Source organism: Mustela lutreola, chromosome 13 (assembly GCF_030435805.1).
Source record: "Mustela lutreola isolate mMusLut2 chromosome 13, mMusLut2.pri, whole genome shotgun sequence".
Classification (NCBI taxonomy): Eukaryota; Metazoa; Chordata; class Mammalia; order Carnivora; family Mustelidae; genus Mustela; species Mustela lutreola.
In genome coordinates, this window is record NC_081302.1 from 50,179,708 (window position 1) to 50,251,796 (window position 72,089).

Here is a 72,089-nt window from a genome sequence, read left to right on the forward strand (position 1 = left end):
ACATATATATAAAGGCAATTTTTAAATATGGTTAAAATCTTATGAAAGACAATATAAAGACATAAACAGTCTTCATTTTAGCATGGTAAAGATGCCAGGTCTTTTCAAAACAATCTAGAAATACAGTTCAATTTTAATTAAATGTCCAGTGGATTTTATTAAAAAAAATTACAATGGATTCTTAGAGGTAAATTCACAAATATCTATGGAGATATTGAAATTAAAAAGTGAAGTAGAGGAGTGCCTGAGTGGATCAGTCACTTAAGTGTCCGACTCTTGATTTTGGTTCAGGTCATGACGTTAGGGTCATGAGATTGAGCCCTGCGTTGAGCCCCCACTCTGGGCATGAAAACTGCTTAGGATTGTCTCTCTCTCTCCCTCTTCCTTTGTCCCTCTCCCCCTGTTCACATGTCCATCTCTTTCTCTATTAAAAAAAAAAAGACTTTATTTTATAGATTTTAAAACATGTTGCCAATTCACATTAATAAAAATAAATAAGTGAATGAATGAATGAATAAACAAATACAGGTAGACAGGTGTTACTAGAAAGAAAAGAGACATCAGAAAACAACTGAGTGTCCAACAAGAGACAACTCTATGTATGAGAATACAGTATGTGGTTAAGGAAGCATTACATATCAGTGTGGACGTTATTGTTTTAAAACTGGACCTTTGGGGCACCTAGGTGGCTCGGTGGGTTAAGCCTCTGCCTTCTGCTCAGGTCATGATCTGAGTGAGAGTCCTGGGATCAAGCCCTGAGTCGGGCTCTCTGCTCAGCAGGGAGCCTGCTTCCCTTCCCCTCTCTCTGCCTGCCTCTCTGCCTACTTGTGATCTCTCTCTGTCAAATAAATAAATAAAATCCTTAAAAAACAAACAAACAAACAAACAAACAAAACCCCAAAACTGGACCTTTACATGGATTAAACTAAAGGAGTTTTTATAACTTATAGAAATATGTCTTCCAGGTGGAAAGAAGACTAAAAGGGGAAAGACAAATTTAAAATGTAATACAAAAAATCAGAAAAATATCTTTGTCACATTATGGTGAATAGTTCTAAAAGAAACCCAAAAGTACAAGTCATAAAATTTTATGGATTTGAATTCATTAAAATTAATTATGTCTGTTTAACATGGAGTATTATAAATGGAGTTAATAGGTCACATTCTGGAGAAGATATAAATAAAATCTTAAACCTACGAGGCAATATAAGTACTTCTACATAATAACAGGTACAGATATCTGATACAAAAATAATTTTTTTTAATCTTTGACTTTGATTTGGTTTTTAGATTTTTTTCATCAATGCAATTATTTATGTAAATCTACATCTACACACACACACATATATCATGCACACACAAATACACACATAACTAATTTAGCAGCTTAACTTCACTAACATTCAGGAATAATGTGATTTTAAGATCTAATTAATATACCATAAGATCCAGCTAATATAGAATAGATTACCTAAATGTAAAAATAAGTTTATACCAAGGTTGGTGGGAAAATGGAGAAATTCATGTCTTCCTTGAACTCATACAGCCAATCTGGTAACCAACCTGGCATTTATTGAAGTTAAAAATGCTCATGCCCTAGGAGATAGAAATTCTCCTACTTGTTATATACTGCAGGAAAGCGCTCACTCAAGTCCCCAGACAGAGCAGAATCTGACTTATTTCTTGCGTGTCCTTAGAAATGTCACCTAAATTTTCTGAGTTTCAGATTCTTCATCTAAAAACTGAATATGTTTGTTTGTTATCTCTTTAAATAAAGAAATAAATACATACAATTCCATTTAGTCCACAATGCTTTAGTGTGTGTGCAGATGCACATATATAAAATGTGCTTTCTTTCATTCATTTATTCATTTACTGATGATACAAGCATGTATATATCATTATTTTTTTTAAAGATTTTATTTATTTATTTGACAGAGATTGATCACAAGTAGATGGAGAGGCAGGCAGAGAGAGAGAGAGGAGGAAGCAGGCTCCCTGCTGAGCAGAGAGCCCGATGCGGGACTCGATCCCAGGACCCTGAGATCATGACCCTAGCCGAAGGCAGCGGCTTAACCCACTGAGCCACCCAGGCGCCCCTGTATATATCATTATTGACGTAAATTTTATCTCTTCTGATTTCAGTACTATCTCTTTAAAATTCTTCATTCATATTAGAGCAAAGTAGTTCATTTTATTCCTCTCTACACGTTTATTGCCCTTTATCCAACAGAGTAAATTTTAATGTATCACATGTCCAAAAAGGCCCCCAACAGGACTCAAAATTGCTTATATCTTTAGCTGCATCTCTCAATATTCTTCACCTTGAGTCTCACATGTTTATGTCTGGTTACCTACACCATATATTATAACACACTGGTGGTTTTTCCAATGGTCTTCTTACAGACTTGTGCTCCCCAAGTTTTACTTCTAACTTTGTAGTTACCTAATAATTGAATAAAATGTACATTGTCAATTTAAATCTCAACCTCCCCCATTGGGTGGTAATTCTCCAAGGAACAAGGCCATTTATCATCAGTCTGTGTATTACTTATTATAATATATTGCCTAGAAATGGGTATGAGCATAATAATTATTTTTCCTATAGTAAGTTAATTAACAGGTTAGAAATTCACATGGCAAATAAATTCAATAAAAACAAATAAACCTGTGTTCTTAGAGTCCAAACTAATTTAATTAGAACTCCAGCTTTCAGGTTGATTTTCAAAGATGGTATGCAATACTACAAAGGAACGTTTTCCAGTAAGTTGTCTATAACCACAAATGAGCAAGTACTCTTAATTATGTCATCCTTTAGAAATGATTTATGTATTCTTTATGCTTTTTAAAGTACTTAGAAAAGCATCTTTGAAGAAATATGAAATGATGTTAGAGTACTTTAATCACTACAATGTATATGTATAAGCTTTGTAAAAAATACTGATTTGTCTTGGCCATTTTCAACAAAACTGTACTTTCTTCTCTGTCTTATAAAAATTCATGGTAAAACATAAGTTTTCTGGCAATGCTGCACCATCTGTTTTGTTCAGATCTTATCGTTGTTTTGCTCTATGCAACAATAATTAAGTATGTTGGCGGTAAAAGAAATAACAGTTGGATTTCTTTAGAAGATTAACAGTATGAACAGTACAGCTAAGAAGGAATTTTCTCACAGATTCCAAAAATATATCACCTTTACAACTCTGTAGCAGAGAAACCTGGAGAACCACCCACTCTCTCCTACCTACCACCAAATGGCTACAAAATCTTCAATATATGAAGCACTTTCCTGAGTGTCCTTTTTTTTTTTAATTCTGAAACAGGAATGCTTATTACTATTATATTACCTCTATCTTGAAACTATGATTTATTTTTTCTTTTTTCCTTTTATTTCTATCTTTGTATTTTATACCAAAGTCTCCTTTTCTTTCCTTTCCTTTCTCATTTCCTTTAATGTTGCCACTTTCCTTTCTCATTTCCTTTAATGTTGCCACTTCTTTTTAGGTATATCTCCTTAAAATAATTAAAAATTTGACATGTGACACCAAAAGTACAGGTAACAAAAGAAAAAATAGACAAGTGGGATATCACCAAGCTAAATGCTTCTGAACAGGAAAGGAAACAAGCAACACAATGAAAAGTCAAATTACAAATTTGTAAACCATATATCTGCTACAGGGTTAATATCCATAATATACAAGAAACTCATACAATTCAACAGCAAAATAACAAATAACCTGATTTTTAAAAGAACAAAGAGACTGAATAGTCGTTCTGTAAAGAAGACATCCAAATGGCCAATAGATATATAAAAGGAGCTGAATATCACTAATTATTAGGGAAATGCAAATCAAAATCACAATGAGATATCACCTCACACATCTTAAGATGGCTGTGAAAGAAAGAAAGGGCAGGAAGGAAAAGAAAGAGAGGAAGAGAAGGAAGGCAGAAGGAAGGGGAGAGTAAGGAGGAAAGAAAGAAAAGAACAGTGACTGAAAGGATGTGGAGAGGAATAGGGAACCTTTGTACACTGCTGGTGGGAATGTAAATTGGTACAGCTATTATGGATAATGGATGTTCCTCAAAAATTAAAACTGGAACTATCATGTGATCCAGCAATCCTATTTATATGAGTTTACATTCAAAGGAATTGAAAGCAGGAGTTCAAAGAGGGATTTGCACTCCCATGTGCATTGCAGTATTATTCGCAATAGCCAAGATATGGAAACAACCTAAACAGCTATTGATGGTTAAGTGAATAAAGAAAATGCCATCTGCAGAGAGAGAGAGTTTGGCTTCTTCATTGCCAATTTCGATACCTTTTATTTCTCTTTGTTGTCTGATTGCTGTTGCTAGGACTTCTAATACTATGTTGAACAAGAGTGGTGAAAGTGGGCATCCTTGTCTTGTTCCTGATCTCAACGGGAAGGCAGCAAGCTTTTTCCCATTGAGGATGATATTTGCTGTGGGTCTTTCATAGACAGATTTTATGAAGTTTAGAAATGTTCCTTCTATCCCTACACTTTGAAGCGTTTTAATCAGGAAATTTAATTTTGTTAAATGCTTTTTCTGCATCAATTGAGAGGACCATGTAGTTCTTCCCTTTTCTCTTATTAATTTGTTCTATCAAATTGACTGATTTGCGAATGTTGAACCATCCTTGTAGCCCAGGGATGAATCCCCACTGGTCATGGTGGATAATCTTTTTAATGTGCTGTTGGATCCTGTTTGCTAGGATCCTGTTGAGAATCTTAGCATCCATATTCATCAGTGATATTGGTCTGAAATTCTCCTTTTTGTTACGGTCTTTGCCTGGTTTGGGGATCAGGGTAATGCTGGCTTCATAGAAAGATTCTGGAAGATTTCCTTGTGCTTCAATTTTTTGAAACAGCTTCAGGAGAATAGGTGTTATTTCTTCTTTGAAAGTTTGGTAGAATTCCCCAGGGAATCCGTCAGGTCCTGGGCTCTTGTTTTTTGGGAGGTTTTTGATCACTGCTTCAATCTCGTTACTACATATCGGTGTGGAGATTCCTCAAGAAATTAAAAATAGAGCATCCCTATGGCCCTGCAATTGCACTACTGGGTATTTACCCCAAAGATAGAGATGTAGTGAAAAGAAGGGCCATCTGTACCCCAATGTTTATAGCAGCAATGGCCATGGTTGCCAAACTGTGGAAAGAACCAAGATGCCCTTCAACGGATGAATGGATAAGGAAAATGTGGTCCATATACACTATGGAGTGTTATGTCTCCATCAGAAAGGATGAATACCCAACTTTTGTAGCAACATGGACAGGACTGGAAGAGATTATACTGAGTGAAATAAGTCAAGCAGAGAGAGTCAATTATCATATGGTTTCACTTATTTGTGGAGCATAACAAATTGCATGGAGGACATGGGGAGTTAGAGAGGAGAAGGGAGTTGGGGGAAATTGGAAGGGGAGGTGAATCATGAGAGACTATGGACTCTGAAAAACAATCTGAGGAGTTTGAAGTGGTGGGGGGGTTGGAGGTTGGGGTACCAGGTGGTGGGTATTATAGAGGGCACGGATTGCATGGAGCACTGGGTGTGGTGAAAAAATAATGAATACTATTATGCTGAAAATTTAAAAAAATATTTTATTTATTTATAAAAAGGGATTTTCTATATATATATATATATATATATATATATATATATATATATAATGAAATATTACTGAACTATAAAAAAGAAGTGAATGCTTCCATTTTTGACAACATTTTGATGCGCCTGGAAGACACTATGCTGTCAGAAACAGTAGGACAAATGTTATAAATTACTGCTCATTTGAGTAATCTAAAATACTCAAACTCATAGAAGCAGACAGTAGGTTGCCAAGGCATAGAGGTAGGGTGAAGTGGAGTATTAGTCAAAGGGCACAAAGTATCATTTGTACAAGATAAGTAAATCCTAGAGGCCTAGTGCCTGTAGTTAACAAAACTATACTGTATACTTAAAACTCAAAACTATACTGTATACTTAAAACTTTGCTAAAAGGTAAACCTTGTGCTGAGTGTTCTTATCACAAAAATTAAAATAACATTAGTGTGGGAGGAAAGTTTTGCAGGTAATGGATACATTAATGGCATAGATTGTGGTGATGGCTTCACAGGTATTTACATATCTACAGATTCTTCAAGTTGTATACCTGTCAATCATACTTCAATAAAGTAGTTTAAAAATTTTTGACATGCAGGACCCCTGGGTGGCTCAGATGGTTAAGTGTCTGACCCTTGATTTTCAGCTCAGGTCATGATCTCAGGGTCCCAAGACTGGGCCCCATGTTGGGCTTCTGTGGAGTCTGTTTGGGATTCTCTCCTTCTGCTCCTCACCCCACTGCACATGGACCTCTTTTTCTTCTCTCTTTTCTCTATCTCTTTCAAAAAAAAAAATATATTTTTTTGACATGCATCTCCCAATTGAATCTCAAATATATACTTCTGTTCTTAGAAATATATTTCTTACATTGTTTACTAAGATTATTTATTTGCTCTCAATATTTATAAAAATTCTATTTGTTTATTTGAGAGAGAGACAGAGAACTCGCAAGAGGTTTCGAGCACAAGTGGAAGAAGGAGAGAGAGAAGCAGACGCTCTCCTGAGCAGGGAGCCAGACAGGGGCTTGATTCTGGAATCCTGAATCATGACCTGAGCCCAAGGCTGACACTTAACAGACTGAGCCACCCAGCTGCCCTATTTGCTCTCAGTCTTAATCATTTAGATTTTCATCTTGGTTTTGATTAGAGAAACAGTAATATTTATATAGAAATTTTGTCTATATCCTCTAGGGAGTCCTCTAATTATACAATAATGCATAAAAACGAAATGTAAATATTTTAATTTTAGTATAAATTTTTTGAGAATATATATTTTTTATTTGTTTTTTAAAAGAAAGAATAATTCCAGAATAGTTAACATGAAGTCTTATATTAGTTTCGTGTGTATAAGATAGTGATTCAAAAATTCTATATATTATTCAGTGCTTATCATGATAAGTGAACTCTTTAATCCTCATCACCTATTTCACCCATTGCCCCCACCCATCTCCTGGTAACCATTAGTTTGGTCTCTATAATTAAGGGTCTGTTTTTTGGCTTATCACTTTTTTTCTTTGTTCATTGTTTCTTGAATTTCACATATGAGTGAAATAATATGGTATTTATATTATTCTGGCTGACTTATTTCACTGAGCATTATACACTTTAGATCCATCCATGCTGTTGCAAAAGGCAAGACTTCATTCCTTTTTATGGCTGAGTAATATTCCATTGTATGTATTTGCCACATTTTCCTTAATCTATTCATCTGTGAATGGACACTTGGGCTGCTTCCATAATTTAGCTATTATAAATAATGCTATAATAAATATAAAAATGCATATATCTTTTTTTATCTCATGTTTTTGTATTCTTTGTGTAATACCCAGTAGTGAAATTACTGGATCAAATGATAATTCTACTTCTAATTTTTTTAGGAAACTTCACACTGTTTGCAGAGCAGTTGCACCAGTTTGCATTCCCACAATAGTGTTCAATGGTTCCTTTTGCTACACATTCTCGCCAACACATGTTGTTTCTTGTGTTTTTGTTATTTTTTTTAAAGATTTTATTCACTTATTTGAGAGACAGAGTGAGTGAAAGAGAGAGAGAGAACACGCAGAGGAGGGAAGCAGAGAGAAGCAGACACCCTGCCAAGCAGGGAACCGAATGCAGGGCTTGATCCCAGGATTCCAGGATCATGACCTGAGCTGAAGGCAGATGCTTAATGGACTTAGCCACCCCACTTGTGTTTTTTATTGTAACCAGAGAATACAGAGAATGCACATCTCTCTCATTACATCAATAACATGTTGAGTTTTCTTTAACTTCTTTAAATCCAAAATTTGAGGTGTATATATATTTGCAAATTTATTGTTTCTTTTTTTTTTTTAATATTCGGTTAGCCACCATCTAGTACAACATTAGTTTTTGGTGTACTGTTCAATGATTCTTTAGTTGCATTTAACACCCAGTGTTCATCAAAACACATGGCCTCCTTAATACCCACTACTTGGCTGCAAATTTATTAATTTTTAATCCAAAGTTATATTATACCTAAGTTATTTCAATTATCTAGATGAAAATTTAATTCAAAATCCTAATTTGGCATCTTTAATATAAATATCAAGATTTTCAGTTGAATTTTTCAGCAGTCATATGTGTAGGGTTTTATGAAATGTATATGTCACTTTCTTGCATCTTTTATACTTAATTATGTATATGTGTATATTTCCTTCTTAAAGCCTGCCACACACTAAGTACTACACAATTGCAAATGCATTTCATCAGAGTTCTGTAAAGGACAAACCATTTTCAGGTCATGTTGTCTTTCTTACTTGCTATGACCTTCAACATTATACTGTATTTATAAGATATATTGTAATAAAAAATGCAAGTGAAAAAAGTTTTTCCCTAGATATCTCTCAGAGTACTTTGTGTGTTATTGCCAGTGTTTCTTTCTCAAAAAATAATTTTGGGTTTTCTATCTTAAAATTGAACTTGTGGTTTTTAATTCTTTTAATGAATTCAAATTTGAGACTAAATAGAAAACCTTATTTTCCACACTTTTATTAAAAGATATCAAGAAGAAAGATCCTCCAAGGATGGAGGGAAAATTGCCATATGCCTTTACAAGGACAAATTAAACATATACATATGTATACATATTTATACATATTATTCAAAATGTCTGGTCATAAGCTGATTGTATTGGAAATTTTTCCAACTAAATATCAGCAACTAAATATTGAATGATTAGGACATTCTTTAAATAATCCACTTACTGTTCTTAAGCTAAGTCAACATTTATGAAATTTAATATTTTATAGATTTTTTAAAAATCTGTTTTTATTGTCTGTAATATGTTATGCTGTTAAACTTATCCAGCAAATTATTGTTTTAAAAAATTCAGGTATATTCTATTTAGTCTTAGAATTCTTAGAATATTGTTTCTTTTTTTATGGTATTTATTTCTCTAAGTTTTTCTGTCTTCATTCACCATAGGCATATTTCACACTTACCTTTATATTAAATAAAATATCCTATGTCTTGGGTGCCTGGGTTGCTCAGTCAGTTAAACATCTGCCTTCCATTCAGGTCATGAGCCCAGGGTCCTGGGATCAAGCCCTGCATCTGGATCCCTGCTCAGCAGGGAGTCTGCTTCTCCCTTTCTCTCCCCATTGCTCTGGCTGGTGCTCTGTCACTCTCTCTCACTCTCACATAAATAAGTAAAATCTTCAAAAAAAGAAAAAAAATGTTATCCTGTATCCTTGTAATGAATCATCCTTGTATTCTTATACTTGTTGAAATGGTTTCTGTTACTAATTTTTATTTGACAGTAAAATAATAGCTTATTTTTATTGAATACCTAAAATATACCAAAGACTATTATATTACACTATATGGTATATATACATGTATTATATACGATAATATATTCTACACTGTAAAATATGAAATGTGTATTATGTATTTTTGTATATGGCAGAATAGTGTAACATGATCTTTAGAGCCAAATTTATGCATTCATATTCTGGTTCATCCATTGTTTTATAGATGACTTGGTGGCTACTAGATATTCATTTCCCTTCCATAGTAAGAAATTTTGACTAGAAACTGATTGCCATACTGTGTACTATATTTTATTATATCTTCTAATTTCTCATATCTCATCCATGAAGCCATGGACTTAGATCTGTATGATATAATGTGTGTCAAATCCAGGTCTCAGTGTTAAATTGTATTATATGCTCTCCCCATGCTCTCTCTTCCCTGACTCAGTGATGTCAGGGTCACCTAAAAACAACAAAATGGCAGAGTTAAAACACATGATGACATCCACTAGAGACCTTCACTCCCACTTCAAAAAGGGCTTCTTAGGGAAGCCACCTGACAGAAGCATTATCACTGAATTTGATCCAAATAAATACAGACTTTAATTTTTTTTCACTGAGATTTGAGATATTTTTTATAGCAGTTAACCAATAAAATATGACCTTTTTACAAGATATTTATCCTTGTGTTGACACAGATTCATTATTTATTAAATAAGCATATTGAGTAATTAAATGAATTCATACATGTGGACCACATAGATCAGACTGTGGTACATACTAAGCACTACATAATTACTTGTTATAATAAAAATTGTTATTAGGTAAATCTAAATGGCATGTACAATTGTAATATCATTATGCATGTAGGGAAACTGAAACATTATTTGCTGGTCAACCAACCAGCAACTCCTTTTGGTTCCCTTGAGCTTGTAAATAATTATAAAACATTTTAAGTAGCGATTAAAATAATATGCTAGAAGGAATCTAATTATTCTTTCACAAATTATAATGTGTATAATATACTTCTAATATATTCATATCTCATAAATGAAAACCATCTTAAAATCTTAAGAAGATTAATTCTTAATCTAAAGCACTATAAAGACTACCCAGAGTATCATCTCATTATCTTTGGTTTCAAAGAAGTTTTGTGTTAAGATAAAGAAATATTAGTTTATATTGACTGATACAATTACTGAAAAACCAGAACATGTCTTGACTGAATACTTATTATTTTAATTGATTTTGTATTGTCCTTCACTATAACCGAATCTAAAAATCATATTCAACTAAAGCAAATTACATTTGTTGAGGTAAATATCAAACAAAATATCAAAAATTGACCATGGAGTATCTGACATGAAGGCTACGGGAGGAAGAGATAGAACTATAGAATCCAAAGATCAAAAGAAATGACGATAGAGGGTCTTATCCCAGACCCAAATGTAAAGAACGTGATCCTTACTTCCAAGGCTTTGAGTTAGTCTATCTTTAAGGGTAGGTCTGATACAGGCACATTAGAAGCTTATCTTCAGGGATGCCTGGGGGGGTTCAGTCGGTTAAGCAGCTGCCTTCAACTCAGGTCTTGATCCCAGGATCCTGGGATCCAATCCTGCATCAGACTCCTTGCTCAGCGGAAAGCCTGCTGACCCCTCTGCTTGCCTCTTGGTGTGTTTGTGTTCTCTCTCTGTATCTCCTTGACAAGTAAATAAATAGAATCTTTAAAAATAAAAAGTTATCTTCATTTAAGAATGATTTTGCTATAATTCCTGAAGAATAGTTTCAAAGATATAGTATTCATAGTTGACAGTAATTTTCATTTAACATTTGAAAAAGGTTGTGCTACTTCCTTCTGCCTCTATTATTTCAAACAAGAAATGGACCATTATTAAAATTGATATTTCCCTATAAATAATGTATCATTTTTTTGTCTGGCTGCTTTCCAGATTTTTTTTTGTCCTTAGTTTTCAAAATTCAAAATACATGATTTTTCTGGGCAATAACTCTTGTAAGTTATCTTTTTAGGGTTTGCTGAGCTTTTTGAATTTGTGGCTTATTTATTTCTCTAGATGTGGGATGTTTTTAGCTATTATGTCTTCAAGTCCCCTTTCAGATCTTTTCTCCCTTTCTTTTCAGTAACTTTAATAGCATAAATGGTGGAGCTTGTGTTACAACCCCATTGTCCCTAAGAATTTGTATTTTTTGTTTGGTTCATAGTTGTTTGTATTATGTGAATTATATTTATTTTTCCACAGATTTATGGATCCTATCCTTTGTCATCTCTAGTCTATTATGGAAACATTTTAAAGATGGCTTTTTAAATAAAGATTTATTTATTTATTGGAGAGAGAGCAAGAGAGAGAGAGAACACAAGCAGGGGAGAGGGGCAGAGGGACAGGGAGAAGCAGACTGTCCACTGAGCAGGGACCCCCAACACAGGCTTGATCCCAGAACCCAGAGATCATGACATGAGCCGAAGGCAGATGTTTAACTGACTGAGCCACCCAGGTGCCTGAGATGGTTGTTTTAAAATACTTGCCAGATACTTCCAACATCTGATTCATCTTGGTGTTTGCATCTGTTGTAATTTATTTTTCAGCTTTTTAGTAAGGTAAGTGGCTTTTTTTATGGTAGCCTGGACATTTTGCCTATTGGATCATTTGACTTGGGTTTTATTTAAAGACTTTCTGTTAACAGGCAGTCACTCTGTCCGGATTTAACATACATATCTTGCATGCTTTGGTTCCAAAGACATTTTAATTTTCAGAGTCTTTGACAAGCTATTTTGGTCTTCTTTAGTTTTCTGATATTTCTCCAGAAATTGTTTCTGTTGAGGGTACAGGTGATTTTCCCCAGGTTCAGCTGCCCAAGATCCCTAGTTGGGTATGGTAGACAAAGTAATGGTGCCTCAAAGACGTTTCCCTGGAATCTGTGAATATGGTACATTATATAGCAAAGAGACTTTGAAGATGTGGCTAAGTTATGAGGTAGAGATAAACACATGCTGGATAATCTTGGTGGGACAAAAAGGGTCCTTGTAAGATTGAAGAGGAAGACAGAAGAGTCTGGAGAGATATCAGAACAGAAACAGAATTTGGAGTTGTAAACTTTGAAATGAAGGAAGAAGCACAAGCCAGGAAATTCAGAAATTCTCTAGAACCTGAAAAAGTCAAGGGAATAATTTCTCCCTAGAGCTTCCACAAGAAATTTAGCCCTACCCACACCTTGATTTTATTATTTCTGACACTCAAACAGTAAGATAATAAATTTGGTTTGTTCTAATGCATTGTATTTGGGAAATTTTTTACAGCAGCACTGAATAATGGATATGTTTTATTACATGGACGTGGGATGCTTCTATTAAATACCTAAAAATGTGGAAGTGGTTTTGAATTGGGTAATGGGTAGAAGTTGAAAGAATTTTGAGGAGCATGGTTAAAAAAAGCCTAAATTTCTTTGAAGAGATTGTTAGTAAAAATGTGAATAGTAACCACTAAGCTAATGAGATCTTGGTAGGAAGTGTAGATAGATAGATAAAAAACATATTGTCCTAGAGAATATTTAGATAATCAAATACAGCCTATTGGAAAAAATATGTATATTAAAGATCTTGCTGGTGAGGACTCAGAAGTAGGAACATGGAGGAGAAAACACAGATCTCATGATTAAGGAATAAAAACTAGGAATAAAATATTTCTTGGAAGATAAATTGTCATACAGAGCTGTTGCTAGTCACTAAAGATGGGGGCTACAGGTGCCCCTGGTGAGGTTTCAGAAGGAGGGGAGGAAGATGTTATTGGAATGGAGAAAGTAGATCTTTGCCATATGTAATGGTACAAAGCTTAGCTGAATTGTGTCTTAGAGTTATATTGAAAGCAGAACTTTTAAGTGATAAACAAGGAAGGATATTTAGCTTGAAGATATTTCTAAGCAAAGTGTTGAAGATGCAGCCTGGTTTCAGCTGGCTGTTTTTAGTAAAATGTGAGAGAAATGAAATAAATTGAGGAAGAACTGTTAAGCAAAAAGGAACCGGGATTTGATGTCTTGGAAACTTCTCAGCTTATCCAGATTTCAAAAGATACTAAAATTAGAAGATTAATTATGTGGAAAGCAGGCTCTGGAGAGACTCCCCTGCTGGTCATGTGCTGCCTGGGTGGTAGAGAACAAGTGCCCATTCCCAGGTGGTGCTACGCCTCATCAGTTATATACTACTCATTAGTTGTAGGTTATTTATTATTCATATAATATTCAGTAAGCACTATCTGGTGCCAGACAGAGGTGCTTGGATTGTACAACCTTTTTGTTAGAGCGTGATTTTGAGCTCCAGTACTAAATTTGGGATACTTTGTTTTAGCAGCAGAAGGAAACCACCACACTGGGAGAGAGACTCATTTCAGGACTTCAGGGAAGAAGAGGCTTCTCTGGTTAGACGTTTGCTGTGGCAGGATTGTTTTTCTTCCACCAGTCCCATGACATGGGGCATGAAAAGCAATTCTCTGGTTGGTTCTCATGGTGTGATCCTCCCGAACCGCCACTCTGGTCTCTCTGGGTAGAGAATGGATATCTTTGGCACATGGGAATTAAGGGACATTTGTTAATATCAGAGTCCTTGCTAGTGTGACCCAGTTACCCCATTATCTCTTAGTCAAGTAGGGAAGTCTGAGATCCAGCAGACAAGGAGAACGTTTTGCCCGGTTACCTATTTTCTTTTTTTTAAAGATTTTATTTATTTATTTGACAGACAGAGATCACAAGTAGGCAGAGAGGCAGGCGGGGGTGGTGGGGGGAAGCAGGCTCCCTACTGAATGGGGAGCCTGACAGGAGAGTCGATCCTAGGACCCTGGGATCACCTAAGCCCAAGGCAGAGGCTTAACCTACTGAGCCACTCAGGTGCTCCCTGGTGAACTACTTTTAACCTGCCAGTTGTGTCAGGCTTGCCTGTTGTCAGAGGGACTACCAATTAATCCAGAGGTTAAATGAATTTATTTGGGCTCTGTTTTGTGGCTAGATTAGTTGGTGAGGTGTTTGTAAAACCTGTGACCCTGCATCTTGCCTCTGTTGCATGGAAGGACATGATACTCTGTTGTATTGTTCCTTTAATTATGGGGTGCCAAACCAGTTCATCTTCACACTACCCTCAGAGCTGTCCTTTTCTTACCTATTGTTATTTCCAGGGTTTTAGTTGTATTTAGCAGAAAGGAGCAGGGAGAAACTAGTCTATTAATTTTGGCTATACCAGAAGTCCCTATATATGTTTATTCTTCAAAAAACTACCAGATTTAAACATTCCAGACATTTAATTTATTATGCATGTATTTAGCATATGTACATATATATGTATATACATATATATGTGTGTTCTTTTTAACCATATAAATAGTGGAAAAGACAAAGAAAATAGTGGAAAAGACAAAGAAAAAATATGATGCTGTAGTATGTCAGGTCAGAAAGATTCTGCTCTAAAACTCACAAAGATATGGGTAAATGTTCAGAAAAGCCTCTTCTCCCATACATTTGAAAATACTCATGCACCAGCAAATCATACTGCACGCCTTCTGATGTATTACATTAGAAGTTCCACAATGTGAGTAATGACAACCTCAAATGGTTTCTTTTCTCATCCTACTTACCCCAACAACTGGAGCATGACCTTTTTTAATAACAAGAATATATTTCAATTCACTTTAAATATCAGCACTGCATCTTTATTCAGGGAGCCTTCTGCCTGCATGAGCACATTGAAAATATAATACATATTACCTATTAAATATATTTATATTATGCATTTTTTCCTTAACAAGAGTGGTGAAACATCACATACGATGACTGTGAATTATTGCTAGCATTTGGAATGCATTTTCAACCAATATGACTGTAGAAAAATTGTTTTTATTTGCATGGATTTAAGTTATAGTACTTCCAGTGTAAGGTGGAACAGTGAAACACAGATTTAGTTCCTACATTCTTGAAGACCCTCTTAGTCAGGAATTCATAATGACAGCACCTGAACTTGAAAGTGTATATTTATTTTTAGTAACCTCTGACTGAAAATGATCTTTCCTTCAAGTACATGTACAGGCAACAAACCCCAGTAGTATTAGCAATATTTATGGCTTTATTATTATTAAAAATCACAGGTAGTTTCATATCATATTTATATATTGCAGAGCTAGAATTTAGATTATACTGATAACTACCAAATTATGATAAATATTAGAACTGCAACTCAATATTTTTATTTAATGCACGAGTGGAAACACATATTTATTCTTATATAAAAATGTTTAGAATATTTTTATAATCACTTTTCAGTGCTGTTGCTTTCTGTTGTATTCTTATACATTGTATCTCATGAATTTAAATCATTATTTCGAGAAATCCACAGACTTTACTAGTCTGCCAAAGAAATGTATGAAGTAAATGTATGAGGACCGCTTGCTACAAAAGGATAATAAAAATATTTTTAAACACAAATTGAAAATCAACAGAAATGGGAGGAAAAAAAAGATCAGGAACACAATATTGGAAACTATAAAACCGATGGGCAAGTAGTAACATAGACGAGGCAATTGGGCTGAATGCTAAACAAGCAAATTGTAAATCAAGGAAAGAAGCTAACTGATAAAAGGAGTTTCTCCCAAATGCAGGGAGGGTAGCCACACCTGACAGTGAAGTGAATGTGAAGTAAACCAGAATTGGTTAAGAAATCTGTTTAAGTAGAGGTCAAACCTCCTTGTCTCTTCTGTCTCTATCTCTATTGAACTGGTGACTCTTCCTAGCAAACCTGATGTTTTATTTTAAAAGGGGGGGGGGCACTGGAACAGTGCTTACACTTTTAGCCCTTTCTTAAAAGGGCTAAATTTAAGGCAGGAGTGGACATATTACAGTGTACCTGGAAGGAATAGATAAAAGTCTACATCCAGTAATGTTCACACTGCTCTAACAGCTGGGTTCCTGGGTTTGAGCTGACAATCAAACTCATAAGACAACGTAGGCATTGCTGAAACCCTTGAGGTAAAATCCTTGAGCCTCTCAGACATGTTATCTGAAGGTCTCAGTCATACTGCACTGGGTCCCCTATGAGAGTCAAGGCAGTGATGCCTTTGGGGTGAAGGCATCAGCAATAGAGTTCCTTCAGTTTTTATACTCTGCTAGTCATATACTCCCTCACAAACACATGACAAGTTCCCAATCCCAGGTGGAGCTATATCTCATCAATTATATATGACTCATCAATTATGGGCTATTTATCAGTAACATGTTCCTCCATAAACATTATCTATAATGAGGCACAGGTGCTTGGATTGGGGCATTAAAAACTGAGAAGAACCCTGATTTAGTGTGCATGTACTGTACTTATACTGTCCCTGAGTTATGTTGCAGGAGAGTTCAACTAACAGCCTAATTCTCAGGCATCCCTGCAGCTACAGGGAACCCAGGCCAGCTGTTAAATCTTTAATTCAGTACCGAGTATTGAAAACATTAGCCTTCCTCTGGCACCCTTCTAAGGAGTTTCTGGAAGACAGAACTGTTAGTTTCCATGCTAAGGACTGGAAGAGTCTTCTGGAGCTATCTGAAGCACAAAATGGAAAAGACTTAAAGTACCAATATTCTTGATTTCAAAGAAAGCTTCATAACCAGATCACCCTCCAGAGAAGACAAACTCAGACAATATGCAGAAGGCTCCTCTCAGCTTTTTAGTGATCAGTAATTAAATAGAAAGTACGGCAAAAATGAACAGGCATTTTGGATAAAGCTCCTATTGGAAACCAGAAATCAAATTCCACAGATGCAAACAAACAAACAAACAACAACAACAAAATATATATATATATATATATATATATATATATATATATATATAAATTTGGAAGAAAAATCACTAAAAATGGATTCATATTTACAGAGCTAATGAAAATCATTAATAAAACAATAAAGTATAATGATAAAATAATAATATTCAAAAAGTAGAAAGTGTTCTTAAAATCTAAAAATATGACAGAAGTACATTAGAGTCCATAATCCCATTTCACTTGAAATAGAGTTCACTTGAGGGCGCCTGGGTGGCTCAGTGGGTTACGGCGCTGCCGTCGGCTCGGGTCATGATCTCAGGGTCCTGGGATTGAGCCCCGCATCGGGCTCTCTGCTCAGCGGGGACCCTGCTCTCCCCTCTCTCTCTGCCTGCCTCTCTGCCTACTTGTGATCTCTCTCTGTCATATAAATAAATGAAATCTTAAAAAAAAAAAAAGAAAGAGTTCACTTGAAATACACTATCCCACTATTTTACTCTATTTAGCGGTTTTACTAATAGAAAACTCTGACTTACAAATGCTACCCAGTGATTTTAGAAAGTTATTTCTCATATTTAAGCACAGTCTGAATATTTGTGGCTTCCACACCTTTGCCTCTACCCCTCTAGTCTTCGTACACAATAAAGTGATAGGATTCTTGTCTGCAAGAGGGATTTTCGAATGCAGGAAGTCCTAAACTACATTTCCCTAAATGGTCCTTTGTCCAAAATAAAGGTGTTTAGTTCCATTAAAGATTTTCATTTTTAAGAGAACTTTTAATCTATCTTTTGTACTGTTTACGTGTTTGTTTTTTCATAATCTGATTTGTCTAAAACAGAACACAAACACATTTCTAAAGATAGTCTTATCCTGAGGATATGATAAATATTTTAGGTTTTTCTGGCCACACACCATCTATGTAATATATTCTTTTTGTTTTGTTGTATTTTAAAAGAATGCATTAAAAATATTTTATATGGGCTAAAGACCTTAGAAAAATGAGTAGCAAGCTGGATTTGGCTCTCAGGCAATGGTTTGTCAACCCTTGGTCTAATCTTCAAAGGAGGCTTTCTTGATTAAGAAAGTTCACTAAAGTAACACAATTAAGAAATTATATTTGTAGGTTGAGTAAGAATACCACAAACCTTGAGTCAACTGAAAACCTTAAGTTTATAGACAATTAAAATCTCAGTATCTTTTTCACATTAACTACTGTGTATGTTTTCATGCCAATATATATAACTAAAAGATGAAGATAGCTAAAAGTCTGTATTTATCTCACACTTTCTCTTTTTTAGGTAAGAAAAGGTGTTGAAAAGACTTTTTGTTTGTTTGTTTCTTTGTTTTTCTGTAGAGAGGTGGTAGATATTTTCTGTAAATAAATATCAGATGGTAGATATTTTCTGCTTTGTGGGTTTAAAGGTTTCTGTTGCATACACTCAATTCTATAGTTGTAGTGGGAAAGCAACCATAGGTAGTACATAATGAATGAATAAGAGCGTGTCACAACAAAACATTATTTATTTATTTATTTATTATTTTTTTAAAAGATTTATTTATTTATTTGGCAGAGAGAGATTACAAGTAGGCAGAGAGGCAGGCAGAGAGAGAGAGGAGGAAGCAGGCTCCCCGCTGAGCAGAGAGCCTGATGCGGGACTCGATCCCAGGACCCTGAGATCATGACCTGAGCGGAAGGCAGCAGCTTAACCCACTGAGCCACCCAGGCGCCCCACATTATTTATTTATTAAAAACTTTGCTTCCAACTTCTGTCACAGGGTAGAAAGATAATTTCATTTGGTGATTCTGTTGCTAACGGGTTAAGAATTTCTCAGTTTCACGTCACCAATAAAGCATATGTATTGTCTATCAAGGTAAAACCAATATGACAAACAAGAGAAGTGGAAGGTTCTCCCTTAAATTTGATGATAATTAAAAAAAAATATATCATTCCTTTAGACCATAATTCAATATATAAATGGTAAACTAATGTCATAGGAGTTTCCAATCATATCTAGATTTGAGAGCCTCCTGGGAGAGCTAGGACTAAGGAACACTAAATGGATAGGGCATTCTCTACTTTCACTCACATAGCTCTGATTTTACGTCTTGATGTATTTTTTTGTTTTGTTTTGTTTTTGTTTCTGAATTTTTTTTTTAACTTAGTTATTCCCTTTGGGAAAATAAAATCTTTCTTGTTAATGAAAAGCATTCAAATCATTTCTCTAGCCTATATTACTCTAAAATGCTTTTAGATGTTGCATAGTGTGAAATATCTTTTTAAGTCAATGTCCGATATACCACTACAGTTCCTTATATATTTTAGAAATAAATTTATGTGTGTATATATATATATATATATATATATATATATACACACACATACATACATATAATCCGACAACCACCAATTAAGTTGGCAGTAGTAACAATATTTTAGCTATCATTTTTAAATAATATATAACATTTATAACATAATCTCTTGAAAGTCACTCTCTCTCATTCATTTTTCCTCACATACTGAAGAAGAGATGCTCTAACATCCATCTGTCATCTCTGTAAATAACTCTCCTAACTCAATCCATGTGTCCATCCACACCACTTTGCATTTTTCCTTCCAATTCTGACACACAAAAAAAGCTCAAATCATTGGTCTAAGTAAACAAAAATATGTACAAAAAGCAGGAAAGGTGGGGGGAACTATACAAATAATCTTTATAGTTTGGTCAGGAGTTGTATTGGCTAAAATAGTAAACTCATAATGTTTGTCTTTCCAAGTTTTATTAGCAAATTAAGTTGTCTGGTAGAAATTAATAGTAATATCTGATTATTTTAACTTTCTAATGGCTAACTCTAAGCATCAGAGTAAATTCGGGTTTGTTTCCTTTATCTTCTAAAGGAAGATACTTCATATCCTTTACTAGATAGACATAGAAATATAACAACTTACTTAACTATAAGAATTCACTTTACTCCCATTTTATTTTATTTGAATGACTACTTTAGCTAACTGTAGGAATAAAGGAAGGCCATTTTGTAAAATACCATAGAATTCAGACATCTTCTCCCTCTTGATTTCTCTGTTTTCCTCTATCTTCTAGTTGGAAATAATATGAAGTTGAATTAGCTGATGAAATTAATTTAAACTAGCATGAGTCCCTATTAATCTGTATTTTGTGATAATTTTCTTCATCTGTAAAACATCACCTAGCAAGAATGCAGAATTTTGGAAATCAAGAATGCTTTTTTAAAAATTTGACAATTATTAAAATTGAATGTACTAAAGTATTAGATTGACTTTAGTAAATTATATTATCAAAAAGAATCTAAAATTATACTGTTTAATATGTAACTAATAGTTCAATGTGATTATTTAAAATTTAATTAATTAAAAGTTGAATTTTTTGATCCACTGGCTTAAAATATTAATTATGCTCACTTAGACTTTTATAAAAAATAAGACAAATTTGTCCATTTTAAAAAAAGACTAAAACTGACATTATATATATAATGTTTTGTATTTATATATATATACATATAAATACACATATAAAACACATCATATAGGTATAAGACCAGTGTTATATCTATAAATTATCGGGGAAGTAAAAAATATACAATAGGGATTCAGACAAGGAAAGATCATTTTTGAATAAAAAATATACAATAGGGATTCAGACAAGGAAAGATCATTTTTGAATAAAGAATAAAGAATAAAGTAGGATATCCCCATGATTCTTCTGTATATCAAAGGTGTAGGCTATTAATTTTCTTATTAGAGACTTTTTTTTTTTCCTATTGGAAGAACACAGCATCCATAGAGTTCCTTCTCTGGGTTCTCTTTTTCAAAGATACATGGAAATTATAAATCATATACTACTGGATTTTAACCACTGGGTTAACTGATAAGTATTGTGGATCAAAGATGTCTTAGACTACAGGCTTCAGCACAAAGACAGAAAAATAACTGAGAAAGACATCTCTTTATACATGCTCCAGATGATTCCTCCTGCCTATCAGGATCCTTTCTTGTTTGGACTGCAACTTGGTCAGTATGTTTTAATCTGTGTCCCTAACAGCAAGACACAACCAAAAAGCTGGCAAAACACCATCTGGGTCACATCAAAGACAATGTTGAGCTGAGTGTCATCAGCATATTGATGGACTCACACTGCCAAGTGTCCCTCCGCTTATTGCAAGACAAAATGTCACACTGACTGATCTTTCTTCTTTAGCCTTTAAAACCGTATAAAGCCTTTCAGTAAGTAACAGTTCATAACAGATGTTTAACACAACAGGTAAGTTTTTTAAATACGAGATACAGACTTTTATGGGAAAAATTCCTTTCTATTTTCTGTTTTTTCTTTGGTTTAATAGAAAGGATTTTTTTTTCTTTTTTTGAAACCTGTAAAAACATATCTATGTGTCTGTATATTAATATATCTGTATCTGTAGCTATTATCTATCTACCTATCTAAATGATTAGTAGCTAAATATGATTCAAAGAATCCAGTTATATTAACTGAGATATTTAGCTTTTAGCACAAATTATTATCCTCCAGTTTATCCATTATATAATATAATGGCTGAAAAATAAATCAACAGTGAGACAAAAACATAGGTGTGAAAGTTAGGAAATTTAGGGACGCCTGGGAGGCTCAGTTGTTTAAGCAGCTGCCTTGGGCTCAGGTCATGATCCCAGAGTCCTGGGGTCAAGTCCCACATCGGGGTCCTTGCTCCGCAGGGAGCCTGCTTCTCCCTCTGACTCTGCCTGCCACTCTGTCTGCCTGTGCTCGCTCTCTCTCTCTCTCTGACAAATAAATAAATAAATAAAAATCTTTAAAAAAAAAAAAAGTTAGGAAATTTAGGAAAATCTTGTTGAACAAAGATGAAGAGTTATTTATAAACTCAGCACATCACAGTTTTCTTTTTTCTTTTTTTTTTTTTTTAAGATTTTACTTATTTATTTGACAGACAGAGATTACAAGTAGGCAGAAAGGCAGGCAGAGAGAGAGGCAGAAGCAGGTTTTCTGCCTGAGCAGAGAGCCTGATGTGGGGCTTGAGTTCATGATCCTGGGATCATGACCTGAGCTGAAGGCAGAGGCTTTAACCCACGGAGACACCCAGGCACTCCGCATCACAGTTTTCTTAATCCCAACTAATACTTATTAATAATATTCTGGAATATTTGCCAATGGAAAACTTTAATTTTGGGGAATGCTTGAAATATTCCATATATTTCTTCCAGGCAATTAGTTTTTATGAATCAGCTTCTCCAGTTTCTCAACATTACTGTCTCTTTTTAAAGTGATACATTATATCTACTTACCTGCGTATTTTGTCTATTAGTGATATATATATATATATATATATATATATATATATATATATATATATTAGAAAGAGAGAGAGCACTTCAGAGTATGTATGTAAGAGAATCATCTGAACTAATATTAAACTTCCCTGGTCTCAATTCAAGAATAACACACAAAGATGTCAATAGATTTGCATCCTTACGGGTGACCATATACACAGTTAACTGAACATAAATGAACTATTTTCTATCAATCCTTAGTTTAATTGAAGAGTTTCATATATAGTTTCTTTACTCATACCCATCTCTACTTAAAAAGCTCCCATAGAAATCAAAAGCAGATTATAAACTGGCTAAATTTCTCCTGTTTTGAGCTCATTATAAACATTGTCATCAGGATGAAGATAGGTTGTTTCCTTTTCTCTCTCTCTCTCTTTTTTTTTTTTAACATTTCTCAGACTTCAAAAAATGTCATTTCTATACAAATTACTCTTCTGCAACATTCATTAAACCTTTTTCTTGAGAATCTAGCTGGCTCTCAATCCTCTCAGTTATCTATGAGAAATCTTGGAAGGGTCAAAACAGCAGAATGATGCTACCCTGTTTTAATATAAAATATGAAAAAGCAAGAATATTGTTCAAATTTGTATTTTTGTAATGTGAGAATGTTACAGAGGCAGAATACTGGAACAGAATATATTCTTATGCATTAAATCCAGTAATGAAAGTTAGAACTGGTATAAACTATTCACTTTTTATTATAGCCTCCATATAACCCTCTCATCATCCTCTTCCAAATCTGTACTTCCAAGAAAAAGCCTATTGACATGTCATCAAGTGAAAGCTTTGGCAAGTGACAGGTTTTCCATTTGTTGTCATTTCTGCCTTCCTAAGGATAGGAAACATATTGTATGAATTAACAGTAATCCTCAACAACAGAAATGAAAGCATAGTACTTTATATGGATAATACCTAGGTAATATTTTGTTACCATAATATAATTGTCATATCTAGATCTTTTCCCATCGTTTTTGTCTTATAAACATTTTTCACAGAAGTGTATAATTCTATGAATCATTTGGGGATATTTAATTATTTTAGTATGTAGTATTACCAAAAAAAAAAAAAAAAGCCATTGTAAATAATAAAATGACTTTCGCTGCATATTAGTAACTGTTATTGCAAAGTTTATTTAAACATTATACTTATTTTCATCACATGTGTAGTACCATTTTTGCTTTAACCCATTTAACAATGACTAATTTTATTTTTTTTTAAAGATTTATTTATTTACTTGACAGAGAGCACAAGAAGGCAGAGAGCAGGCAGAGAGAGAGAGAGAGAGGAGGGAGCAGGCTCCCCACGGAGCAGAGAACCTGATGCGGGGCTCGATCCCAGGACCTTGGGATCATGACCTGAGCCAAAGGCAGAGGCCTTAACCCACTGAGCCACCCAGGCACCCACAACAATGACTAATTTAAATTATGTGAGAATATATATGACTTATAGACATAATATGACATATTCCCTTTGAGAGCAGTCTATACGAAGTTACAGAATCAGAAATACATAAATAAACTCTTCAGCGCCTACCATGTATAATACCTGAATGCTGTATTTCTAGCCTGCCCACGATATAATTTCATTATTTTTATGTTTTATATTTAAAAGTTGAGATAAGTGAAAGTAATTTAGGCTTCCATTTATTAGCATTTCCCTACAGACAACATGTAATCGGTAAACATGGTCTTACTTCTCAAATAACAAATGTTAAACTAGAAAAATCATCACTGTATTCTAGCTTTTTAATATTTGTTTTGCTGGGAAAATTACTTTTAATAAGTAATTTTGAAAATTTCCTCAATAATTTTAAGTCTTAGAATGGGAAAAATCACCTTGAGGAAAATGTGGAGAAATATCAATATTTTTATGCTAGCTGTTAATTTGCATTTTAATACCAGTGTTCCTTTTGCTTTCTGTGCTAGCCAATGGTGCATTTATGAAAAATAAAATGCACTTGCTGAGTGATCGACTTGGTTGCTACTTCATGAGTACATTTATTTTCTCTCCACTAACTGCTCATTTGTTTCTCAAAACAGGCTAAGTTGTCCTTGAAGTTCCATTTTTAGGGGAATGCTTTTAAATAATTATTTGGTCAATTAAAAATAGAGTTTCCCTTTTTGTCTATCATCTAGTCCCTGATTTGACTTCTTCATGAAAATTATCAAAAACTTGTGAGGGTTATAAAACTAAAGATAAGTGTTAAGTTATCTTTCAGTAAGATAATAGGAATGTGAACAGTAAACAAAACACGTACTGTAATAATAAAGACATGTGAGGGACAGTGGAATTAGAAGATTAGTTAATCAAAAAGAATGCAGTTTTCTTTGATAGTAGGTTGGGCATAGAGCTGGTCATCCTTGAATTAGAAGGACTATCTATCTGCCTTAAGTCTGGATGATTTCCTGCAGTGCAGTGCACATCCCTAGTATTAGCAAAACTGCTTCCAAACACCTCAGTGCTAAGAAGAAATGTGGCACCAAGCCACGAGCTGGTTGAATTATAAATCATATCTCCCTGCTTTCCTGGCTTGGACAAATTACTTGCTTACAGAGTTCACCTATCCCTGTAAGCGTGGAAAGAGAACAGAGTAATTACCGAAGTTACTGTCATATGTTTAAGGGAAGGAATAAAATCCCTTTTACTTTATTCAAAATATCTAAGTAAAACAAACATGTAGTATTTTGTTTCAGAGAACGTACACAGATTTTGGCTGTCGGAAATCAAACCTGAGTAGGTAAACATGCACTGTTTGTCTGTTTCAAAAACATAGTATGTTAGTCCATTCAATCCCTGTTCCAACTACTTTACTCATTTAGACAGGGTTGACCCTTGTGTCCACCCAAATCAGAGGTTCAGTCAGTAATGCAGGCGACCTCAACTTTTAGCAAAAGACAACAGTCACAAAACTACCAAAAAACCAAACTTTGCCATCTACAAAGTTCGGTGTTTCCATCAAAGACACTTCTATAAAAAGGTACAATAGCTCCTTCTCCTCATCTTCCTTGTATACACAACCTTCACATACTTTCCACACATAATTTGACATATTATGCTGTTTCCAACATAACTGTCAAATATCCTCAAGCATAACAATTAAATATTTAAAAGACTTTTATCTTAATATATATTTATATAATCACAACATCGTGTCTTTCCTCACTAGAATTTTTACAAAATTCTCCTCTGATAACCTACCATGTGGTTCACACTTGGGGCCCCCCTTCTGCCAGTGAAATGGAATAGCAATTATTATTATACCTCTCCAGAGCTACAGTCTACTGCAGTGATAATAAAAGATGAAGAAAGGCCAAATTCTGGAGGAAACTCGGTTTGGCAAACAACATAACAGAAAAGACTGGAATAGTGTTTCTTCAAATATAGATGTTGGCTCACATGCCTCAAAATCACGAAGGGAAATTTTTTTAAAAAATACCAGTTTAAAATTCCATCACAAACTTGATGAATCTGAATTTTAGGAGGTGGGGCTCAGACTGTTTACTAAGAAGATTCTCAGGTTATAATACACACTGAAATATGAGAAATGTTAAGGTAAGGATTACAGATTATGTAGAAATAGGTGAAGAAATAGAAAATACTATAACAGCATATATTCCTCCTAGTTAGAACTAAGAATTTATGAAAATTTTAAAAAGAAGCAAGGAGAGAGGATGAGTGTCTATAAATTACCTGCGTTATTTTCTGAGACTTAAAGATAGAGATTTTATGAACCTTTGAGAATAGATATTAATTTAAGGTTTGCTTGTTTGTTTTAGGAATATATCCAGCTGGACTTAATAGATAGCCAAATATAGCTCACAATTTGAGTTTTCTTGGCAAAATTGTGAATACATTATCAACCTGAATGTGGTATGTACATTCCATTGGAATTTGCCATTTTAATCCCATGGTATGTCCTTCTTTATCTCTTCCTTAAAGCCATTTGTCTTGAAGTAGAGTTTGTATGACATTAATGTAGTTATAACAGTTTTCTGATCATTCCTGTTTGCATGATAGGTATTTTGTTATCTGCTTTCAACATGTTTCTGTCTTCAGGTTTATATATTGTTTCTTTTTTTTTTTTTTAAAGATTTTATTTATTTATTTGACAGAGAGAGATCACAAGTAGACAGAGAGGCAGGCAGAGAGAGAGAGGAGGAAGCAGGCTCCCCACTGAGCAGAGAGCCCGATGTGGGGCTCCATCCCAGAACCCTGGGATTATGACCTGAGCCGAAGGCAGAGGCTTTAACCCACTGAGCCACCCAGGCACCCCCAGTATATATTGTTTCTTTTGAATACCGCTGTTACTTTTAACAATCTCTGCCTTGTGATTAGGGTGTTCAATATAATTCTATTTAATAAATTTGTTGAAACTTTTAAGTCTACTTCCCTGATGTTTGTCTTATATTTTTCCCATTTGCTTTTTATTATTTAATCTCTCATCTCCTTCCTTCTTTTTGATCAATCAGGCATTTCTTTCTCCTTTTTTAAGGATTTATTTATCTATTTGAGAGAGAGAGAGAGAAAGAGCATGAGCAGAGGGAAGAGTCAGAGGGAGAGGGAGAAGCAGACTCTCCACGAAGCAGGGGGCCCGACATCGGACTTGATCCCAGAACCCTGGGCTCATCCCCTGAGCCAAAGGCAGATGCTGAACCACGGGGCCACTTAGGCGCCCCAGTTCTTTGCTGATTTTTCTCTATTGATTTAGTTATACCTAATTGTGTTGCTTTCAGTGCTTTCTCAGTATCAAAATATTCATCTTAACATAGCTTAACAAAGGTGTCTTTAAAAATATTCTACTACTTTACATGTAATATAAAAATTTTACAAAAATATGCTTCCCATTATTCCTGACATACGTTGTATTCTAGTTATCAACTGTTCTACTTTCACATATGCTATGAAACCACTCTGCATTGTTATTTTTATTCTGTAAAATTGATAGTCTTTTACAGAGATTTAACATCTCGATATTAAAAAGCTTTTTATATTTACTGACATATTATACTTTCTGATGTTCCTTATTCCTAGTTTTCTCTCTAGTGTAATTTCCCTTCAGTCCAAAAATCATCTTTGAAAATGGTGTGGGTACATGCTGGTTAACTGGCAATGGGTCTTACAGGATTTAATAGGTCTGAAACTGTCTTAGTGTCACATTTATGTTTGGGGGATGATTTTGCTTGATGTGAAATTTAAGGTTAACAATTCATAGTCGATATGAGAAAACAAGTGTTTCTTCGCTCTGCCCTGCCCACAGCCTGAGCAGCCTGGCAATGTGGATCTTTCTCAACATCCCTCACCTCATTCATCTCCAGGTAGCTTTTAACTCAAATTCAGTGGAAAGTGCCCAGTGCCTGGATGATATACTAAGCTCCCAGAACCTTGTGCCTATGCCTGTGCCTTGGAACATTTTTCTCCCCAAATCAAACTGCCTCCCTCAGGCAGAGACAACTGAAAGCCTGGAGTGCCTGGAAGCATCATGACATTCTCAGGCTTCTCCAGGCCCCAAGGGAAGGGTATCTCTCAGCTCCTACCCTGCCCTTTATTTATTTATTTTTTTTAAACAAGTGTTTAGTAAATGCCTGCACAGAAAAGTTGGCAAATTGAGTACAGGATCTCCTTATATCTGGGACTCTAAGTGTTTCTAAGTTATCACACTGGCATATGCTCAAACTTGAACAATTCATTTGAAGTTCAGCTGTTCTCTTCTTACCCTATGATTACTGCAGCTTCTCCTGTTGCTCTAGCAAAGATGAAAGTCGATATAGGTCTCTTCTATGTTAAGAGGGTTTGTTATGGGTATGGACTTTTGGTACATGTGTTTCTTTGAGCCCTCAATTTTATAATGAGATTTAAAAATATATAATTTGGGGGTACCTGGGTGGCTCAGTCAGATAAGTGTCTGGTCTGCCTTTGACTCAGGTCATGATCCCAGGGTACTGGGATGGAGTCTCCTATGTTGGGTTCTCTGCACAGTGAGGTGCCTGCTTTTCCCTTTCCCTCTGCTACTCCACCTACTATGATCTCTCTCTCTCTGTCAATAAATAAATAAAATCTTTTTAAAAATCTGTAATTTTTAGGTCATCTAGTTTGTAATTATTACTGTCTTGTGACTTTATATTTTATATATTCTATGTTCCAGTTGAAACAAAAGTCTAAACACCAGACATGCACACTTACAAACACACATGGACACACACACACACACACACTTTCACACACATGAATATATTCCACATCATTTAATTGATATGACACAGTTTAGTCCACTATTGTCAAAAGCTGAAATTTCATTTTTTTTTCCTAAAAGAATTGCTATGCCTCTTGGATGTTGTTATTCTATTTTAGAGTGGGAGAAGAATGATCATAAAACGAGATGTAGAGCTAGAATAATTCCAACTAAAGTGAATACTTAATCTTATCAGTTTTTTAAAAAGGTGCACTTGGTAATTGATCCTCCCCCAAATATTTACACCACAATACTATTTGATTGTCTTGGAATAAATCCCCCTCCTAGGGTACCAGTACACTGGTTTGAGATGCCAATTAAAACAGAAGGAAATTCATAATTATTTAATCTTGAAACCAAGGCAGGAGTCCCCAGAGTTTGTTTATCAGGATAGTAATGTTCTCCAAGACCCATACTTCTACAACTGTTCTACTCTGGCATCTTCCCTGGGTCACAGATTGGGGCAGATGTCACATCTACATAGAGAAAGGTCACATGAGATGGAAGTTAATGGTTCATCTTCAAAAAGATCATTCTCATTCTGAGTCTCTTTTTCTTCAGGTGAAAAAAAAAATTCAAGACACTGTACATAATATACATATGCTCAGACTTAGGTGAATAACTGAGTAACTTGCAAAGTGAAATATCATTACCACAATTAATTTTGTTGCACATCTATACTCTCTGGTGGGATTTTCTGTGTGTGTCTAACTTTTCCTCCTTATGACACAAATTATTTTCATTGCCATTATCATGTTAGTGAAAATATAAGCATCCCCTTCCAGCAATGATTAAAGCAATATATGGTAGGAAAAAACACTGTAGCTTTCAAACCTGTGCATGAGGTAATTGAGGTACCTTAAGAAACTTTGTACTGAATCCACCTAAGTACTTTCGGAAACTGACTTTTTTTTTTTTTTATTTTTTTTATTTATTTATTTATTTTTTTTTTATTTTTTATATACATATATTTTTATCCCCAGGTCTGTGAATCAGACCTGGGGATAAAAGATCTCCCTGATATGAGGAAGTGGTGATGCAACATGGAGGCTTAAGTGGGTAGAAGAATAAATGAAACAAGATGGGATTGGGAGGGAGACAAACCATAAGAGACTCTTAATCTCGGAAACTGACTTTTAAAAACCGTTTCAGTTAATGCATTGAAGGATGTCTGCACTGAAAAGAAATTTCACAATCATTCCAGGCTATTTTAGTCAGGGTTCTCAATCTCAGGACAAAATTAAGACGAGGTAATATTTTCAGGGTGATACTGCAATTAGCACTTTCTTTAAAATTCCCAGGGACCAATACAATTTTGGTTATATGATGAACACAATGGTTATTGAAGCAAACATATGTAAAGTATATAAGCAAAATGAAACTAAATGTAAGAATAATTATAAAGATATAGCCTCCACCAATTTGATGGTATTCTTAAATTCTAATATGGTTAGATTTAATAATGGGCTTAGCAAGTATAAATTTTTAAAAAAGGAAGAAATTATATTCAGTAAAATTTCCATTCATAGAATAGAGATATTTCCTATGGATTTAGGGAAAAAAAATGGGTGAGCAAACAACAAACAATAAAGCCTCTCTCTTGCCAAACACACTGGAAATTCTACGTAGAAAAGATGAGGTTCTTTTCCTCCTATAGTCCTGGCTCTGGGGAGAAGTTTAAGGAACATTATAATAGTGTGTATTTAGATGAAATACTTCACTGGGCACATTGATGAATACAAATTTTTGAAAAATAATATAATGTTAAAGTATTTTTTTAAAGATTTTATTTATTCATTTGACAGACATAGTTCACAAGTAGGCAGAGAGGCAGGCAGAGAGAGAGTGAAGCAAGCTCCCCACTGAGCAGAGAGCCCAATGCGGGGCTTGATCCCAGGACCCTGGGATCATGACCTGAACTGAAGGCAGAGGCTTAATCCACTGAACCACCCAGATGCCCCAATGTTAAAGTATTTTAATAATATTATTCATCAGCAATAAAACACATAGTCTGATTCTAACACCTATGCTACCAGAAAGAATTTAAAGATATAGTATATGTTCTATAAAAGTATATGTTCATGAAATATATTATGTGATTTATACCTTCTTTTTGATATAAATTAATTTTTGAAGTAATGTCTATATGCCAATTTTTTAAGGATTTTCTTTAAAAAAATATTATTTGAGAGAAAGAGGGAGAGAGCACAAGCAGGGGAAGCAGGGGAGGGAGAAGCAAATCCCCGCTGAGCAGGGAGCCCAATTGCGGGCTCCATCTCTGGACTCTGGCATCATGACCTGAGCTTAAGGCAGGCGGTTAACCAGCTGAGCCACCCAGGTACCCCTAAATGTGAAAATTTTTATAATAATTTAAGTTACCGGAATTTAAAGATAACTAAGAAATAAATAATGATGATAATACTACTACCATTACTACTAGTAAAATGTATCTAAAGTATCTTGAGGTTTACTTGGTAAAGATACATTTCCACATGTCAAAATAACCATGGCAAGCCATTAGAACTATAGGAATATATTTTATTTGTATATTCTTGAAAGAAGACATTTCTCTAAATTAGGAGTATTGCTTTAAAAGAAGATTGCATTATTTTTGTTTAGTTTTGTTTTAATTTCTAAAATGCAAACTACAGCTTTTAGAATTCATAATGTTTTATGTACAATGTTGATATATATCAATTATTTTTGCAGCAAAGACATTTTATGCTAAGCTGATTGCAAAGTATTATTTACCTTACCAGAACATTAAAACAACAACAACAACAACTCCTTAGAATAAGCTTATAAGAAAAAAATTGCACCTAGAAATGCTAAAAATCATTCAAGGTATGGTAATCATTTCAACATACTGAGCCAAGTTAAATATCATTAAAAAATGAATTCAGTACTGAAAATAGCTGGAAATGATGAGGTATTATAGAATCATTCATGCATGGAAAGCTACTCATCAGAAACAAACATAGCCTAAATCATAAGCAAAAGTTTCATCAGAGAAAAATTCTAAAGCCCTGCATTTTTATTCATTTTTTCCAGTTTGAAAATCAACCCTGTCCTTAACTTCAAAATAAATGGTATAAAAATTTGATCAATTAAACTAATAACAATTCAGAAATAACAAAGGGATTGCAACAGAGAATTAAGGTGTACTTTCTTTGAAGCATCTAGTAGAGATAATACTGTGCTAGTTCTCTTAAATACAATCTCACCAAGTTAAGAGTATTCCTAAATGAAGGAAGAAGGAAAAATGTAAGAAAAAGAAAGATAAAAAGTGAGAGGGAGGCAGGAAGGAGGAAAGAAGAAAGAAAAAAAAGCACAAAATGCTAACTAGCTCATATCTAATGTTCACATCTAAACACAGAACTGAATTCATGAATTCAGTTTTATCTAGTTTTATCATTTTGAACAACTTTCACATTTTTATCATTTTGGGTAGAATCAGCTTTTATATCCCATTTTATATCCATTTCTCAATAAATGTTGGCTCAATTTGCTTGAATCCCCTTTTAAATATGAGAAAACTAAAGATATTCAAGATACACCTTTTTGCATTAACCATTATTTTAAATTATTCATTTTGTTCTAATTTATTAAGTCAGTGAAAACAGTTTCAGCATCTGTGTTATGAATATTGTAGAATGACCAAGCCATCATTCTACATGATACAAAAAGAATAATTTTTATAAAGTATGTTGCATTTAAAATATAGATATTTTAGAACTTGGATTTAATATAAAATTCTCTTGCAGCTGATTTTCTTAGGATTTATTTCATATAGCCATATATATGCATTCAAATACACAAACACACAGGTACTTACATAAATTTCTCTCTTGATTACTTGAAGGTAGTGGTTATTTTGTCTTTTCTCTTAACATTTAATGCATATTATTTAATATTGTGCTATGTTAAATTCAGTAAAAATAATGGTTACTTGTGAACTATCAATGGAAAAACGTTAATACTGGAGGCTTTCAGAATTTTTCAAAGGGTTCAAGTCCAAGATAAGAAAATTTCAATGCAATCTACATACATTACAACATACATTGTCAAAATCCCCAAAAACTATCCTTAATAGGCTACAGTTCAGTGAGAGATCATATATGATTCAATAAAAGAAACATGTTGATTATTCTCCAAACCTTTGGAAATAGAAAGATATATAAAGTCATGAGCAATTTCACAGTTGTAGTAAACAAAAATACAAACAACAAAATGATAGAATACAATAAATTGTGATACACATCATAGGCATACAAGAGGAACAAATTATAATCTCCATGATCTGGGGAAACTTTTATTTTTATTTTCTTTTAAGATTTATTTATTAGAGAGAGAGAGAGAGAGAGAGAGTGAACTTGAGCAAGGGGACGGGTAGAGAGAGAGAACCTCCAGCAGACTTCCCTCTGCTGGTCTTAGCCTCAGTCTCACAACCCTGAGATCATGACCTGAGGGAAAATCAAGAGTGAGACATTTAGGGGCACCTGCTGGCTCAGATGGTTACGTGGTTGCCTTCAGCTCAGGGCATGATGGTCCTGGGATCTAGCTGTGCATTGGGCTCCCTGCTCCATTGGGAGCCTGCTTCTCCCGCACTCTGCCTGCTGCTTTGCCTGCTTGTAGTCTCTCTGTCTTTCTCTTTCTCTCTCTGTCAAATAAATAAAGACAATCTTTAAAAAAACAAAAAACAAAAAACAAACAAACAAACAAAAAACAAAAAACAAAGGAGAATGGGAGACTTACCGACTGAACCAGACCAGGCTCCCCAGAGAAACTGTTTTAAATATAGAGAACAGCTTGCAAAAATTTCCCAAAGTGCTGGAGGGCATTGGTAATAATCCTGTCCATGGATACTGACCTATTAGCCAGAACTTCCTGGGAATTCCAGAACTTGAGAGGAAGGTCCAAGGAATTAATATTTTGTTTGTCTTCACCTCACTAGAGATTATAATCTATCATATGATACTGTGGGCTATTCACCACTTCTAAATGTCTTAGTGATTTCGCCAATATTGTTCTCATAGGCAGCAAAATTCTGTGCCAAGAAACCCATGTTCCTATCATTTTCACTTCTGGACAAGATGGAATAACAAAAACTGAATTTTCTTCCCCAGTTGAAGCTATCACAAAGTAGAGAAAATACATTAAGCAAGGGTTTGCAAGACTCTGGGCATGAAGGAATGAGACAGTGAGCTCTGAAGTATGGGAAACAAAGGAGAGGAGCCTTACATAGGATCACAGCTCACTGGTTTGCATTTCCAGGTTGCCCTGTAGGGGGTGAGAACCCATACAGAACCCGGTGTAGGAACAGGGCTGTTTTCTACAGGGAGAGGAGGTGGAGGCTTCTAGAGTTTACAGGATCGAGAACAAAAGGAGAGTTGGCTCAGAAAGAATGTTGCTACACAAAACTATGGCAAATGTAACAATTTATACTTTTGAATATTCTTTTTAGTGTTTAGGTATACTGTTACTTTGGACAGCAAGGAAAAAAAAAACTATCTTGTAAAGAACTTACATTTTTTGATCCTTCTGTATGAAACATAGATGAGTGAATAGGCTGGGAGACTAGCATGAATTCCAGCAGACATAAACGGTCCACTTGGGTCTAGTGATTAACAACTTAAAGTTAGACATGTCAGCAGAGCTGCCTATGTTTATTTAGCCGTTCAGAGGCCAGAACAGGCACAGAGTTAGTAGAAAATTTTATTGTAGACAAGAGAGTCCTAAGAAATCAGAACTAAGCAAGGGAATTGAAGGCATCATCAGGAGAGGTTTCTGTTCTTTACACTCTACCTGTGGTTTCCTGTTTCTTTTCATATTCCATCTTCTTAAATAGCATGTATGCATACTGGCTTTAGTTTCTCTCTTTCTACTATTTCCACCCTTCATTCCATGGAAACTGCTGCTCAGTGCTCATCAGTGAATTTCTGGTTGTTAAAACTCAAAATCATATTTTGGACTTTATGGTTGAGCACCATTTGTCCTGGTCACATACTTCCTTAGTATTTTAATGTATATTTTAATTCCACTAAAACACTTGAACATTCTGATTCTCACCTCCTATTTCTTGTTGCTTTAAACTTTCTCTTTAGGTTATTGTATCTACATCTTGGCTTTTAACAATCCATTGTGATGATATGAGTCCTGATTTATTTCTCTAGCTTGGAATTCTCCTTAGAACTTCAGATTTGTATGCGTAATGACTACATTTCAAAAACTCATTTTTGTGTTCATAGATATTATGAATTTTCAATGATTAAAATGGAATTCTCATTTTCACCAACAATAGGTCCACTGTTGGGGCGCCTGGGTGGCACAGTGGGTTAAGCCTCTGCCTTTGGCTCAGGTCATGATCCCAGGGTCCTGGGATCAAGCCCCGCATCAAGCTCTCTGCTCAGCAGGGAGCCTGCTTCTCCCTCTCTCCCTGCCTGCCTCCCTGTCAACTTGTGATATCTTTGTCAAATAAATAAATAAAAATATTTAAAAAACATAGGTCCACTGTTAATGAAAGATTATATTTCACTGCTTTGTTGAAGAATATTTGTGCGTTTTTTTTTAAGTGTTTTCTTTTTTTAAATGTTATTTATTTATTTGTTAGAGAGAGAGACAGCAAGAGAGGGAACACAGGCAGGGAGAGTGGGAGAGGGAGAAGCAGACTCCCCAGTGAGCAGGGAGCCCGATGCAGGGCTGAATCCTGGGACCCTGACCTGAGCCAAGGCAGCTGCTTAACAACCGAGCCATCTAGGCAAGAGAAAGACAATTCTACCATCAGAATGCAAGATTTTAACAAGTAGGGCACAGGAATATCAGAATGATTGCAAAGGGCATTAGTAAATTTTGTGGTGATGTAAACATTTCTTAACTTGATTTTTGTCACACAGCAAAATCCATAAGAATTTGTGGAAGTGTAAATTTTCAATTTATATGTCAATGAAGTTCAAAAAATGAAAAGGGAAAGAAAAGTTACCTTAATTTTTTTTTGACCAGATGACAGATTTTATTTGTATGTATTTATTTGTACATATACTATTTGATTCAGAGGAAAAGCATGGTTTGTTATTTCTTGAGTTCATTTTTTGAAGTTTTATTCCTAGGAAATATTTTATTTAAATATTCAAAGTCATGACTCATAATTGATAATACTTATTCTTCTTTATATTACCCCTTAATTTTATTTAATTTGATAATTAACATTCATATAAAATTTTCATTTTATATATTTCACTCATTTTTTAATTTTCTTAATACATTCTCTCAAATATTTATTTTCCAAAAAATAAGTTATTCTTTTATTGCTTTGTTCCTTGGGTTTTGTTTTCTTTCAATAATTTCTCCTCATTTAATTATCGTTTTTTTCTATTTTATTTAGTTTTTTCCCCCTCATTCTTCAAGCTGGATTCCATACACCATAGAAAAATCAGGTTTCCTTCTTGTTTGAATCTAAGCATTTAAGGCCACATTTCTCCCTCAAATAAGTTAAGTTGATTCTAAAATTTACATAGAGTTTTCATTATTCTCAATTTCAGTTAATTTTAATTTCCATTATGACTACTTATGTGTCTAACTCATTACCTACAAAATATTTCACCTACATTTAAGAGGCTTTAAAAAAAAAAAGATTTTATTTATTTATTTGACAGACAGAAATCACGAGTAGGCGAAGAGGCAGGCAGAGAGGGGGTGGGAAGCAGGCTCCCGCTGAGCAGAGGGCTGGATGTGTGGCTCCATCCCAGGTCCCTGAAATGATGACCTGAGCTGAAGGCAGAGGCCTAACCCACCGAGCCACCGAGCCACCCAGGCACCACCATTTAAGAGGCTTTTAAGTTACTTTCTAGGTATGATGTTTTGTTTTATTTTAGTTGTATTCAGAAAGGGTGGATTGTATAAACTGATACTTGGAAATTTGATGACTCCTGCTGTTGGCCTAAGATGTTTTTCTTTTTCACAAGTATTTCAGTTATAATTAAAAACACTTACTTTCTAATTGCTACACACACGATTGTATGACTGGCCATTAGATCAAATTTTTTAATTGTGAAATTAAAATCATCTATATTCCTAGAAATTTTTATTGTATCTATCAATTATTTATAATTCTATCAATGACTGAGGATGGCAGGGAGTAAGGAAGAAAGAAGAGATTATTGTATTTGGTGCTATATATCTATTACAATTTTACTTATTTACTGTCTAGTAATTAATATATTTTATTACTATGTACAGGTGATCTTTATCTCAAACATTTTTTTTCTGGAAGCCTATCTAGTCTCATTTTTTTCTAGCTTCTTGTAGTTTGAAATTATCTGACATATTTCTTGTTATTTCTTTTTTTGAATTTCAAGACTTGATTTAGTTTTGTTGTTTCAAGTTTTTATTTATTTATTTATTTTAATTTTTTAATTTTTTAAAAAAGATTTTATTGACAAACAGAGATCACGCGTAGGCAGAGAATCGGGCAGAGAGAGAAGAGGAAGCAGGCTCCCTGCCGAGCAGAGAGCCCAATGTGGGGCTCAATCCCAGGACCCTGAGACCATGACCTGAGCTGAAGGCAGAGGCTTAATCCACTGAGCCACCCAGATGCCCCTCAAGTTTTTATTTAAATTCCAGTTAGTTAACATATAGTGAAATATTAGTTTCAGGAGTAGAATTTAGTGATTCATCACTTAACATATAACATCCAATGCTCATCACAGGTGCCCTATTTAATACCCATCACCTACTTAGCCCTTGCCAGCAAACTTAAGTGTATTCTTTATAGTTAAGTGTCTGTTTTATGGTTTGCTTCTCTCTCTTTTTCTTTCCCTCATTATCATCTGTTTTGTTCCTTAAATTACACATCTGAGTGAAACCATAAAGTATTTATCCTTTTGTGACTGACTTATTTCCCTTAGCATAATACCCTATAGCTCCATCCATGTCATTGCGAATGGCAAGATTTCTTTCTTTTTGATGGCTGAGTAATATTCCCGTGTGTGTGTGTGTGTGTGTGTGTGTGTGTGTGTATACCACAACTTGTTTATCCATGTATCTTCAGCTTTTATGACCCTATTTATACTTTTGGTTTATCTCTTACAGTTAGTATATTAATGGAATTTTTCAAAAATCAAATTTAACCATCAATTTCTATTATTTTACTGATTAATTTGATTTACATGTGTTTTTTATTATATTATTTTATGCTTTATATTTGTCAATATTTTTAATGATTTTTTTAATGTATTCTTTGCCTTTATTGAGATTTTGTTTTCTTTTGTTTTTTTTAGTTTTATTTATTTATTAAGAGAGAGAGAGCCCATGCACATACAGGTGCAGGGGGAGGGTCAGAGGGAGAGAATCTTCAAGCAGACTCCCCACTGAGTGCAGATTCTGATGTGGGGCTCGGTCTCACCATTCATGACCTCATGACCTGATCCAAAACCAAGAGTTGGACACTTAACTGACTAAGCCAACCAGGTATCTCAAGATTTCATTTTCTTAATTTGATTTAAAATTCATTTAAAAAAATCTTTTGGAAATTGTATATTACATTTTAAAAATCTACATCTGTACTGCATATTGGCTATATGGGGCTACTTACACTGAAAAGTTATACAATTTGTAAGATTATATATTTTTAGAGCAAATAAGGCAACTGGGCATTATTCAAGAGATTTAATCTAAATACTAATTTCATATACTTCTGCCTCTGGTAACAGGGTGTTGTTTGTGTTTCACTCCAGTTGGGAGCGGACGGATATATTCATGTATGTATTTGAAATATCCACACATAGGAGATATTTTTGAATGTACAGATGCTGCCCAGCTCTATCTTTTTGTTCAAGTCTTCTATTTGGCAAAAGTTAGCCCTCAACAGCTATGTGACTCAGTGCACGAGTCTTACCTCTTTTCCACCATCTGCACTCCTGACAGACGGCTCAGTAGCACAAAGTATTATTGATCTTGCTCTTGGGGATTTAGAAAATTTATTAAAATGTGAATTAAAGTTACACAAAATACAGAAATATCTATGGGAAATAAAACCAAAAAAGAAAATGCTTCATATTCCTGTTTGTTTTATTAAAATACTAATATTACCTTATCATCAAGAGAAGATAACCCTTCCCTCTCCGTCCCACCCTTGCCTCGGGAGTCAACCCATAATGAAACTGTTCTTTGTAATTTCGTTTAGCAATACCATATTTTATCAATTGATAATTTGCATTTCTCTCATTGCCTTGTTCCAAATATATAATATAGCTTTTGGTAAGTTAGTATTCAAGTGAATACTGCACCAGAGTGAAACAAAAGGGGAATGGGGGAAATGGGACCAGAACTGAGTGTAAGCTCACCTCTGCTGAAATAAAGTTTAGGAGAGATTCGAAGAGCTGGGGCAGGGGTAGTGGACCATCTGTGTTTGCTAATTGGCTTTACTCAGAGGAAAAGGAAACTTTTTCTCACGTTCATGATAGGGAAGTGGTGTTTAAAACTCAGAACAAAGCACCCACTGAAGTTAGGCTCCTGCCCTCCTACAGACACTGAGAGATAGAGCACTATCTTCTTTGATGACTGTATTTCAGAGGGATGGCTTCCAGAACACTGAGAAAGCATTCCTGGATTGTAAAACTGGCAAGAGGCTTTTTAAAGATTTACATATATTTCAAAGTGGTGGAGAATTAATGCTGACAAGTTGTTTAAAGTAAATGTTCTAAGGAAAAGGAGATCAGGACATAAATGCAGAACCCTACCTAATGTCTACTCAAGCCGAGGGAAGTGGTAGGATTGCCTTGATCATTAGTCAGAGGCCGATGAGAGTAACAAAATCGTTGTTGGTTGCATACAGTCTCAACAACTGTCAGAAATAGTCAAGGACAATCCTAGTATCTCTTTCAGTAAATCATGTGGTCTTTCCAATTTAACAATACTTGAGGGCAAACAGATGAACCTAGCTCTGTTTATTCATTTTTCAAAAGTTATTGATATGACACTATGAAGGAAAGCATAACCTTCTTATCTACAATAAAAAATATAATGACTATGGCTGAAGTATATTTTCTGACATTATACATGTATTAAGATGTGGTATGAAATTCAGGAATACTTGCATAAGTGCATTTGGATTCCCATAATAAACCCCAATCTATAATTATTCTTATAAGAATAACTTAAACATTGACATACAGGTACCAAAATTATTACAGTGATTACATTTATTTTATTTATGTGGTGATCGTTTTCTTCCAGAGAGAAAGAAAGAAAGAAAGAAAGAAAGAAAGGGAAAGAAAGAGAGGGCAAGCAGGACACTAAAGGGGTAGGGACAAAAGGATGGAGGGAGGAAGTCTAGCACAAATGTTTAAAATCTCATGTGCAAAATATATTCATTAGAGAAAGACTTATTCTACAAAATTTTGTATGCATTACATTAAATTTTCTGTTGGTAAAATAATGACTGTGACAACTGCTAAACAAATGTATATTTTGCAATACTTATAAAAAGAAGACTAACTAGTGGTCTTTCTTCTTTCTTATTCCATCTCCAAAGGAAAAGTCACCCAAGATATGGTTAACTTTATCTTAGATGAAAAAGACCTCCAACAACCACAAATCAATGCTATTTATATATATGCCTATAAACTTAAGCAAAGATTTTTTTCCCCCAAGTAGAACTATTCTTATACAAGGGGGTCATATAGAATGACTCAAGACAAATATTTTTAAAATAAAAATACTTGAGGATTGTCATGAATCTGCAGTTCGCTTCTATGGGATATCTTTAGCTCCAAAGCTGTACTAAGAACCCTTTACATTATTTCCTATGACAAATTTTTTTCTTGTAACAAGAGCTACAGTTAAACATGTTTCTATAATAAGAAACTCCATGAGAGTTTATTGTCAGTTGTCTGAGAAATTTTTACAGAAATAAATATATTTGTTTCAAATCTCTTCATTTCATAATTTGAAGATTACATTAAATTTGATCTAAGAGAAATGGAATTAGAACAAGATAAGAAAATATATACATTCTAATGAGAATTTTATGTTTCTTAATGCTTTAAAAATGTCAAATCCCATGTAAGAAATTAATATCTATTAATTTATTTTTCTAAAAAAGCATATACACTTACTAACCTTTTAAAATATCACTAGTACCATATGTGTAAAACTGATACTTAGTTTTTAAAGTATTCTAACTATATATAATTGACAAATTAGTAGATTTGAACATTTAGAAGCCCATTCTTGGGGCTCCTGAGTGACTCAGTGGGTTAAAGCCTCTGCCTTCAGCTCAGGTCATGATCCCAGGGTCCTGGGATCAAGCCCCACATTGGGCTCTCTGCTCAGCAGGGGGCCTGCTTCCCTTCCTCTCTCTCTGCCTGCCTCTCTGCCTACTTGTGATCTCTTTCTGTCAAATAAATAAATAAAATCTTAAATTTTTTTTTTTTTTAAGAAACCCCATTCTGGGGACAAACATAATTACAAACATGAGTATTTGGTGTATTTTCTCAGATGTTTCATATGCATTAAAGTATGATTACTAAGAGAGAATGAAAGAAAACTTTTTTAGTAGATGTATCTATATGAAATACAATGTTATGCAATTTAACTTTTCTTTTAATAGTACAAATTCATAATTTTTCAGGTAAGTGTGTGTAGGCTTAAATGACTTTCAATAGCTGAAGAATATATTAAAATATATATTTGTCAGAATTTATTTAAACTGTATTCAATGAAGAGAAAATATAGTGTTTAAAATTTTAACATTACAAGCATTTATTTTGTAGGCATATTGAAACCCTCTAAAGCAAATCTGTTTCTGAAACATAAACTTTTAAGAAATGTAATTGATGAATAAATATTTCAAATTTAGATATATATTTCAAATTTAGTGATACTCCCTAGTTGTTCTCATTTGTCTTACAAACACTTATTGAATGCCCGCCATAAATCTGGTACTGTTTTGAACACTTGAAGTCTATCAGTGGACAAACCAAAAAATGTATCTGTCCTTGAAGAGCGAATTTTCAAGCAGGTGAGTTAAATTTTACATATTTTCTGAAATGGACTCAACTTTATTTTTATGTACTTATTATCCAAATATCTTGGTGGTGTTTATTGGAAAGATTATAGTTCCTCCTGCAATCTGTAAACCACCTTATTCATTTCTTAAATGACTGTTCCTAAGTTCTCTACTGTTTTACATTGATCTTTCTATCTAGCCTTGGACCAGTATTAAATATTATAATTTATAAAAGGTTTTGACATCTGGTGGAGCTAATCCTATATCAGTGCTGCTAAAATAAATTTCATATTCAGAATATGTTTAAAGATCATCACTTCCCTATATATCTGTTAAGCTGTTCCTTACATTTTACTTATAACAGTGATTCAGTTGCTCTCCACCTCATATTTCAGTTTTACTTCTTCCAAAGCACTCATCAAATTATCTTTCAAAATGTTGATTTACTTGTTTAAAATCACATTTCTTACCGTGGTTATAAGATCCCTAAGAGCTGAGATCCTGATCGAATGCAGGCACTGCTATGTACCTCTATGTATCTCACTAAGAAAGATGCCTTGCCCATAGGAGGTAATAATAATGGTTGAAAGCATAGCTAAAGACATGGATTAAATACTTATAAAATGTACTCTACAACTACTGATTCACATTTTATCTATTGTATGTTTGGATGCATTAATAACTCAGTTTCTCAAAGCATAAGCAAGTACAGCCATTGCTACTGTAACGGATAACAAGAAAAATAGTGCTTTTAATTTTTTTTCTCAAACTACATCAATCACTACATTAAGGGAATTGTCTTGAGCATCAAACATCTGATTCTGCATATCACAACAACGTTTTTGTATATAACTGTGTGTGTGTATGTGTATATATATGTATATATATATATATATGGGTGGCTTTGTTTTCTTTATTGTGAAATAATATATAGGTCAACAATATAATATATATTATATATATAATACATAATAATAATATATAGGTTAAAAAACATATATGTATGTGTATACACACACACACACACACACACACACAGTTTAATAGATAAGGACTTCAATGTAGCCAAATCCAGAAGTAGAACTTTACATGCATAACCCATAAGCCTTGTCCCTCAATAATCAATCATTTCTACTTTCCCTCTTAAAGGAAGGACTAGTTTTTGACTTTTGTTTTATTCATTCTTTGCTTTTTTTGTGTGTGTGCTATTACATGTATATACATCCCTACATAACATAGTTTTACTTTTCCTGTCTTTTGAGTTTTCTGTGACTGGAACAGTATTGCGAGTATTCTCTTAAGTTTACTTCCATCACTATGCTGTGAGATCAAATCACAGTGTTGTAGATGACCCTATTTCACTCTTAGCTTTTCTCTATAGTAACCCACTACAGAATGTATTCCAGTTTATTAGTTTATTCTGTAGTTGATAGTTGATGAGCATCTAGATTATTTCCAGTTTGGGAATTTCTCATGCCAGGTTTGTGTAATTATCATTGTACATGGATTCTGGTGTTCACGTACATGAGTTTCTCTAAGGTATTTACATAGTAGGTGAAGTGCCAACAGTTATTTTAACTTTTCTAGGTAAGGCCAACTTGTTTTCCATATCATCTGTGGCATTTATACTCCTAAGAATGTATTAAATTTATCTATGTTGCACATGATCTCTAATATTTAATATTATCCAACTTTCATTTTTCTGTCATTCTCAAGTGAATCTAAGAAAATCTTTTCATGGTTGTAATTTTCATTTTATGTTTAAAAATACTAAGTACCTTTGAACTTATTGTCCAAATTTATTATCCATCTTGAAATATCAAAGTATTTTGTTGATATATATATATTTTAATTTTTTATTTTTTATAAACATATATTTTTATCCCCAGGGGTACAGGTCTGTGAATCACCAGGTTTACATACTTCACAGCACTCACCAAAGCACATACCCTCCCCAATGTCCATAATCCCACCCCCTCATCCCAAACCCCCTCCCCCCAGCAACCCTCAGTTTGTTTTGTGAGATTAAGAGTCACTTATGGTTTGTCTCCCTCCCAATCCCATCTTGTTTCATTGATTCTTCTCCTACCCACTTAAGCCCCCATGTTGCATCACCACTTCCTCATATCAGGGAGATCATATGATAGTTGTCTTTCTCTGCTTGACTTATTTCGCTAAGCATGATATGCTCTAGTTCCATCCATGTTGTCGCAAATGGCAAGATTTCATTTCTTTTGATGGATGCATAGTATTCCATTGTGTATATATACCACATCTTCTTGATCCATTCATCTGTTGATGGACATCTAGGTTCTTTCCATAGTTTGGCTATTGTGGACATTGCTGCTATAAACATTCGGGTGCACGTGCCCCTTTGGATCACTACGTTTGTATCTTTAGGGTAGATACCCAATAGTGCAATTGCTGGGTCATAGGGCAGTTCTATTTTCAACATTTTGAGGAACCTCCATGCTGTTTTCCAGAGTGGCTGCACCAGCTTGCATTCCCACCAACAGTGTAGGAGGGTTCCCCTTTCTCCGCATCCTCGCCAGCATCTGTCATTTCCTGACTTGTTTATTTTAGCCATTTTGACTGGTGTGAGGTGATATCTCATTGTGGTTTTGATTTGTATTTCCCTGATGCCGAGTGATATGGAGCACTTTTTCATGTGTCAGGGAAGCAAGGGCAAAAATGAACTATTGGGATTTCATCAAGATCAAAAGCTTTTGCACAGCAAAGGAAACCGTTAACAAAGTCAAAAGACAACTGACAGAATGGGAGAAGATATTTGCAAACGACATATCAGATAAAGGACTAGTGTCCAGAATCTATAAAGAACTTAGCAAACTCAACACCCAAAGAACAAATAATCCAATCAAGAAATGGGCAGAGGACATGAACAGACATTTCTGCAAAGATATATTTTTTCTTTGTTTGTTTCTTTCTTATTAATTTGTAGGCATGCTTAATATACTCCTTTTTTTGCCTTTTTCAAAATTTTTTTATTTCTTTTTAGCATAACAGATTTCATTGTTTTTACACCACACCCAGTGCTCCATGCAATCTGTGCCCTCCTTAATATCCACAACCAGGATCACCCATCCCCCCACTCCTCTTCCTTCTAAAACCTTCAGTTTTTTTCCAGAGTCCATAGTCTCTCACAGTTTATCTCCCACTTTGTAAAATTTATTTACTACCCAAATATCCCAACAGTGTTTATTGAAAAGTCTGTCCTTTCTCTTCTAATCTGCAAACTGTGTCATTAAAAATTTGCCTTAGAAATGCATGGGTCTTTTTCTGGGTTCTTCACTTGTCCCATTGGTCTTTCCTTAGCCTGATACCAACATCTCATTGTCTTAAATATCAAAGCTCTTTAGGTCTTGATAGCTGGTGTAGAAAACCTTTCAATGCATTCATTTTCCCCCCCAAGAACATATTGCCTATTCTTGATCCTTTTCATTTCCAAATATATTTAGAATCAGTTAGTTGTGTCTCATTTTTAAAAAATGTCATGAATAGGGTGCCTGGGTGGCTTAGTGGGTTAAAGCCTCTGCTTTTGGCTCAGGTCATGATCCCAGGGTCCTGGGATCAAGCCCCGCATCGGGCTCTCTGCTCTGCAGGGAGCCTGCTTCCTCCCCTCTCTCTCTGCCTGCCTCTCTGCCTACTGGTTATCTCTGTCTGTGAAATAAATAAATAAATTTTTTTAAAAAAATTAAAAAATGTCATGAATTTTTAGAATTTATTTGAACCTATGGACTTATTTAGGGGAAGAAATGCCATCATTATATTATTGACTATGTTAGTCTATAAATGTGATATTTTGCTCATTTTGATACTTCATATTTTGTGTTGCTCTTATAATAGCATTTAAAAATTCTACTTGCTAATTTTTGTTGCTTGTAGATAAAAATGTAACAATTGTGTTTTTTTTGTTTTACATTATCTTTATATCTTCCAGCTACTTCCCTCTCTTGTTAATTCTAGTAAATGTTTCTAGCTAAATTTTGGAATTTTTCTTAGGTATAAAACTATATCATTTGTCAATAATGTTTTAGACGTTTAATTTATTTATGTTATATTGCCTATCCTCACTAGCTGAATTGATTGGTTAAAAAAATGAAATTAAAGTTGAAAAAAATGATAATCATTGATGTGAGGTCCAGTTCTGAGTCAAAAAGATAACTTTTATTGTTTTATTATACATAATATATTTGCTATAGGTTTATGTGTGACAAAATCATCCAAGTTTTCAAACAGATTTCTTCAACAGTGCTTCATTATTTTCAAATGCTTTCTTAAGATAAACTGTCTTTGTTAATCCAAAATCCACATTGTTGGAGGTCATTCACTGCTAACTTGTTACCTTATATGTTGGGTTTTATTTGACTATTTTCTGTTTAATGTCCTGTAATTTCTTCTCCAGAAAGGATTTTTGTAGTTTTCATATCAAATATACTGAGTACTAAAAATAGGTAGCTTAATGTATCTCAACTGAACATATATGCAACATTTTAGAAACTGCCTATGTTGTATTCTCCCCTAGTTTTCTATTAACTATCTGGATATTCAGATATTTTCTGAACATAACTTACTTTGTAGGATGATAAAAGTAGATATTAGTTTCACTAATGATTAATAAACACCAGAAATAAATATTTATTTCACTTATCATACTTTGTGTCAGAATATTTTTGTTAACACTCAAACTCATTTATTCATACTTTGCAATCTCTCTATACAGTAGAGTTTAGCTCACATAAACAGTACATAATTGAAAAGACTAATTAGAATAACATAAGAATGACTAATAGTGGCTGAATAAAAATAGAGACAAATTATCTTTTTGTTATGCATAATATATTTACTATACATATACAGTCACATAATTAGGTGTTTACAGAAAAAAAAACAGTATAACTAAATTTTCACAACTTTTCACAAACTAACTTTTCACTAACTTTTCATTTCACATCTGAGATATGAACAATAGATGAAGCCAAATAAATAAAAACCATTTTGATTATAAGTATCTGAGAAAGTTCAAAATTATTATATAAGTAAATTCTAAACTTTAATACATCAACCCTTATAAAATTTGTGAAGCTGAGGCTGACATTAATTGCATGAGTTACTTAAACATGTATATAAAGTACATTTATGGTATTGATAAATTATATATATGTACCACATAAAAAGAAAAACTGATATGGAAGGATTGATTTGTTAGCTTATTTTCTGAAAATTTAAGTTCCATAAGCGTAATCAATTAACAGAGAGACAGAGGAATTTAAGGCTTAGGGTTGTTCAGGGAAAGGTCCATGCAACTGAAATCATTTGAAGTAAGTAAACCAGGTATCAAGGCTTTTTTAGAAATAGACTTAATATGATCATACCTCCAAGTGTTATTTAAATGTATACTATAATGCTTTTTATCTATTTATGCTATTGCTCTACTGATGTTATATTCATGAAAATAGACAAAATCAAGTAGTTCAATAGTCACAATTATAGATAAAGTTATTATATGACTTCAGCTTATAACTAAGAGACCTACATTATTGTGACTTTTTAAATCATTGATTCAAATAATTATGAATTTTTGAAGAATAATTAAGTATACTAAATATAAACATAAAATATATAATATGATTAAATTATTTTTAATATTTTATTTACTTATTTGACAGAAAGAGAGATAGGGAGAGAGGGAACACAAGCAGGGGGAGTGGGAGAGGAAGAAGCAGAATTCCCACTGAGCAGGGAGCCCAATGTGGAGTAATCCCAGGACTCTGGGATAATGACCTGAGCCAAAGGCAGACCCTTAACAACTGAGCCACCCAGCCTCCCCGGTTAAATTATTCTTATGATTGTTAATATGGTTTAATATATTTTATTAAATATATTCAATATAATGTGCTTAAAAATCTTAACTTAGGTAAGATCAGAGTAATTAATAATATTAATGAATTTTCTGTTTTTCTTACCATGCTCAAGTTTAATTTAATTTAATTTAATTTTTAAAAATTATTTATTTGTTTTAAGCAAACTCTATACCAATATGGGGGTCAAACTCACAGCCCTGAGATCAAGAATCATACACTCTTCTGACTGAGGCAGCCAGACACTCCCCAAATGTAATTTTATTTTTATTTTGCCTGTGTGTGTGATGTAAAGGAATTTATTACTTTTTGTTATGTTCGGTTAGCTGCTGTATAGTACACCACCAAATATAATTTTAAATGACTTTTCTTTGTCATCATAGAATTTATTAATGCAAATATCCTTGTTTTTTAAGATCTTGAAGTTTGCATCAGGAAACCATGACTGCAAATGTCATTCTGCTTTGATAGACATCAGTAGTGTTCACCAATATTTGCTGCTTCTTCCCTTCTGGTCAGCAAACACTAAATTTCTCAGCCCTGCTACATTAAGGTAAGGATTTGCACCTAGTTTGGCCCAAGGATCTTGATAAAAGTGATGTGTGTATGTCCAGGGACACATCAATTAATTTTATATGCAAAATCTTCCAGTTTCCTTTTTCTTTACCACAGTGAAATTAGAGGAGGCCTTGATGTGAAGATGGTACTGCTGAAAAGATCAATAGCCACCTAGATAGATGAAAAGTGCCACTTTTAAGAATATCTAGTACAAATGTGAGCAAGCAGCCCAAGGATAAGCACCTTCTGTACTCTAAAAATTTGAATATTTAAGAAAGTGCTGGAAAGACCAGAAATGTATTAATCAAAATAATAAAACAACATTTTTTTTTAGTAAGAGAGACTGAGTACTGGGGATTGGCAGAGATAGAAAGAGACTCTTAAGCTGGCTCCATGCCCAGCCCAGAGCCCGACGCAGTGTTCAATCTCACGACCTTGACATCATGACCTGAGCTGAAATCAAGTGTCCGATGCTTAACCGACTGAGTCACCCAGGTGCTCCAGCAGTTATCAACTTATAAAACGAATGATTTAGTACTAACTTGGGGTATAACCAATCAAAAAGGACTGAAGCAACTGTGAATCAAAAAAAAAGTGAAGTTCACTTAAAATACTTAGGCTTCCTGTTCCTATAGAAGATTTAATTCTCTCAATCTCTCCTAGCACACTGGACTGGTTTGGGAACTGTCGCCTGCTGTGAGGTAGCTCCAAACCTTACACAGATGGGGGGCCTTTGTCCAGCTGAAGGAACCTGTCACCACTACTAGATGCATCAGCTGGGAGTGAATGGTAGCCTAGGTAGGGAGAAACACCCACTCTCTTTCATCTCTTGATTGTTCACAGTTGGGCCGACAGGAATAAATGATTGATAGCTGTTAAAATTGAATTTGTGTTACATCTTGCTATGCTTATTCTTCACAACATGAACCCAGGTCCTTGTTTTGACCCTGATGTATAATGCCTCAGAATAATATACTTACACCTGTAGAATATCCTACATTTGAAAATGTAAGTAAATGTGTTCATTTTTTTTCATTTATAATTTAACATTTCAGTAATGTAATTAAAACCATAACAAATCAACCAAGCACCATACTGGAGATTCTGGAAATCAAACAAAATTCTGGAGTTTTGAAAGGCAAATTACTTCTATAGTGTTATTTGTAAATAAGGAAAAAAGTGAAAAAAATCAACCTTTCCTTTTGAAAAAGATGAATATGAGAAAACACAATGATACATTGAGAAATTTGGATAGCACTTAGTACTCATCCCCTTTATTTTTACATCTACACACATACAACATCATAAACTAATCTATTACATAACACATATACATTTTCCTCAGTAAGCCAGCTGAGAAAGATATTAGTGCATTTAAGTTTTGATAATCATTGTATAATTAAAGTTCCAATGTATGTTCAAAAAAGCATGTCTCAACTTTATTTTAACCTATGATCCATTTTGGTAAACATCAAATTCTTATGTTCTCCATTAATGTCATTTGAGTTTCAAAATAAATTAGGTATTGTCACGAAGAGCATGTCAAATCGATGATAATATTAGTAAAAAAAAATTATAATTTGAAAGATAAAATCATTGTGTGCTTAAGGTCTGCCTATTTGTCACGGGGTTCACTGTCCTAAGAAGGGAAGAAGTTTAAACACAATGCAGGTCATTTTCAATGTCAAGTTTATTTTACTCTTTAGTTTCCAAGCTAAATTTTTATTGTAAAATTTGTTTGACTTTTTACCTCTAGACTGATTGGCAAAAGATAGTAGTCCTTGAGAATTAAGTAGAAAAATTTCACTGTTGTTTTGTTCTTGCAGTTCCCTACTCTTTCTCTTGCTGGTAATGAACTCCAACTATTCAGAAACCATTCCCTCTATTGCTTCAAGAAAATATCAGCACTCTGTCATATTTGATAATGTCTTACCCTGGCAAACCATCTCTGTTCTGATATACTAATGATGCATCACTATTGGAAACAAATTAAATAGAAAATTCTATTTAATTACAGGAAGAGGTATGTTAAGATTAAATATACTCAGAAGGCATACTCAGACTAAAAAAGTAGTGTGTCTAGCAATAATATTGTGCATGACATTTCAAGTAAGTAGAAGTGGCTGACAAGAACTGATTTTCATAGTAGCATTAGAAATGAAAAAACAAAAGAGTGACAATACAATTTTTTTGTTCAAAAGTAAGAAAATACTTTACACAGTTTTGAAGTTAAGCTAATGCCATGATCTATTATCAGTTGATACAAAGTAGTAGTAGAACATCCTCTCAAGCAGAGTGTGAAGTTGCAGTAGAACTGGGGTATCCTCTAAATGTCAATCTATTTAATTGAAATAAAACCATAAAATACTTTTTTCTGAGTGTCAATAAATATTTTAATGTTCATGGTGACTTAATGAAATAATGCATTGCCCCTATCTACCTGAAGAAGTTGTGGTGAGGAGAATATGTGACTGGAATCCAGGAACCTGGAGAGAATGCTCTCCCTTCCTCCATCCTTTCTTTTTCTTCATTTCTTTCTTCTTATTATTTTCTAGTTCTAAAACTTCTGCAAAGTTAATTCTTCAACCTCTTCTTCAAATATGATCTATTCTTTCACCAAGAGGCATATGGGTGTGTAGTATTTAATGAGAATTCTGACTCCCATCACCAAGCCTTTCTGTCTTCTCAGCACAATCCAATTTATATAGATCTTACTCTACTTTCTGCATTTTCCCCTCTTTTCTCATCCGTCTTTTGCCAATGGAATGGTCTCTACATGGAGCCATGAAATTATATTCCATTTTCTAATACTACCCTCCTGGCAATCTTTATAACTCTGTGATCATGTGTCAACTGAGCTAAATGGTGCCCAGATAGCTTGTAAAACATTATTTTGGGTATGTCTGTGAGGGTGTTTCTGGAGGAAATTGGCATTTTAATTGGCAGTTGCCACCAATGTAGGTGGACATCATCCAATTCACTGAGGTCCTAAATAGAACAAAAAAGGTAGAGGAAGGACAGTTAGCTCTTTTGCCTGAACTAGCACCTCCATCTTCTTCTGCCTTGTGACACTGGCACTCCTGGTTCTCAGGATTTTGGACTGAATTAAAATACCAGTTTTCTCAGCTTACAAAGACAACAGATTGTGTGACTTCCTGGACTCCACTTTCTTTTTTTAAAGATTTTATTTATTTGTTTGTTTATTTATTTATTTAGAAAGGAGAGGGGCAGAGAGAGAAAGAGAATCTCAGTCAGACTCCACTTTTACACTGAGTGTTAAGCCCCATTGGAGCTCGATCTCATGATCCTGAGATAATGACTTGAGCTGAAATCAAGAGTTGGACACTTAACTGACTGAGCCACCCAGGTATACTTGCATGATACAATCCTTATAATCACCTCTCACACATATCTGTATGTAAACTATTGTTTCTTTTTGTCCTGAGAGCCCTAATATGGCCACTAAATATAATATTTATGTATATTTATATATATTTATATATTTTTATTAGCTTTTTGCCTAATATTTCCAGTCACCTCTTGATTATCTAGCATTTTACTATTGTAACTTTATTAGAAGGGGTAAAATTGATCCATATTTCCTGAATTCTTCCATGCCCCAAATTCTTTGGAAACTACCTGAAGGAGAACTTGATTGGATGGAGAATAATTTTCTCAACCTTTTTCTTATAGAATTTTCTGATTTTTTTCCACTGTATATTACTTGGAGATTTCTAAATTCATTGTCTTTACTTTGTAAGAGAGTTGGTTTTTTGGTTGAAGTGCCAAAATAACTACTTAATACGTAAAATGCTAATAAATCTAGAAGGATATTATTAAGTCTAGGTAATTATTACTTGATATTAGATCTTTAATCATCTGAATTCAGGGGTTTTTGTTTTTTAATGTCAGGAATGTTTCCGCAATGTTATTCCATTGATTTGGGAGTCCATTGATTACCGATTCTCAGTAAATAAAATTATCCATGTGCTGCTTCCCTTAGTCCGTCTTCTGTAGCTTTCACTAACCCTTCAATCATTTATGTCTTACTTTTGCTTTATTTTGTACAGTGACAAATCTCTCAACATTAAAATTTCCAAGATATCTGTGTATCTTATGTTTATTGAGTGTATAATTTGTCTTTCTATTAAAGATATGTATTTGTTCTTCTTTGCTTTTTCCTCCTGATGTCTAGTCAATATCTCATATTGTTCAGATACAGCATTATTTAATTCTCATATTTATTCTTTGTAGTTGTCTTTCATATCACCAATGTTTGATCTTTTTAAATTCAAGTTTAAATATTGGGTTGAAATTTTCTCTACTTTGTAACATTTTTTAAAAAGATTTTATTTATTTATTTGGCAGACAGAGATCACAAGTAGGCAGAGAGGCAGGCAGAGAGAGGTGGAGGGTAGGGGGAAGCAGGCTCGCTGCTGAGCAGAGAGTCTAATTCTGGGCTCAATTCCCGGAAGCTGAAATCATGACCTGAGTCTAAGGCAGAGGCTTAACCCACTGAGCCACCCAGGTGCCCCTGCTTTGTAACATTTTAAAAAAGATTTATTTACTTTCCAGAGAAAGAAAAAGAGATTACAAGCAGGGAGAAGGGCAGAGGGAGAAGGTGAGAGAGAATCCTGAAGTAGTCTCCCTCCCTGTTGAGCACAGAGCCTGACACAGGGCTCCACCTCACAACCCTGAGATCATGACCTGAGTCAAAACCAAGAGTTGGCCAGTTACCTGACTGAGCCACCCAGCCACTCTATAGCATTTTTTTTAACATTGTTTTTTTGTTCAAGAATTTGGTGAATGTGTTCATTTTGCTTATTTCTTTTTTATGATACCTCTGTATGGATACCATGTTTATCTTGGTGTAACTGTTTTTTGTTTGTTTGGTTGGTTGGTTGGTTGGTTGGGTTTTTTGCTGCTGTTGTTGTTGTTTTATTTTGGTTTTGGTATTACTGTTATTTAAATGAGTTGAATTTTACTATTTCAGTTATTAGCACAAGATTCCCATAGTAGAGAGTAAAGCCATGAATGTTTACCAGTTTAATCAGCTTAAGGGCTTCTTTTTCTGTTCCTACGGACATGGATTTTTTTCATCAAATATAGTGTCTCTGCATAGATATACCTCCCCGTTAGTCAAAACTTACTAGTTTCAAGAATACTCTTGACTCAGTGCTGAATTATCCATTCACTAACTGGCCCTTTCTACCTATGGCTTCCAAAATGACTACTACATTACTAAGACCTTCTACCTCAGGGCACCCCACCAAATCCCTTACCAAACTTGATTTTCCATCTCTACCTGCCGTGATGTCCTGTTAAGTCTCAGCTCAGCTTATTGCTGTGCATGTTTAGGGTGAGGTTCTCTTTTCTTGGTAAGAACATTTGCTTGATATTGACTTCAAGATCTAACATAGCTAAATCCTTTTGTCTGTCTCTACCCCTTTATGGCTTCATGGCTTACTACCCAACAGTTTTGCTACTATCAGTACCTCTGAATATAATTTCAAGTAATTTGGAGGTTTTGATTGTCCAAGAGTTTTTTTCTTTTGCTCTCCTCTTGCTCTACATTTTCTAGGAGAAAAATGGAATACTCAAATATATAACACCATCTTATTCCTACTTCTGCTTGTATGTGAAATATCATCATTTGTCAAACATTTCTCCAAATGTTTATTTAAATGGATATTGTAAATGATAGGGCAAATAAAACCTAAATGTATGGGGAGTAAACTTGATATGCTCAAGTTGAAAAATTTGTTCAAGACGGTAAAAGAATATGGGTGCCTGGGTAGCTCAGTCAGTTAAGTGACTGCCTTCTGCTCAGCTCATGTTCCTGGGGCCATGGGGTCGAGTTCCACATCAGGCTCCCCTTGCTGTGTGGGGAGCCTTCTTCCTCCTCTTCCTCTTCCTGCCACTCCCCGGCTTGTGCTCTCTCTCTATCAAACAAATAAATAAAATATTAAAAAATAATCAGTAAAAAGTGTGATTTTATTATGCTCACTAAGATCTGTCATTAAAAAAAATGTTAATACCACTTTCTTTAGTATCCTAGGTTTACAGTATTTTAGGAAGTACAAAGATTTAACGTACTATTGAATGCTGATACCCAGAGTCATATTTATGGAGCGAGAAACTTAAAACCATGAGTTTCTCCTACAACAAATTGTCTGAGATAAAGAAAAAGAAATGAAATGGAAATACATATATCCTGAGCAAAATGATAAATCCCTTTTTAGAGCTGAAACTGCTATTTATTTACCAAATTATTCTGAAGGACCCATGTGCATAAAATGTCTAACAGCCATACTTATAACAGGCATATGTTGATGTAAAAACTATAACTTGGCTAAAATATCAATCAATCAATCAATGACAAAGGTTTTAGCAGTTCTCTGGTATGTTACTATTATTTTGCTAAACAAGATAAATTAGCAAAATAACCAGAGTGGAAATTAATTTACAGTAACTACACACTATCTTAAGTACTGTGTTGTATTGCTTAAATGTCACTTAGTGTGAACTTTATTGTATTGGATAATTTAATTTCTTAAATTAACTTTCCTTCAAACATTATCTTATTACTTTGTTATTTCCCCAAGCACCCAACATGAGAAAGGAAATCTATTTCTTAAATTTATAAGTACAGAATTAAAACATATTTAATGAGTTGATAAACACATCCAACATGGATCTCTTTTATAATTAAACTTCAATAAAGGTTTGTAATTATCTTTTGATGTCAGGGTTTTCAATTTTCTTTTACCCAGTTTAAATGTATATTATATCCTTTTTCAAAACAGTTTAAATTATGCTTTTGAAAGTATATTTTTCATCTAAATTTCATTTTGAAATGAAAAGCAAGAAAGAAAGCATGTCTGTTTAGATACATATACTCTATTTGGTACCTTTTAAAAATTATTATTTTCATACTAATTGTGAATAATTTATACAAGAATAGTAAAATGAACATTTATGTATGAATGGTGATCTCATTTCTATTTCTACTAGCAAAAACAATTATAACCAATCTGAACATCTCACAAGAGTTAAGGATAGATGTCACCGACATGGCCACATAGAGGGCTCTTGAATTTCCCTCCTGCCACGGACATACCAACTATGTAGCTATATATAGATCAATTTCCTCTGAGAGAAATCCAAAAACTACTTGAGTGACTCCTACACATTGGGTAACTGAGAAAGTACCAACACTGCAAAGGGCTATGAAAGGCTGAGATGCACTCTCACAATAAACTCTAACCCCTGAATGATGCCTTAAAATTAGGAGGGAAAACTCAACTTGTGGGTGCTCCTTGAAGAAGAAAGATGATGCATCAAATTAACACCTTGTCTTTTAAGGATACCACCCCAGGGACAGGCCCCCAAATCACCCAGATCTGTCAGTCAGTGGGGTTCATACCCACGAGTCATACAAGACTATAGAAAACAAAAAAAGCAGACGTTAAACAGGTGTGTGAACACTAATGGTTGCCAGTGCCCCAGACTCAGTGCAGAGGGAATAGACAAAAATGCTCATCTTCCACTTTTCCCCTGGAAGAGATTTGACAATATTCTTTCTAGCTGTGGCCTAACTTTCTGTCTCCTGATAACAATTTAACAATTCAAGGGCTGACTGGAATCCTCTCGAGAGCATGAATGAGCCAAGGAGCCCTTTCTCCACCCTCTCCCTCCTGCTCTCTCCAACAATAAAACCAAGTCACTAGCTTCTCCTTTCAGGGAGTCCATCCACACATCTTAATATCCCAACATTTATGGCTGCCATCTGAAGGACAGGGCTCCCAAAACACCTAGCCAACAGCGTTTGCATTTATGATTCTTACAGCACCATAGCAAACAAGGAAACAATCTTTTTTCAAGATGCATTTATTTATTTGAGGAAGAAAGGAAGAGAGAGCGAGAGCAGAAGCAGAGGGAGGGAAGAGGGAGAGGGTGAAAGAGATTCCTCAAGCCAACACTACTCTGATTGTCGCCTGAGGTGGTGCTTAGTGTAGGCTCTATCTCAGGACCCTGACATCATAACCTGAGCTGAAATCAACTTAGACACTTAAGACTGAGCTACCAGGTGCCCCCAAAGAAGAAATTTTTAAATAGGAATGTGAACACTCCCCATGCCTAAATATCTGGATTCATTATAGAGGGAAAAGGCAAAAAAGCCTCTCCCCCATTTTCTCCCTGAAAATTTGGCTGCATATTTTGACAGCTGCTGTGTGAGGATCAGGTTTCTCATCTCCCTGCATCTAGTTGCTGACAGCAATCCTCTTGGGAGCCTGAAAGAGCTGGTGGGCACTTTATCCCTTAGGCTTACTCCAACAAGAAAAACTAGTCTTCAGCTTCTCCCTAGAAAGGAGCTTCTCACACCCTTACACCCCAAGTTTTGTGATTGTCACTCAAGGGGCAAGACCTTAAGTTATCTTGCTCTGATAGCCAACAGGACTTGGCATTCACAACCCACAGTAATATGTTAAACAAAAATAAAGGTTTCAGATGGGCACAAAGCACTTACAAGTGTCCCTCAGGCTTAGCACTGAGAAAGCAGGCAGAAGTACCTGTCTTCTGGGCTATCCCTGGAAGGGATCTGACTATATATTCTCCCAGCTGCTGCCTGAGCTTCTGGCTTCTAATCAGACTGCATATGGGAGTTGACAGGGATCTTTCTGAGAGCCTCATGAAGCTAGTGGCTCATGCCCTGCTGTCTCCCTCCAGCTGGCTCCAAAAGTAAATTAGTTCTTCAGCTTCCCCCTAGAAAATGAGCTTGTCCATACATTTGGTACCCAATTCTTATGGCTACCACCTGGGAAACGGGCTCCAAATTACCTAGCTCTGGGAGTGGATAAGGCTAAGCTTTCAAGAGTCTCCCAGGATCACATAAAAACAAAGAGGGGATACTATTGGAAGTAAAATACTCCTGGCAACCATTCCCTTAGTTTAGCACACTGAGTGAGCAAAAACACCCAACTCCTAGTTTCTCCCTCAGAGCGGGTAGACTGCATACACATTGTCCTGACTTTCCCAACTCCTGCCTGAAGGTTGGACTTCCGATTAGTCTGAATTGGGAGATGAAGGGTCAAGCAAATAGCAGTCCTCCAGAACCCTAAAAAGGTATATGGACATTTCCCATGCATTTGGATAGGATAAAAATCTAAAGCATGATAGCAACTTGGGTATTTTTTTTTTCTATTGTAGTCAAGTAGAAAATATTGTAACTCTCTTTGATTGTAACTTTGTCCCTTGATTCCATGGGTTTGCATCAATAATGGGGATGAATCCTGCTTCAATTTCATTGTTGTAACTATGTTTCTCTCTTCTACTCAAGACAGCATATATGAAGTAGAGTGAGTGAAACTAACCTCATAACAAGGAAGATCTTTTCCCTAATTTATTTTTATACATAAATTTTTATAAACTTTGTTATTTTAACTTATTTTAGTAAGATATTTGATGTGGTATAAATCATGACTGATTGAGATATATTAGTGGGTCATGCCCTCACTGCTCAGTTATTGTAAAATAAAACTGATACAGTAGACCATAGAATTTTTGAGCATTAAGGTACCTGGGATTTTTTTTTCCCATCTCTCTCACTCAGCACAAGGATGGAAACTTAAAATCTGAGAAACGTCTTTTCAAGGTTAAGCAGTAAATTTGCGTCCAAGCAGAAGTTATTATAATTATTGATAATATCAATATTCTTATATAATACTCATATTACTAAAGATTAATTTGTATTGTATATTGCAATGTATTCAAGGAACTTTTTCAAGGTTTCATAATCAGGTAAGTTAATCATTGCCATAACTTGAGAAGTTATATAATTTGACCAAGAAAAGCAGCTAGAAACTGGAAGAGCCAGGATTCCAAGTCAGACAGACTCATTCAGTAACTCTTAGTTTTAATCACTAAACACATTAAATAATGTGAAGTTATTATGCATTACATGGTAGAGGTCCTTTTGGATACACAAAGTCATTTAAGGTAAACCATAAAGAAAATTTAACAATTGCTGAGATCTTATAATAATTGTTAAGCACTGTGTCATTTGATCCTTATAGCAGGTTTTAGAATCTGTTTTAATAGAATAAAACAGATTCTATTATTAGGGGCCACTTTACAGAAATGGAAACCAAAAGATAGACATGGTAAATAACTTTCCCAGAGTATTAGAAACTTGCCCAAGATTAAAAAGCTAGTAAAAGGCAAATATGCCTTTGGAGTTTGGTCCCGGACTCTAAAATACATGACTTGCTTTTGTTATTGTTGTTTTATAATTTTAGGAATGATTTTTATCCCTGTAGTATGGAGTTGCGGAAGGAGGTGTGTGTGGAAAAGAACCTCTTTCTTTCTTTCTTTCTTTCTTTCTTTCTTTCTTTCTTTCTTTCTTTTTTAATTATTTTTATTAACATATAATGTGTTATTTCCCTGAGGGGTGCAATTCTGTGAATCATCAGGCTTACAATTTCACAGCACTCACAGTATCACATACCCTCCCCAAAGTCCATAACGCAACCACCTTTTCCATAACCCCTCCCCCCAGCAACCCTCTGTTTGTTTTGTGAAATTAAGAGTCTCTTATGGTTTGTCTCCTGTCTGATCCCATCTTGTTTCATCTTTTTCCCTTCCCTACCCTCCAAACCCCTCACTCTGCCTCTCAAATTCCTCATATCAGAGAGATCATATGATAATTGTCTTTCTCTGATTGACTTATTTTGCTCAGTATAATCCCCCCCTAGAACCTCTGTTTATATCACATACAGTCCACCTTTAAGCAAACATAGTCTTTGCATCTTTGTCTTTGTCAATTACTCTACAAAGCATTCCTTAAAAAATAGTTTAGTAGGTAATCACTAGTGCTTATCCAGCTCTAACACTGATTAATTCTAAGGTTTCTGACACTGTATTATCTGGGTAGGGTGCTGACTGTTTTTTTTTTTAAACATACAGCATAATTATTTGATATTTGTAAGTATTACAAAATGAACACCACAATAAGCCTCAGTAACAACTGTCACCATACATGGTGATTGTTTTTTTTTTTCTTGTGATAAGTTTAAGCATCTATTCTCTTAGCAACTTTCAAAAATTCAGTACAGTATTATTAACTACACTCATCATGCTATATACAGTATATCCCCACAACATTTATTTGATAACAAGAAATTTGTAAAAACATGTTTTTATGCGTTGTTATTATGACATACAACTAAGAGGGTTGTTATGGCACAGTGACCCATTTTAGCTTACTAACATTGTAAGACAACAATATGGATATTGCTATAAGAAAACATGAGATTAAGACTGCATGTGAGATAAGCAATACAGTATTTCAAACTAGTATTAGTGAACTGATAGACAATGCAGATTATTATCTGTATTTTAATGGTGTGCTCACTGATGTAAGGCAGAGCACAAAGGCAAGGGGAAACTGCATACTTTATCAGAGCCAGTGAACAAATGAGGAAAATATTCCTGTATCATAGTGGACTGCAGTGGCTTGTTTTGCTTTCTTTTAAAAGATATTTTTTTGAAAGAAAGTTTCTTTCAAAGACATAATGTTATGTCTTTTTTTTTTAATTTTTAATTAATTTTTTATTTTTTATAAACATATATTTTTATCCCCCAGGGTACAGGTCTGTGAATCACCAGGTTTACACACTTCACAGCATTCACCAAAGCACATACCCTCCCCAATGTCCATAATCCCACCCCCTTCTCCCAAACCCCCTCCCCCCAGCAACCCTCAGTTTGTTTTATGAGATTAAGAGTCACTTATGGTTTGTCTCCCTCCCAATCCCATCTTGTTTCATTGATTCTTCTCCTACCCACTTAAGCCCCCATGTAGACATAATGTTACTTCTAATCAAACGTTTCCTCAAAATTCATTCTCATGATATAGTTTACTCTAAATAATTATTAGTTTACCTCAGATAGTATTGTGTGAAATATACTTTAAAAATAGATCACAAGTAATTTGTACTGTTTCTACCTACATAAATTTCTCATCATGTTAATTATTTTAGAGTTCACAATATACTATTATTACTATATTATTATTATTATTATGTTATTAACTTTCATGCTTCCTAAAATAATATTCAGGAAAAAATACTCCCAATCTGTATCTTATTTACAGTAACATGTGTATGTGTGTTATGTAACTTTTTAAGATATATATATATATATATATATATATAACAAATATATATATAAATATATAAAACATTTAAAAAGAACTAAAGATTAAGAATTAAGAGATGCACTTTGTTTCTTCAAGAGAGCTGTACTATTCAACATATCTTTTCTCCTTTATTTTTCCTTCAAATAGGAGAAAGTGTTCAAATTTCAAGGAGAAGGGAGTTTCTACTGCACGATGGCTTCTTTCTATTTAAAGTTACTTAGTTATTTTCACCCAGAGCTTTCATGCCACTTTCACACTATCTCATCAGCTAGTCAATAAAGAATTATGTACAGAGCTATAATTCCTCTTAAAAAAACTTTTGCATTTTTTCCCCTAAATTGAGCTATGACTCACACTTTTGTAATGTAGGCCTCAATTTATCAAACTCAAATCCAGATGTCTGATGTTTTTTCATACAGGTTCTCTAGCATTTCATCTGTTTTGCATTGCATACTGGATCATCAGCATAGAACCCATGGACACTTGCATAAGTCTTATCTACAGTGATTTTTTAAAAACCATTCTTCATATGGAATGAAAAAAATGCTTTCCTTTCATATGTTTGCTTAAATGAAATATGAAAAACTTTAATAATTTTATAAAATACTTATTGTGGTGGCTATACTGATTCTAATTTTCAGAAGTTCTGTGATGTAATATAATTATTATTTATGAATTACCCATTCCTTAATGAACTGGAAAATTGGAATAATCAACTCACTAGCATTTTTAATTATTGTGGTTTGGAATAAATGCACACTCTATAAGCTCCATCTCAAAAAGCTCCAAAAAGAATATCAAACAAAAGAGCGTAAAGGAAAAACACAAAGAAAAGAAAAGAAAATGTAATTGAGAATAGTGACAATGCTAACAGATTAATCAAACTGATAAACTCCTGTGAAATCTGATCAAAAAATAGAAAGAACCAAAATGTTCATCACCAAAGATTCTAGACATAAAAATAATAAAAATATTTGTAATTTTTACCAGTACATTTCATAGTATAGACAAATCCTCAAAGACCCTGAGACTTACTCAAAAAAGAAGAGAAAATCTGAATTGTTATAGATCTTATAAAAACAGATCCATAATTTAAAAAATTTAAAGAGAAAATCTCATGTCCAGATGGTTCTCCACATACTTCTATATTTTTAAGAAAGAAATAACATCAATGTTGCAAAATTTTCCCAGATTTTAGCAAAAAATTATTAATTTTATCTAGTCAACATTACCTTCATATGAAAAGTTGGCAAGCACTTTACAAAACTCAGAAAATATCTGACCAATATCTCTTATGCACATGAATGCAAAAACCTTTAACAAAATATTAACCAATCAAGTTCAACAATATATAACAAGAATAACCTATGATGATACAGAAAATCTTATTCCATAAGTAAAAGAACAATTTTTCATTTTCAACTGATACATAACTTGCAATATTAGTTGGAAAATAAAGAAAAGTCACTTTACAAATAAGTGAACATCTCTTATTGATGGGAGAAAACACTTAATCGAACAAGGGGATTTCCATTATCTGATAATATGTATGGGAAAAACCATATGAAATATTGAAGTATTGGTTGCTTTCTTTCTGAGAGCAAGGATAGTCACTATCAACACTTCTATTATGTAACAGGGGCCCTAGAGAGTGCAATAAAGACAGAAAATGAAGAGTAAAAGATAAAATAAAAAAAATAAATAAAGCAATTTATCTTCATTTTCTAGAAGTATTTGTTTAGCATTTGAAATCTTTTTTCTTAAAGATTTATTCATTTATTTAAGAGTGTATATTTTACATTGACTAACATAACACAATTAGAAAAAAAAAAAAAAGAGTGTGTGTGAGAGAATGCTGCAGGGAGGGGCACAGGGAGAGGGAGAAAGAATCCCAAGCAGACTCTGTTCTGAGCACAGAGCCCCACTGCAGGGCTTGATCTCCAGACCATAAGATCATTACTCTGAGGTCATGACTTGAGAGCTGAAACTAAGAGTCCCTTGCTCAACTGACTGTGCCACTCAGACATTCCAGCACTTGTGATCAGACACTTGTGATCTTACATAGACATGAACCTATACACTTTTCCAATTTCACTATTTGGGGGCAAATCCATAATGGTGATTTCACCATGATATTCACAGATTTTAATAATTTTTAAACCTCATTTCATTGTTAAACATACCCACAAAAAGAGAAACATCTACTAAACTACTTTGAATTTTTTTTTTTGTTCATTTGTTAATGTTTTTGACAAAAATTGTAATACGTCAATGATGAGATTTTAACTTAAAGTGTGTATTTTTGTTACCAGGAGTAAAAGTGCTTGAATATTCTCAGAATATGATTATCAACTTTTTTTCTTTACTCACTCATACTACAGACAGACTTAAAAATGCTTTAAGAGAATATACCAACTTATCTTGTTTAGGTTTGTTTTGCCGAGTACATTAGGGGTTAAGACAAATCCATGTTTTGTATAATGGCCTTTTCAAATACTTCATTGAAAATATCGGTGCACTTGTACGACAGAAAGATGTAAGACATTTCTTCAACATTGTTGTCTCCATGATTCTGTATCAAGAAAATTATTTAGAATGATTGAGAATGGTTTAGCATGAAAATGGTTTAATAAGATCTCTGAATTTATACCTTACAAAAAACATAGATGATTTTAATATTTCCAATTTCTAATTTTGTGAAATTGGTTTCACAATGACTTGGAATTTTTACAATCATGTCTGAGTTAATATATATGAGGAAATTCAAAAATGGAAGATCTGGACTAAGTAATTACTAAGACTTATTACAATTCTAAGGTTCCTTTATTCTGAGACTGAGTAAACTCTCCAGCAGTGTGTCTTTCTTTATGGTAATAATGGCTTCCACTCAGTCAGTTGAATCCCTATGAGGTTGGTCTGATGCCACCGAATGTACTATATCAATCAATACTGGCCCAGTGATTTCTGCAGTCCAAATGATCAGATAGATTTGGCAATAAGCCAGTGTATTTTTTGCATGTCAATTGGCAGCTATTGGTATGGTCAGAAATATCTAAATATGCAAAAATTGGAAAATTTTATCTTGACATTTGGATATAGCCTACTACAGATGGGATATGCTTTCAAATGATATGAACTAGCATCATAAAACAATGCTTAAAATAAAGACTAGCATTTGTCAAGAATGGAAGCTGACCTTTGCAGAAAATTAAAGTTTATGTGCTTAGATCTCACCAGTCTATCATTAACATATATTATTTTACTATGTGCCCAATAAAGAAGAAACGTGACTATTATACCTAGGTATATTCTGTTAATAAAATGCATAGTACCTGAAACTGAATAGACTCCTCTTGAGTGTAGAATGTAAATAATTCTTAATTTTTATTAAAAACAGCAAGGGATAAACACAGTTGTGCTCAAACAAGAATGAGTTTGCCCTCTAGCAGATATCCAGTAATATCTGAAGATATTTTTTGGTTTTCTTTTTTTTTTAAGATTTTTATTTATTTATTTGACACAGAGAGAGAGAGAGAGAGAGAGAGAGATCACAAGTAGGAAGAGGCAGGCAGAGAGAGAGGGAAGCAGGCTTCTTGCTGAGCAGAAAGCCCAATGCGGGGCTTTATCCCAGGACCCTGAGATCATGATCTGAGCTGAAGGCAGAGGCTTATCCCACTGAGCCACCCAGGCACCCCTATTTTTTGATTTTTGATAAAACGGGGTGAGATACTCCCCTAAACACTAGTGGATAAAGAGCAGGGGTGCTGTTAAGCACTTACCATGCACAGGAGCCTCATGCACAATAAAGAATAATCCTGCCCCAAATGTCAGTGATTCTGAAGCTGAGAATCCCTGAGTTAACGGATGAAAGAAAATGATCACTCTGTTTACCAGCATGCTTCATTTACCATCTTTGAAAAAAAAAAAACAAAAAACCTTTCTGTTAATATTGACAGAATGAGAAGCAAGCATGGAACGGAGCTGAACACAGCTAAAGCACAGACAATTGAAAAGATTTGGGAGCATTATTTTTATAATACACATGAATAGATAGCATAGACAGGAATGTTAGTAGAAATGACTGCAGAGAAAGAAGAGAATGGCAGCATATAATTTATGAGAGAAGGCATAAGGTTCCACAAATATAAATGGTTAGTATTTGCCATTAAGTGATTCAGCTGATAATCTTCCTCTTCTTCTGTCATTTGTAATAGTCTATCAGCAGGCCCAGAGGCAAACCCACAATTGTTCTTGGAGCATCCAAGTCCTCAAGTGGTCTCTTTAGGTTTCAGGGCTTTGGGTTGTTTTTGGTTTTGTTTTTCTAGTTATCGGTATTTAGTTGGATAAGTACTGGAATAATTAATTGGTACACAAGTCTCATTTCCTCAACTCAACATCCCACAGATTTTCTGATTCAGCGTCAAGAAAAGAACAGTTACTTTCCTAGATCTCTTTTCTTTCTTTCCTGTACAAATTAAAAGTCAGTTGCTTTTAAACCCGAGTATCATTCGGACAATATAAAATCCATATATTCACCACATGATTTCTTTACCAGAAGAATAATTTGAAGCAAATATAATATGATACAAATTCCCCATGGTTCTTCTATAATTTTGTTTTAGGTGCCATCAAATAACAAATAAAGTGATAGAAAAACTGAAAAAGTTCAAATAAACTTTAACTTCCAAAGGAAATTACAATAGCTTTTGTAAAAAAGCGTTTATATTGGTCCTGTCAGTCTGCCCAAACAAAATATCACAGGCAGGGTAAAAACCAGAAATTTATTTTCTCACAGTTCTAGAGGTTGGAAGTTCAAGATCAAACTAGCAGCAATGCTGGTGTCTGATGAGATCGCTACCTGGCTTACAGATGGCCTCCTTATCACTGTTTCCTCACATAGCATTTTCTCGTTATATGCCTGTGGAGAGAGAGAGCTCTTTGATGTCTCATCCTCTTCTTCCAAGGACACCAATATTATCAGATTAGGATCCCACACTTATGACCTCATTTAATCTTAATTACCTTCTTAAAGTTCCTATAACTAAATATAGTCACATTGGCCATTAGAGCTTCAACATATGAATTTTGGAGAGACAAATTTTAGTCTGAAAAGTTATATATTTCTGTTTTCTAATATTGTGATAATACATAAAATAACGATAGTGTACATAAAAGTTCCATTTATTTGTTAAAAATATGATAATCCTACTGGTTAGCAGATACTCTGTTAGTCTTTTAGGGTAGAATAGATGGCAAGACAGAAACATTCACTGATATCTTGCAACTTACAGCCTAATGGGGAATACTTTTGAACAAGTCTGGTGATAACCATTAAAAAGTGTGTTTATTTCTATAGGTATGGAGATTTCAGGGTGGGAAGAAGCAATGTTCTTACACTTTGGCCCGTGTTCATAATTTCAAATAAAAGATAAGGTTATGAGAATGAAGAGGGGCAGAATAGTGATAAGTAAAGACTTAGAGAACAGTAGAGAAACTGGAAAACTAATTCCTTTGTTTATTAGGGGAAGGATTTAAAAAATGTAGTAACATTGTGAAACACTGTTGAAAATCCAGTTAAAGATTGTGACCAGAAATTTAAAATGATCATAAATTAAAACTCTGCCTCTATTTTATCATATATAAGGACAGAGAAAATAGAAAAAAATATAAAAACAATGACAATAGTGATGATGTTAGCTGAATCTATTAAACACTTACTGTGATAAACACTTTCACTGGATTATTTCATTCTTTTTATAATAATTCTATGAGGTATCTACTACTATTACTCTAATGTGATGCTTAAGTAAACTGAGGCTTACAAAGATTTGAGTGCATCTGAAACAGTGGTAATGTAAGATAATAATGTAGGTAGTCTGACTTCAAAAAACAGGATTCTTAGGCCCTTCACTGTTTCTTCCAGGGTCAGAATTTTGGCAGGTACGTGTGATATGACATCAGAGATACCATAAAATTAAATCATCCATGGGAGTAATTGAAAAGATAAATCAATAAATGTTTGCTAAATAGGGCCGGGGTTAAACACTAAATAAAGATTTAGACAGGAGAAAGTCAATGGTTTTAAGTACATAAAGATGAAGAAAAAACCTGCATTTGGAGTACTTCAATAAGGAGGGAAAAAGGTGTGGCTCCATAGTCCGATGTTTAAATTATTTATGTTTGGTGACACTATTCTTGAAGAAAAATATAATCTGTGAGCAGAAATGAGTTAGTGAGGACAAGTAAAGGGAAAGTCATTAGAAAATATGATGTAAAAAATCCTAGATGCCAAAAACCCAGAGGCTGGGGTATTCAAGGTTTATTGATGAACATCAAATATACCAAAAATGTCAGAATCCGATGTGTCAGCCATACTCAAGTAGTCAATGAATTAAAGGATGGGGAGTTGTCTAATCTAATACTGATGACGTGATGCTAAAAATACTTTTTTTATATCCTGGGGGATGAGAATTGATATGGAAGCAGTAGTAAGTGTCAAAGACAACATCTTCACTCTTGTCCTGAATTATGAAGGGTTTGAATAAATAAATATTTTCTCTTGATAATGGCAGAAAAACAGTGTCCGCTGGGAACGGCCAGATCTCATCTAAAGTAATACGATGAAGGAATCGTTCAGAGAATGGGTTGGCTGAATTTAGAACAGGTATTTCAAGAGATGAGTTGAAAGCTAGAGAAGGAAAGTAGTTAGGAAATGTGGAGGAAAAGAAGAAAAGTTTATAGAGAGCAAGAGTAGAGCAATTTAGTGCATCATACGTTATAGAAGCAACTGGCAGGCTAGCTAGACAACAACACACAGCGGCATATAGTAATATTAGGTATAATGAAATTAAACCAAATAGTCTCTTAGAAGGTATTTTTTACAGATTGTAGCCATGATCCTGAAATGAGATCTAGTAGATACGATACAGGCTTATGGAGTCGTGTGTGTTAATTTTCTTCACAGTTGGCTAGTATTAGTGGTTATAGCAGGGATAGTGTTGCCAGAAAATAACAAGAAAACAAGATTAGTCATACCATTCTTTATCCTGAGTCTGGGAGCCAAGGCTGTTATCAGGAGAGGTCAAAAAGAAGACGCAAGTCTGGTTCAAGTTTTTAATCTCTCAGAACCTTTTTTTTTTTTTTTTTTAAGATTTTATTTATTTGTTTGTCAAAGAGAGAGAGCATGCACACAGGCAGGCGGAGTGGCAGGCAGAGGGAGAAGCAGGCTTCCTGCTCAGCAAGGAGCCCGGTGTGAGACTTGATCCCAAGATGCTGGGATCATGACCGAAGCTGAAGGCAGTCACTTAACAAACTGAGCCACCCAGGCATCCTTCTCAGAGCCTTCTTGAGTGGGAAGAAGTATCCCACTTAACTTCATATTAATTACTTCATATTCATTACTGTCTCAGTCTTGATTCCTATCTGCTCTGCATTGCCATGGTTCTACCTTGATCTTATAAAATATATATTTTGTGGAATTGACCATATTTACTTATGAAATGCTAAACTGAATAATGTCCCAATAGTTATCTTTCTTCCCAAGTAGAAATCTCCTAAAATTTCTATTCTTGTGGCTTTATTCAAGGAAATGTTTCTCTAAAGAGATCCCATTTTGATTTTCATTCTTTTATTCATAACAAAGAACCACAGACTAGTTCCTTTCCCTATAGCTGTGTTTCTAGATCTGATCTATAAAGAAACATATATATGTATGAGTCATAATAATAGCTAGAATTATACCAATAGTTATGTTTTTATAAATGTATAATCATGTAAATTTATAAATTACATCTATTTTTCAGATATTTTCATATATTTTATTGCATTTAATCTTCATATAACTGTTAATGATTATTCACTTGTCTACATAGTCCACAAATATATGTTGAATGTTATATGTTTGGTCTTCTGTTGGTTTCAGTGGTTTCAATAAATAGTAAATGACCACTGAAGAAGCAGCTATGTTAATGTAAAATGTAATCAGCGTAATAAGAAAATTATGTACAAAGGGTATAGTAGTAACACAGAAGAAATAATGATAATCTGTATATACTGTAGGATAGTTTGGCAACATTTTTTTAGGAAGAATTGACTTTAAAGTGAGGTTATGAAGTATGAATAAGCTTTCACCATATATGCACAAAAGAGGTAATAGCCAAAATGGACCAACACTTGATAAGCTATGAATCGATAAAATGGCAAGGGATTGCAGTCAACTTTGTCCTGCTAGGGATGGCTATATTATTTTCTAAGAACATAGGTACAATGCTAACAAGTTGAGGTTTGTTCTTGAAGCAATTGGAAGCTTCTTACATCTAGTAATCAGTTTTGAAGTGCAAAGCCTTAAGAGTAGGAAAAGAATTGAGCTTGTGAGCAGTTGTATTTTTGCTTCATTTTTTCCCCCATAATATTTGGAGAAAAGATTGTTGGTGATCTTTTCCTCCTTTTTCAAGTTTTTGTTTAAATTCCTGTTACGTAGCATACAGTGTAATGTTAGTTTCAGGTATAGAGTTTAGTAAATCTTCACCACCATACAACACCCCAGTGCCCTCCTTAATACCCACAAGTACCCTCCTTAATACTCATCACCCATACCCTCAACCTCCTCCCCTCTAGCAATCCTCAGTTTGTTCTCTATAATTAAGAATCTGTTTTAAGGTTTGCCTCTCTTTTTTATTCCTCCATGTTCATATGTTTTGTTTCTTAAATTTCACTTAAGAGTGAGAGCATATGGTATTTGTCTTTCTCTAACTTATTTCACTTAGCATAGTACACTCTAGTTCATCCACATTTTAGCAAATGGCAAGATTCCATTCTTTTTATGACTGAGTAATATTTCATTTATATATATATATATATATATGTATATACACACACACACACACACACAAACCCCACCTGTTCTTTATCCATTCATCAGTCCGGGGACATTTGGGGTCTGCATAATTTGGCTATTACTAATAATGCTTCTAGAAACATCAGGGTGCATTTGTCCCTTCGCGTCAACATTTGTTTATCCCTTGGGTAAATACCTAGTAGATAAATACTGGATTATAGGGTAGTTCTATTTTTAACTTTTTGAGAGACTTCCATATTGATTTCCAGAGTGGCTGCATCGGTTTGCACTCCCACGAACAGTGCAGGAGGGTTCCCCTTTCTCTGCATCTTAGCCAACACCTGTTGTTTCCTGTATAGTTAATTTTAGCCATTCTGACAGGTGTGAGGTGATACCTCACTATAGTTTTGATTTGTATTTTCTTGATGATGAGTGATGTTAAGCATCTTTTTGGTGTCTGCTGGCCATCTGTATGTCTTCTTTGGAAAAATGTATTCATGTTTTTTGCCCATTTTTTGTTGGTCTTCTGAATAAATTAAAAAGATGCTGAGGATAATTAATTAAGTGTCCATTGTAGTCTATAAGCTTTTTATAGTTTCTTTGATTTTTTTTTTTTTTAGTTCTTTGAATTCCTAGAGGTAGGCATGCAGGCAGGAAGATAGATAATAGAGATACAGATATAACTAATATAACACAACATCAATATTATATGTAGGTAGAGAAGGCTTCTGTATGTCATTAATGATTAATGATTCCCTTAATTTGACTAGAGATAAATTTATGCCTGACATGGACTCCTCACCACTCATTTCCTAGAGCATTAAATTAGAAAGTTTGCAATTGTAAGTTATTTTTCTGCCCCTTTGAGATATAAATCCTCTACAACCTAGGACGGTCTTTCTCAAGAACCTGGGAGCCATTCTTCTGAAATGCAATCATCATGGAAGAAAGGGACCCAGTCTCCGAGTCTCTGTGGGAGAATAGGGGCCTAACTTCAATAAGCACCAATTAGCAAACACAGACTGCTTCATCACATGAACCAACCTCCCTGCACCAAATCCTCCATGCTTTCCTAGCAATTCAACCAGTGCTCACAAACTCTTCTGCCTTTCAGTAGAGTTCAGTGTTTTTCTCCTCCTGCAATACTTTTGAATAGTTTTTACATGTTTTACGTGTCTGTTTAACTCCACCTGATGCAATTTCTCTTTAACATCATGAGGCTAAGCCTAGAAGGTCCTGAATTAAAAGCCAGCTGAAATGCAGTCAGCTGAAATTCTTTTTATATGCAATGGATATAGATTGCAGAAAATGAACAGGCTTTTCTTCCCGATTTTTAATAGTTGGTCATGGCGTAACTTTTCATGATTTTTCTGTCTCCACATAGATTTTATTGGTTGAATTATAGTGGCTGCATCAAGAGTCCTCTGCAGATTACATTTATAATAGTTAAGCATTAACTATCATACAAAGTTCCTTGATAACAGGAGACATGACTTAGATTTCTATCCATCATCACACCTGAAAACAATGTTGAAACAAGTAGACATTTAATAAATCTTTTGCATGGTAAGGAAATTCTGATAACAGCCGACTCATGGATGAGGAAAATCGTTGGAATAGAAAACAGGTGCAGGGCCACAGTAAATACAATTATGGAGATTATTTCATCTGATTATAATCATGATGGCTAATGTTCAGTTATATCCATATAATTTCAGTAAATGGAGTTGATCACCATATGGCAGAATTTGACTGAGTGAGGATGAAACTAACACACACATACACACACTCACACACTCATAAAGAAATATTCCTGTGATCATGATGCTTTTGCTTAACATACAGATATACCCATCTAAAAGATGAATATCTATATTTTTAGCTATGTAAATATAGCTCTATATACATGAACATTTGAAATTGCAAAGTAGTTTAAGTGATTACTTCATAGAATTTAAATATATTTTTATCTTCACACATTACAAAATGATTTACCACTGAGTACAAGTAAATAGAGGCATACACTATTACATTTAATTATTTTATGGATAATTAATGATCTGTCCTATCAGAATAGGGTTAATGGCCATTACCAATTGAGGACCAAAGTGAACAAAGATAAAACTTATCCATTAAATAGTGTTTCACTTCTAGGGATTTTACTTACAGAAATTTTACTTGCAAGAATTTCATATGCAGATATATATTTTTAAGAACGCAAAATACGTATGGCATTTTCCACTAGAAGAGTTTTTAAGGAGTTATATTGGGATTATTTAAAGTAAAAAAGAAAAAAGACTAGGGCATCTGGGAGGTTCGGTCAGTTAAGCGTCCAGCTCTTGATTTCAGCTCAGGTCGTGATATCAGGGTCGTGAGCTTGGGCCCCACATCAGACTCCGCTCTTGGTGGGGAGTCTACTTGCAATTCTCTCTCTTCTTCTCCCTCTGCCCCCCCCTTGCTTTCTCTCTCTTTTTCTCAAGTAAATAAATAAATCCAAAAAAAAAAAGAAAGAAAGAAAATTATTTGCATAAATTGTCTTTGATCTATTTAGTGCCCTGGAGCAGTCATCTGTTACATGAAATCCTAACATCTGAAAAATTTGATGTCTTATCCAAAGACATGAGTTAAGAATATAAACATTTTCTATATTACTCATAATTGTAACAGGAAAACAGAATAAATTATTTCCACTTTTTCTTAGGCTTATATTCACTATAAGAAGTGAAATGTGTTGGCATATTCTAGGATTGATGTTTATATAAAAGAAACAAATTTAATCAAAGATTTTGAAATGGAAGTTATTTTTAAAGATTACTTCATAAATA